General features: G+C 28.6%; 3 protein-coding genes and 1 long non-coding RNA gene across 4 annotated transcripts; 3 read left to right on the top strand and 1 right to left on the bottom strand.

The window, feature by feature from the left end:
- Positions 1-15714: 15714 nt before the first annotated feature.
- On the top strand, positions 15715-16239 carry LOC124936218. The gene has a single exon (XM_047476703.1). The coding sequence runs from the start codon at positions 15715-15717 to the stop codon at positions 16237-16239; it is 525 nt and encodes a 174-aa protein (XP_047332659.1).
- A 21354-nt stretch (positions 16240-37593) lies between these two features.
- Positions 37594-41148, top strand: LOC124919294. Its single transcript, XM_047459517.1, has 3 exons — positions 37594-38231; positions 38720-38907; positions 40375-41148. Exons 1-3 carry the CDS (start codon positions 37643-37645, stop codon positions 40960-40962), a joined length of 1365 nt encoding a protein of 454 aa, XP_047315473.1. The 5' UTR covers positions 37594-37642; the 3' UTR covers positions 40963-41148.
- Positions 41149-53232: 12084 nt separating this feature from the next.
- LOC124922500 (bZIP transcription factor 11) lies at positions 53233-53795 on the top strand. Its single transcript, XM_047463235.1, has one exon. It carries the CDS (start codon positions 53283-53285, stop codon positions 53787-53789), a length of 507 nt encoding a protein of 168 aa, XP_047319191.1. The 5' UTR covers positions 53233-53282; the 3' UTR covers positions 53790-53795.
- Positions 53796-56651: 2856 nt separating this feature from the next.
- Positions 56652-60279, bottom strand: LOC124918839. Its single transcript, XR_007097532.1, has 3 exons — positions 60185-60279; positions 58964-59062; positions 56652-56743 (listed from the first exon to the last, which is right to left on the bottom strand). It is a non-coding gene; the product is annotated as an uncharacterized LOC124918839 (long non-coding RNA).
- Positions 60280-72089: the final 11810 nt, after the last annotated feature.

Raw genomic sequence — 72089 nt, 5'->3', positions numbered from 1 at the left:
ATTGAAAATTACAAAAATGAAATTTGAATTTTTGTTCAATTCCACCGCCACATACAGGTATTGTTGTGTGTGATGTTTTGAGCAAGTCCTTGGAAGAATGGGAAATTGAAAACAAATTATGTGAAAATGATGCTGAATTTGATACATTATCATGGTGGGAGACAAACAAATTAAAGTTTAGGATTTTGTCAAAGATGACATATGACATATTATCAATTCCAATCACTACTGACGCTTCTGAATCAGCTTTTAGTGTAGGGGTAGAGTTATTGATCCACATCGTGCCAATTTAGGAGCAGAGATAGTTCAAGTTTTACTTTGTGCAGAAGATTGGTTACGAGCACATTACCAAATCAAAAACAAACAAAAAGTAAGTAAATCAATATCTTATTATTTATTTATTTAAGTCTTAGTTACTAAATCTAAAAGATAATTGTATATGTGAAGGATAATTCATGGATAAAAGAGATTAATTTGACTTAAAGTCTTGCAGTCAATGGTTGTGACTTCTCTAGTGTTAAATATTTTTTTATTTGGTAATTATATTATAAAATGAAAATAATGAATGCTAAGGATGTGTTATATATGATGTAGGTATGTTGATTTTGTGATAGCAATCTATAATGGGAAGATGTTGCTGGAGGAGAGCAAAATGCTTTTGATAATATGCAATGTTTTTTGCCTTTTTTGAAGTATACTGCAACTAAAGCAAAATGCTCTATCATATTGGATGATAGAAAAATACTTTTGATAATATTTTTGTGTTATGGCCTTTTTAGAAGTATTCTAAAACTAAAGCAAAATGCTTTATGTAATTATGTTATTGGCTAGTGTTATAGTTTTGAAGGTTTACTTCCACTAATTTGTTACTCTTATCATTTGAAAAGTATATTTATAATTATAATTTTAATGTTGCATTCATTTCATTGTTCAATTTATAAACGAGCTTTAAACGAGCTCTTAACAAGCATTCTAAACGAGCTTTAAACGAGCCGAGCACGAGCGGCTCGTGAGCTCAAATAAATCCATACGAGCCGAGCTCGAGCCCGAATATATACTAGACGAGCCGAGCTCGAGCATGATACTGTTCGGCTCGGCTCGGCTCGGCTCATTTACATCCCTAGTGCCGACGATCTTGATTTCGACGCGATTCTTGATTAAATATGAGAATGTGCACGTATTTGGGGAAGAAATTCAAGATTCCATCGCTAGAAAATTCTCACCGAAAATCTTCAGAGCTTTTCTCTCACTTCCCTTTTGACTAGTAATTCCATATCTTTATATGTTGAGCTTGAGACAAAATTGATTTGTTAATTTTGACAAAATTGATACTCAAAAACTAATTTGATTTGAATTTTCCAAATTGATAGAATAGAGCTCAATGTTCAATTGGGTCTAAATGGCTACAAGTGTGAAAGCTCATTTTAAAATTGATAAAGGTTAATTTTTTTTAAAAAGGATGAAAAATAAAAGAAAGAATGTCATAAGTACCGTAATATGCTAAAAATTTACATTTTCTCTTAATCTAGTCTCTTCTAAAGTTAATTTAGCTTCCAGTATCAATAAATACTTGTTGGTTAGACTTTGTTGCTACTCTAACATAAGTGTTTCATTGTAGAGTTGTCTGAATTATCAAGACTATTTGACGTTAAAAGACGAGGAGATGGAAAATCGGTAGAAGTGGAAGTAATATGGCCTTTTAGATTGTTATTAAGTATTATTAATTACTATTTTGATTTAATAGATACTTTTTTGTACCGTCGTTTCGACGAAATTTAATTTATGTTGTTTGTATGGACAAATAAGAATGTCATTGCTCATTTCGAAACGAAAATTTAACCTTATCTATTAGTTCTAAAGTTATTGAAACTAGTTCACTTATAGCTTATGACAATCTTTATTTTCTTGAAATCGTTATTTCTTTTAATGAAACCTTAAATGTGAAATCAGGCAAACCTTAAAAATAAATTGTAAAATATGAGCCCAAAGCCCAACAATCTCCACCTTGGGCGAATACCGCGCTTATTGAGATTTGATGAATAAATTATAAATTCAACAATCTCTACCTCGACAAATTTCACGTCCCTTGGGAAATACACGAGTCGTACCCCTCAATCTCCACCTTGACAAAAGTCAAGCCATAAAGAAATAAGTGAGTTCAACACTTCAATCTTCACCTTTGCTCGAGCCATTCATGAGATAATCGTACATCCACTTCCACTGAAGAGACCTTTGAAGAATAACAATCTCCACCATCACGTATATCACACCATCAAAATGTTATAAGCCACACATCAATCTTCACTACTCGAGCCATTCACGAAATAAATCATTATAACTCCACTTCCGCTCAAAAGCCCTTAGAAGATAAAATCATAGAGTTTATAACACCAAGTAAATTTAGGTAACCACGTTATTTCAACGACGAAAGACATTCAACAACTCTTCCCAATCTTTGTTCATACCCGTTGACATATGCGGAAACTAGAATTAACAATTCTTTATTATGTCAATATAATCTTTACCCTTATTTTCCACAAATTGAGAGTCTTATTTTTCAAGTCCAACGAACTTACATCGTCTACTTTTAAAAAATCAGATATCTATCGAAAACTGAGGACACCCAAAACGAACTTATATTGTCTACTTCCTCAAAATAAGATATCGATCGAAAAAATGAGAAGACCCAAGACGAACATTTATCGTCTACTTCATAATATATAAATTAGACTATCACGACATCTCTTTTCTCTAGCTCAAGATCTGACAAAACATTTGTCACCCATCTTACCATGAACGTTGCTTACTCAACCAACTTGAACCTCATACTTCTCCTTGAACAAATTCGCTTGCAATCTGCTAGTTTCTTGAATCCAAAAAACGCCTAGCAATCCAAGAATATTATTTCAAGATTCACTATTTCTCTTCAATTGTCTTCACCAATGCTTCAAATGATCATTTATAGTTTTTTTTGTGAAAAAATCGAATATCCTTCCATTTGAATTGATCGAACCTCTCATCTAGCCTCTTTTTCATTACTAGAAATCTCATTCAAGGTATCAATCATCTCATCAATAAGATGACAAATCAATCATCTCATTCATTTAAATTATGATCCACAATGTATATACAATTAAGATAGAACAAAATAAGTAACAAAATAATCACCTTCAAATTACCGAGTCTCCCATCTAGCTCTTTTTTCATGACTAGAAATCTCACTCAAAGTTTTATTTATCTTCTCACATTAGAAGATAATGCAATGATTTCTTCTTAATTTGTTTGAAAGTTGCTCTCAAGATGTCTCCACCTCAACTTATAAGTTTCTTTCACTAGTCTTTCTCTTCCTGATCTTTCATTTATATTGTGTGTTAACTGGAATTGTTTCAATCCTTAATCACCCACCAACTCAATGCAATCTTGCAATTTGGCCCGAAGGATTTCCTTATCAACATGTCGACAATGTTGTCATCGGTAAACACCATTCTGATAACAACTTTCCATACTTGATCATGTTTTTGTCAAGTGTAAAGCACATAATTTCACTATCGTCTTCATCTGGATTAGCTCTTCCAATAAGATAAAAGCGTCCAAACCTTGATCCGACCGTTGAAAATGTATAGGAATGAGTTACTAACCTCTCGACAAAATCTCGGCTCAATTGAACTCCGTTTGAATCTCCAATCGTCAGTTTGATGAACCCTGCGCGGCTGTAGGCAAAAATCTGCTACAAGATTTTCTATTTCTTCCTCTCTTTTAATTTTTGACTCATACCTTAGAAATTATGTATGCCAAGACAACAATAGATTATAATAAAACCTCCAACTAATTTTCAACAAGCTTGAAAATGTATCGTTTGTTCTCCACATTCTTCTAGCCAAATCCTACATAGAAAAATCTAACAAACCATGTATATGATTAGTGTACCCTCAACTCATACCTTAGAAATTATTATTTTTTGTAGAACCCTTAAGGCATCAACACCCACTTGAAAACTTTGCACCAGCACTTATCAGAGATTTCCAAACAAACCTACTCACAAAGTTTGATGTAAATCCAAAATTCGGTCCTTATACACACATATCAAAACCACACTCTTACAAACAAACATTAATGCCACATGATGATTAAACATGTTGCATCAATTGTCTTTCATAATCTGCAACATTGAATAAGCACTCCACCTTCTTTTTCAACTCTAATTTCAATCTGCATATTGACGAATGTCAAATCTCTTAGTAGATAAATCACAAATCTCCATCTTTGAGAAATTCAAGTCAAACAAGCCTAAATACAAATCCAAGATAAAAGCATTCAAAGCTTTAAGAATTTGATTAAAATCAAACAATGCTTTACTTATGAAAATTGGAATCAAATAGGTCTTAAACCTATTTTATGAAATCAAACAAGACTTAAATATAAAGTCCTAGTTGAAAAAGTCTTAGTTGTTGACCGCTTCAAAGATTCTTGGATCCTCTCTATATATTATATTTAAGGATGACAATGGGGCGGTTAGGGACGGGGAATGCATTTACCATCCCCGCCCCGTTTTAATTTCAGGGAATTTTTTAATACCAATCCCGCCCCGTTCGGTCCTTTTCGGTTTCGGGAAATCCCGCGGGGCACCGTTAATAATTTTTTTTTAAAAATAAATAAAAACTATACAATAAAATTATATAAACGAATTTTTTTAATATAATATATATTGTAATATATTAAAATTTTATATTATTATAAAGAAATAATCTTCCTACTCTTATAAATTATAGTGAATAAATAAATATATTGATGATTTAATATATTTAATTATGTTTATGGTGTTTAGGGCAAAATCGGGGTGAAATCGGGACGGGGCGGGACGGGGGACACAAATACCATCTCCGACCCATCCCCGTTCGGTTTCGGGGAAAAACCGTCCCAAACGGGACAATTAGGTTCAGTTTTCACAGGGTGGTTTCAAATTGCCATCCTTAATTATATTATATCATAATATATATATATATATATGGAATATATAGATAGATATATTTGGAGATATATTTTTTCTTTTTTATATTTTTATAGACCATATGTCCCAAATTAAAATAAGTCAAAAGAATATACCTCATCTTTTTCATTCTGGTGTCGCTGCATACACGACGACTTTTCGTCACCTGCACCCATTGGCGCCTTCGAGAAGAACAAAAGACCCATTGTCTTCTTCTCTCTTCTTCTTAAGAGAGCGTCACCCCAAACTAAGAAATATTTTTACGATAGTTGACATCTCCTTAGAAATTGAAGATTTCAACTCAAATCTTCACAGCGACTAATTCTTCTACAACCAATGTCGTTTTCTCAAACAACCAACAATCTTCAACAAAAGCACAAATATCCAACAACTTCTTCAAAGGAGGATAGGGTTTCTATCATATCTTCATAAATAGATTAGGATAATTATTCTCAAAAAATGTTCTAATACCACTTGTTGTCTGTAGTATGCATCAAATGAACCACAATATTCACCATCATTATCATTACGAATGCACTTGATCTTCTTCCCGATCTCTCTTTCAACAAGAGTATGGAACTCTTTGAAATTGTCTAAAACTCATCTTTAGACTTCAAAACATATACTCAAAGCTTCCTGAAATGATCATCAATAAACGTTACAAAATAAAGAGCACCACTAATAGTTCGTACCTTTAAAGGACCACAAACGTCTGAATGCACCAACTCTAAGACTTTTGACTTTCTTAAAGGAAGATTATGCTTGAACGATACTCTTATTTGTTTTCCAGCAGCACAATGAGAACATTTCTCCAAATCGGTCTCACTCAAACCAGAAATAGCATTTTTCTTAACCAACAGATTCAACCCCTTTTCACTAATGTGACTAAGTCTTCGGTGCCATAATTTGGAAGCATCTTTACTCCGTACAACATTCACACTATCCTTGCATATCGAATTTGCATCAAATATAAATTAGAATATTTCTCTCCTCGAGTTATAATCAAGTTACCTTTAGAAAATTTTCATTTTCCAAAACTAAAATTACTCGTGAAACCATCATCATCAAGTTTTCCAGTTGATATCAAATTCAACCTAATATCTAGAGCATGTCGAACATTCTTAAGTAATAATTTCGACCCATTACCAGAATCCAAACAAACGTCACCAATACCAATAACCTTACTTAAACCGTCGTTACCCATCTTTAATACTCCAAAATCACCTGAAGTATAAGACGTAAAATAGTCTTTCCTTGGCGTAACATGCAAGGAAGCTCCGGTGTCAAACACCCAACTTGACTCATTGCATACAATGTTAATTCTATTCTCATCGTGGATAGTTACGAGATCATTTGAAGTCGCTATTGACACGCGATCTTCACCAATAACTTTATTTTGATTAGATCCACTCATTTCGCGTTTCAGCTTAAAACAATCTTTCTTAATGTGCCCCATTTTACCGTAATGATAACATTCAGCTGACTTGTACTTGAATTTGGACTTACTTCGACTCTTATGTCTCTCATTGTCTTTTCCACCCCTGTTGATCTATCTCCCCTATTTTCAGTTACCACCACATTTGAATTTATCGAAGATCATTGAGATTTTCTTCTTAATTCCTCATTCATGATGCCAAGTTTGGCCATCTGTAGAGTTACTGCACCATTAACAACAAAATTACAAAGAGAAACCTTAAATGTCTCCCACGAATCAGATAGAGTAGTCAATAACCAAAGTCCTTGAACATCATCTTCAAACTTAATTCACATTCCTGACATCTGATAAGAACACCCTAAATTAATGATCAGCCATAGAAGCGCTATCATTATATCTCAAATGAATTAATTTATGAAGCAAGAATAATTTATTACTTCCAGTCTTTGAAGCATATAAATTTTCAAGTTTATATGCACATGTTTAAAGATTGTGCATTTGTCTCATGTAGGATGTGGTTGTAAACATTCTTTTCAACAAACTTACGAATAAAACCAAATACTTGTTCATGCTCAAAATTCCATTCCTCGTCAGATTTGGATGCAGGTTTCTCACTACCAAAAACGGGTAAGTGTAAAGCCTTAACAAATAATAGATCTTTCATTTTTCCTTTCCAAATTTGATAATTTGAGTCATTCAGTAAAATCATCCTACTTGTGTTTATCTTCATATTTCAATCAAGTCCAATACAGCTAACTCAGCTTTGATACCATTTGTTGAGAAAAGATTTAATCTAAACACACGATAAAAAAGATATATAGATAAAGTGGTAAAACATAATAAAGAACACAAGATATAACGAGGTTCAGCCACCAATGCCTACATTCTCGGGGAGTCGTTCATTCTATTGATTTTCCATGAAATAATGGTCCAAGTAACCCTAGGTTACAAGGTCTCTATTTATAGGAGTACATTAAAAGCCAAAAGATTAAACTACTACTCATAAGCCCCAATAAAAGCTTAAAGCCCAATTACAATATATAAACTTTAATAAAATATGAACCCCAAACCCAACAATCACATGGTACTAAGCATAAAGAAAATAATGAAAATTTAAGTTCTTTATGGAACACGCAATTAGGATATATCTCTATGAATAGAGTTAAAATACTTTATGAAGGAATTTTGGATAAAAGTAATTTTTCAGACTTTAATATATGTATTGTATACATTAAAAAATAAAGAAATTATGTGCAATAAGAGCAAATGACATCTTAAAAGTGATACATGCGGACATTTATGAGTCATTTCTTACATCTTCTTGGATTGGTCAACAATATTTTGTATCATTTATAGATGATTACTCAAAATATGCATACCTATTTCTAATTCATTAAAAGTCACAATTATTAATCGTGTTCAAATCATTTAAAATTAAAGTTGAAAATCAACTCAACAAAAGGATAAAGAAAGTCAAATCTCATCGTGGCGGTGAATATTATTGTAGATATGACGGTTCAGGATATTACATTCATAACCTTTAGCTAGATAGATACCTAAAAGAATGTGAAATTGTCCCATAATACACAATGTCTAGTTTACCTAGAATGAATGGTGAGGCTAAAAGACGTAATCACACTCTTAAGGACATATTATTGAGTATGATTAGTCGTTCAACTTTTATAAGAATCTCTATAGGGAGAGGCATCGAAGACAACAACCTACATTTTAAATAGAGTACTATCTAAAATAACTATTAAAATACCTTATTAGCTTTGTACTAGTCATAAACCTAATTTAAAATATTTTCATGTTCGGGGATGACCTGCTAAGGCAAGGCCTTATAGACCGAATGAAAGGAGAATGGATCCCAAAATAGTGAGCAATTACTTTAGTAGGTACTCTAAATGATCAAGGAACTATAATTTTATGACTCCAAGTTAAAAAAAAATGAGACGGGACTGTAATATTTTTTGAGCATATTGAGTTTGATGGGAGAAATGACATTGTCTTTGAAGATATTTGGATTAAAAAATTTATATTTATGAAAACTTGATTCATATCGTATCATATCCAAAATATTTTTTACATTGATATGGATTTTATTCATATTGATAATCAAGTTCAAAGTCAAGAGTAACACTACATTGTTAAACAAACTCATGAAGAATAAACTCAAGATTAAGTGCTTTTAAGACGATCCACTAAAGAAAGGAGACTTGTTATATCAAATGATTATATTTTTTTCTAAAAAATAAGGATAATGATGGTATAACGGAAGATGACTATATCAACTTTCAACATGCTATAAATGATACTAATTCTAAAAACTGGATTTGTGTAATGAACGAAGAGTATAAATATATGCAAGACAATAAAGTTTGGGAGCTTGTCTCATTTACAGAAGGAAAGAAACATGTTGGTTATAAATGGATTTTTAAAACTAAACGGAATTCAAAGGGTAATGTTGACAAATATAAGACTCATCTCATAGCAAAATGTTATTCTCTAAGAGAAGGGATTGACTTTAAAGAGACATTTTCTCCAATTTCATCAAAGAATTCTTTTAGGAGAATCATGTCACTCGTTGCACGGTTTGATATGGAGCTTAACTAAATGGATGTCAAAATGACATTTCTCAATGAAGACATTGAAGAAACAATCAATATAGTACAACTAGAAAACTGTATCGGTAGACTCAAACATATGGTATGTAAATTGAGAAAATTCATTTATGGGCTCAAACAGACTTCTTGGCAATGGTATTACAAATTGTATTAAGTTATTTTCTCATTTGGTTTTGAGGCAAATATCGTTGATGAATGTATGTATCAAAAATTTATTGGGAGTATACATATTTTTTTAGTTTTGTATGTTAATGACATAATATTTGAAACAAATGGTTTAAACATTTTGTATGAAACCAATATATTTCTATCAAATAATTTTGAAATAAAAGATCTTGACGTATCCTTGAGTTATCTCAATAAATTTATATTGATAAAATGTTTAAAATATATGGAATGTTGGATGGTAACCCTTTAGATACCCATGTCTCTAAATGAGATAAATTTAGTCTCAATCAATGCCCAAAAATAAAAATCTTGAGATTGAAAAAATAAAATCAATTCTATATGCTCCGGTTATTGGGAATTTGATGTATGCTCAAGTATGTACGCATCTTGATATTTTGTATATTGTTGGAGTTCTAGACAGATGTCTTAGCAACACGAGGATAAATTATTAGAAAACAACCAAAAGGGTTATGAGATATTTTTAAAAAAATAAGAGATTAAATGCTCATATATTAGAGGTCAAATCAATTTGAGATCATTGAGTATTCTGACTATGATTTTACGGGATTCCACGATAGTAGAAGATCGACTTCAAACTATGTTTATTTGTTAGTTTGAAGAGATATATATTGAAAGAGTGTTAAACAAACATGTGTAGTTCCTCTACCATGTCACCCGATTCATAGCATGGTATGAGACTATATTATTTATTTAAGTGTTTGTGTTTTGATTTTTTTATATGTTTTTGTAGTTTTTTATTTTTTATTTTATTATGTAATGTCATTATATATAGAGATAAAGTCGTACTCGTGTTCGATAAGGCCTGAGGCAAAAAAAAAAAATGGGTCATTTTGTTGTCGTAAAGTTCAGTACAATATATATATATATATATATATATATATATATATATATATATATATATATATATATATGGCACATCAATAAAAAGACAAAAGTTAATAATATTTACAATAACTAAATAAACATCACTCGTCTACATGTTTTAGAGATAAAAATAATGATCAAATCTGTATAATCTAATTGACGAACTATTTCTTTCTCAATTGACAATATTGCTAGCCCATTTAGTCTATCTTGTGACATTGTTGATCGAAGATAATTCTTGATTAACTTCAACTTTGAAAAACTTATTTCTGCCGATGCAACTGTTACTAGTATGATTAACAAAATCTTATAGGTAATGTAAGTATTTGGGAATAAACCATTCAGTTTTGCCAGACATTGTAGCATATCAATTGCTCTTTTTTCATTTGTTAAATAGAATCTATTATATGTACAATTTGATCTTTTATAGCTTTTACACTCTCAACATTACTTTTACAGCGGGTATGTGACAATGACTTAACAGTCAAACCAGACACCTTATCTTTAAAAAAATTCCATCTCTTTGTAGAGGAAAAAAATAATGTATAGATGCGTTGCACCACTCCAAAGAAGAACTTGACTTTAGGACAACATTCCACAATATCAACTATTGCCAAATTAAGACTATGACAACCACATGGTGTGTAAAAAGCTCTAGAATTTATTTCAAGCAATATTTTTTGTACACTTTTGTGCCTTACACTCATGATAGATCCATTGTCGCACCCTTTCCTCTTACGTCATCAATGTCAAGCCTAACTCTAGTTAACATATTCAGAAGTTCACTTATAATCGAATATCTGATGTGTCCAATATTCTTCTACTTTTGGTGTGTTTATTGAATCATCCACGCATCGTAGCACTAGAAACGTTTTTTTTGATGACTCACATCTCGAGTACAATCAAGTATTACTGTAAATCATTTTGCATGCTTAAATTTTGCAATGATTTTCTCGTTTACATGTTTTAGAGACAAAAATAATGATCAAATCTGTATAATCTAATTGACGAACTATTTCTTTCTCAATTGACAATATTGCTAGCCCATTTAGTCTATCTTGTGACATTGTTGATCGAAAATAATTCTTGATTAACTTCAATTTTGAAAAACTTCTTTTTGCCGATGTAACTGTTACTAGTATGATTAACAAAATCTTATAGGCAATATAAGTATTTGGGAATAAACCATTCAGTTTTTCCAGATATTGTAGCATATCAATTGCTCTTTTTTCATTTGTTAAATAGAATTTCTTATAAGTACAATTTGATCTTTTATAGCTTTTACACTCTCAACATTACTTTCACAGCGGGTATGTGACAATGACTTAACAGTCAAACTAGACACCTTATCTTTAAAAAACATTAATCTCTTTGTAGAGGAAAAAAATAATGTATAGATGCGTTGCACCACTCCAAAGAAGAACTTGGCTTTAGGACAACATTCCACAATATTAACTATTGTCAAATTAAGACTATGACAACGACATGCTGTGTAAAAAGCTCTAGAATTTATTTCAAGCAATATTTTTTGTACACCTTTGTGCCTTACACTCATGTTAGACCCATTGTCGCACCCCTTTCCACTTACGTCATCAATGTCAAGCCTAACTCTAGTTAACACATTCAAAAGTTCACTTATAACCGAATATCTGATGAGTCATTCACCTTCAAAAACTCAATCCAATATTCTTCTACTTTTGGTGTGTTTATCGAATCATCCACGCATCGTAGCACATTTGTATTTGATGACTCGCATCTGGAGTACAATCAATTATTACTATAAACATTTTGCATGCTTAAATTTTGCAATGATTTCCCTTTTCACTTTGTTTGTCAAAGTCTCTATCAACTCATTCTGAAATTTGGGACTTAAATATGCATATTGTGATTCTATTGCTTCACAACGTCGAACATGCTCCTCCATCACTGGATCAAACTCGGCAATCATTTCTATTATTTGTAAAAATAGTCCATTGTTCTCGACATAAAGTTTCTCATCATTTCCTCGGAAGGCCAAAGTATTTTTGGCAAGTGTTTTCACAATGGAGATTATTCTTGTTAATACTTGCCTCCACTGTTGTCTTTCTTTGTTGATTTGAAGTTGCATACTGTCATTAATTGTTTGATTTTTTTTTCAGCCTTTTTTCTAACTCAACCCAAGCAAACATGCAAAATCCATATGATCCCTACTAACTCCATGATGTTTAAGACTTCTATGTATTATGTTAGTCTTTGTATCCGTCATTACACAAATTCCTCATTCTACTCATCATTTGTTCAGTCTTGAACAACTTACAACAGAAGAAAAATATTTTATCTAATGAAATAGAATATACAAGCCATAGTCTATCAAATGTTTAACCATTTGCTATTATCCGTATATAATGCGATGAATCAAAATGGCTATTGTTATTATCTTTAAGAAACAAAAAAATCATTCACTCTTTTTGGACTCATATGTACTAAGTAATCTCTCAGTTTTTGACTAATGTTATTCCAATATCTAGGATCCTCTAAATTCTCAGTCGAATTTAATTTTTCATGTTGAGAGTCATTATCCAAGTTCTCATTCGATTCACCCAAATTGACAGGCTCAACCAATTCTTCATTTTCATAGTGATTTTGTTCTTCAATCAACAAACTATCTCCTAACTCTTCTCTTTCTGTTATATTATTTCTACTGAAAATATTTGTTAATATCACCGGCTTGACTTTGAATTAATGTCACCTCCCTTTGTTTCAATTTTCTCTTTAAAACTCTAGACAAATGTTTAGGAGGCATTTTACACAAGATTAATTCCAGTAGCTACAACCAATTTCTTATAGTTGACAGATTCTGAAATTGTCGCAATTTACAATTTCATCAAATAATTCATCTAGCTCTTTTCAAACAAAATTAATTTAATCAACACAACATAAATCAACAACACATTCATTCATATCATGGAGCAATAGAAGTGTAGAACTATGATTTCATCATTTCAATATATTAGAACATCTATTATAATTAATTGCTATTATTTTGATTTTGAGTTCTCGCCTACAAATTCCAAAAATTCAATGATAATATAACAAATAATTTTTTTATTAATGTAATAAAGCACTAAAACTCCATCTATTTCAAACATTTCATCAAAATCACATAGGTTTATAAGAGAAAATACTTCTATATTCAGCTTGTAAGATCAAGAAATTGAATAATCAAACAAGATATGAAGCAAATGATCAGATTGAGAAGGATTGAAATTGTTTAATACATTTGGGGCCATGAAATGGCCAGATAGGGATTGGGGGCGACAGCCGACAGGTTATGCAGGTAGAAATCGTGACAATCCTTTTGCATCATATAAAATATAATATAAATATATATATATATATATATATATATATATATATATATATATTTAAAAAAATTGGGTCATTGGTAGCGAGATCATGAGACAATGGCCTATCTCGCCTCCAAATAGGTCTGGCCATATATATATATATATATATATATATATATATATATATATATATATATATATATATATATATATATATATATATTCTTTTTCTATTGCTGAAGTGCTCTAGTGTTTTAGTTTGATCGCCCATTCTATCATAGCGCGGTCGGCGTTTGGTAGCGGGTGTGCTCGGGAGAAATTCGATCTCTTCAATCTCGAGATACCACCTAAATAACTGCGGTCAAAGAATTAAATAGGTCGTCCGTTAGTTTGAGGTCCTATATAGTATTCAAGTTACCAGTCAGGATTTGGATTTAAGAAGTAGTTGTGTTTAAACCATTAAAAAATATTACCATGTTTTTTAAATAACTATATAATTAACTTTAATATTAAGTTAAACAAATGCTTAATCTTTGAAATTTAAATATTCACTTTATTCTTAATAATATACAATTCACTTACAAATGATTACATTTGAACATTTTAAAATTAAAGATTTTTAACAAATAATAAAATTATAATAATTATATAAAAACAAATAATGTAGAACTAATTATGTTATTCTCAAAATAATAAAATAAACCAAATATTATCTTAAATAAGATAATTGTTTTAATTAAACATAAACAACTTCCATCTTTATTTTTTCAGATAAAAACTAATGTTGAATTTGTATTTATAATTTTATATATGAATAATTATATTAAAATATATATATATATATATATATATTATTTAAAATTCATATATATTAGAATATTTAAGTTAACGGGCAAAAATAAATGTAACGGAATTAACTATTTGAAAAATAGTAATAAAAACATAAACAAAAATACTGATTAACAATCTAACCTAACAAAAAATCATAATAAACATATTTGTTAGCATGACTCTAACATCTGAACACATGACCTTAATAAAGATTACTATATAATTTTTATTTGTTTATTTTTAATTATAATACAAAACTCTTAAAATCTCCAAAACTTTGGCTGTGGTTAATTATATTTTCACACTTTTGATTTGATAACGTAAACGAGTGTCATGTTATAACTACGTACAATTATTAAAAGAGCAATTTATAATAAATAAATTAAGTAAACACTATTGTTAGAAAAAGAAATCTGAAAAGATTCTTAGCCAATAAAACATTTCATATTTATTTTTGTTACTTCTATACATGAACTTAGACATGTTCAGATAATTTCTTTTTTAATCAATCAAACATTTATAGTTTGACCATTGACTACACAAAATTTATATTTTAGTTGCAACAACTACTTCACTGCCCTATTTATTAATTAAATAAATATATATGTTATTTTAGACTATAAATAAAATCATCTTATAATAATAGAAGGATAGGCCATGATAATATTAAATATAATTTGTTTTGTAATGACCATTTCAGATTGTTCAGTAAGAGTTGACAAATAACATATTTATGGAATGTAAGTTTCATGAAGACTATTTCGATCAAGAATGGAGAAAGGAAATTATTGACAAATTAAATAGGAATGGTTTACACAAAATAAATTTAAGTATGAGATAAAACTCACATACTTCGATTTTAAGGAAATATTTTTTTTAATGAGATGTGAATGTATATAAATCAAGATTGAAATTAATTAAACAAAATTTATTTTTTACTCAAATTTAGAATTTTCTTTTAAAAAGTAAATAGGACACACTTTAGTTCAAAAGGTAGACTTTCTGAAATACTAGCAAATTCACAATTTTATTTAAATAAGTGAAATAAGGCTTAGTGATGTAACAAATATTTACATGGTAATGTGTCCACGTGCATTCCGAGTTAATAGATCCGTCAAACAATTATGACAAAAATAAAAAATAAAAAATAAAAATTAAAGAATGGAGGCTTTATTTTATGTTGGAAAATTCAAATATTCTGCGGTTTGACCATTCAATCCTCTTTCTTCATTTGCTGCGTCACCAGCCGACGGCTAACGACAAAAAAACAACAAATCCTTCCCTTTATCTCTCTATGTTCCAAACACGTCACTATTCCGTCACACAAAACCTCTCATTCTCTCTCCATATCAATTTATAAATACAAGTCTAAACCCTATAATTTCTCATTCTCTCTCCAAATCTCAATATCCTACACCATTCTCTCTCTCTAGATTTTTCAAAAAAAACATAAAAATGGAACCCTACTATAACTCATCTTCATCTACAACATCATCTTCATCATCTCTCCTTTCATTCTCCATACAAAAACGAAAAACCAACATCATCCCAAATTACACCACTTCGTTACATTCCGTCCGTAAATCTCAGCCGCCGACAAAAATTACGAAAAAACCAATAGCTCCTTTGCCGCCAACTCCACCGCGAGTGTATCTAATCGAGCCGGTGAACTTCAAGGAACTCGTGCAGCAGTTGACGGCGGCGCCGGAGTTTCAGAATTCATCTCGGCTTCAGAAACTGGCACCACCTCCGGTTGTCGTAGCTGTGCCTGATCAACAAATGAATAATATGAACCGGGTTCAGTTGCCGAGTCATAGGAGTCCATGTTCGGCGGTTGAGGCGTTTGAACCGTCGTCGTCGATGATGAAGTGTTCTCCGTCTGGTTGGTTTGCTAATTTGTTGTCGCCGTCTTCAAATGGGTGGTTCTCGTCTTTTCCGATTTTGAGTCCGGGAACTATTTCTGCATTTGAATTTAATTAAATTGAATTGAAGTTTTTTTTTTTTTTATTTGTGAAGTTCAATATGCATTATTAGACATGATCGTGGTCACAACCAGATCTTTTGTCTATTTTGCTCAATAATTCAAGCTAGATATATATTATTATATTATTAATATGTATGTATGTATGTATGATTTATTATGATATAATGGTGTGATTTATTTATAAAAATTTAGTTAGAGATTAATTGTCTAATGGGTATCTAGGATATTTATTAGGTTTTTAAAAAAAAAAAGAAAATGTAGGTTATTTGAGGATCTAACCAATTGAATTATTATAATATTTTTTAACTTCATCACCCGCTTAGCATGTACCTGAAAAACTTGAGAAAAAGTTGAAATATTTGAAACAAGAAGAGGGCGAGACCTTTAAATCCTACATCGAAAGGTGGAAGGAGGCGACATCCTGCCAAGTGAACTAGAACATTTGGACATGGTTGTAGATAATCTGAATGATGACAAACAACATGCTCATTTATGTAAAAGATTACCCGGAATTGCTAAGATAGAGCCATCGCTAGAAAGTCCAAAGCAAACAAACGGGTGATAGTGTCAAACAAAAATGCTCGCCATAACTTCAAGAAGCCGAAAGCCGAAGTAAATTACGCAGTATATGTGTGGAAAGCGTAGAATATATCAACCACATATTCAAACCCGACCTTAAACCGATACTCAAACAACTGGCGTCCTCTCGGTACTCAAAACATGATGTGACTCCCTTTTATCAAGAAACCGAAATGCCACTATGATGAACTCAGAATAACTCTATTAATTAACGACTTTCGAGTAATTAAAGTATTTCTCTATTATATTGCTCAAACGTTCACGGATAATATCACTAATTTTGTCGGCTCGAATGGTTACCATGGGTATTTATTCATTACATTTTTCTTAAGAAGAATAATGCCTAAGTAGAAAAACTAATCAGTTATTTCTTTAATCGTCCCAAACATAGCACTGATGGTACATAAATATAAATCGTTCAAACAACAATTCAGAGTTCCTAGAGCTCCTTCTAAGTCCTTATTGAAAAATCCGTTGTAAAGACAAGAAACGTTATTATAGAACTAACCCCAAATCCCTAAAAAGAAAACGACAAAAAGCTAAATGAATGGTGCAAGTATCTTCAACACGAATGTCATATCACCTAAGGATGGCAATTTGAAACCGCCCCGCGAAAACCGAACCGAATTGTCTCGTTTGAGACAGTTTTTCCCCGAAACCGAACGAGAATGGGGCGGGGATGGTATTTGTGTTCCCCGCCCCGCCCCGATTTCACCCCGTTTTCACCCTGATTCTGCCCCGAATACCATAAAAATAATTAAATATATTAAATCACCAATATATTTATTTACTTACTATATTTTATAAGAGTATTAAAATTATTTCTTTATAATAATATAAAATTTTAATATATTACAATATATATTATATTAAAAAAATCATTTATATAATTTTATTGTATAATTTTTATTTATTTTTTTAAATAAAAATTATTAACGGTGCCCTGCGGGATTCCCCGAAACCGAAAAAAATCGAACGGGGCGGGGATGGTATTAAAAAAATCCCCAAAATTAAAATGGGGCGGGGATAGTAATTGCATTCCCCGTCCCGAACCGCCTCATTGCCATTCCAAATATCACTTATAGTTGCTTCACCTTGAGCTCCAACACCAATTGACCAGAAAGTCATCCCCAAGTTGATTCTCCCAACAAAAAAAAAAAAAAGAAAAAAAGATGCGTTATGTAACATATTTAAGTACTATGGTTTAAAAAATAAATAATAATACAATTAAAATCCTAGTCCAAATACTAAGAGAGAAAAAAAAAATAGAAAGTACAAGTACTATGAGTGACAGGGAGAACGAAATTAGACTTTGACCTCTTACAAAATAAGGATTTTAAAAAACAAAAAGAGTGAAGTCGAATTCATTATTTCAGACCACTCCAAACAAAAAAAAAAAGCTCGAACAGTTTCCTAAAACTCAAAGTTAAAGATATTTGATTGAGTTTTTTCTCGTGCGTGGATGATCTATGTTAAGAAAAATTAACTCTTCAAAAGAATTTGTGAAAATAAGAAAAAAGTGAGACAAAACTGAAAGTCACACAAAAATACTTTATGCTTAAAAAAAAATCGAAATACTAATTGTGGTTAAGACATTGAAATCATCTTGAAATTCTATTAGACACTTGTCTTAATTGCCCAAAATCAATAACTCATATGTACCAATTTTTTCAGATACATCCGATGTATAAAAAAAAATTATGTGTTGGTTGATGTATTGAAATCACTATTGATTTTCCACCTTTACCATAGTCATGAATGTGCTAAAAAGCAAAATATAAGTGTATCGATTATGCTAGATACACATTGGTAGCTAAAAAACTCATGGTGGTTGAAATATTGAAATCGCCACTTAAAATATTACTAAAAGTGATAACTCAAATGTACCAATTATATTAGATACACCCCTAATTCATAAAAGCCCCGTCTTGCAGCTAAAAACCATTTCGAGAAATTAAAATTCGACATAATCGTTCATACATGATATTTGACTAATTTTTTATGACTTGTTTCAGAAATTTTTTTTATTTATTGTAAGGTGGTAAAAAACGATGATCAAAAACTATATTATGAAATGTTTTGAATCCAAAGAAAAGAGATCGTCAACAAAAATGTTAGGAGAGGTCAAAGCTTCATTCTAATTCAAAAAAAAAAAAAAGTCCTTATCTCAGTACTAGGTATATATATTTAAAAACAAAATACTCCTAAGCCAAAGTTAAGGTTGTTCTAAAAATAAACAAAGTCCTTACATCATTACTAGGGCATTTAATAAAAACAGAACCACTCAACCAAGCTAGGACGGTTCTAAAAATAAAAAAATCCCTATAATACACTTTATAATATACAAACGACACACATCATATAATATAAATAACCGTGGTTCATTTCTTCTCAAAGGATACAATATTCCTCCGTCGGAGTCATCCTTTCGAAACCAGGGGCGGATCCAAGTAGGGACGTCGGAGTCATCCTTTCGAAACCAGGGGCGGATCCAAGTAGGGACGGACCAGGATTTCGAACTGGGTGGGCTTAAAATAATAACGAGAAAATTTAAAAAAAAAAACAAGTATATAAAAGTAAAGTTACCACTTTTTTAATAATTAAATAAAAAAATAATTAATTATATTAAATGTTTTAAGAAATTAAGGGTAATGTCATATTTCTACCGTAAAAAAAAAAAAAAAAAAATTTCGGGTGGGCTTCAGCCCACCCTAACCCCTACATAGATTCGTCCCTGGATCCAAGTAGAAGGCTGCCCGGGTTGTAGTCCGGGTAGTTCAAAATATTTTGTTTGTATTTGACAATAACGACAGTAAATCACTGTCGTTATCGATTATTTCCCATCGCTAAAGAGTACTCGTAACAATATATTTGGTTTGTTTACTTAATATTATTATCAAAATAGCCCGGATAGGGTAAATTTCAAATCTTGGCTCCGCCCTTCTTCGAAACCCATTTATTATTCGATAATCCGCAATTCATTACACTAATAATTAAAAAATTGCATACGGGGACTGCATATGCTCTCCAAAATCATTTAATGTTGGTCCGTAAGTAATAGTCATCACCAGTCCGTCCCCTCCCGTGAAATATGAGTGAGCAAACGGGTAAAATCGATTCAAATTAAATCCAAACTAAATTAATCCAATTCGTAATTCAAACCATTTACTAAATAATACAGATGAAATATGGTTTGACAATTCAAACTAATATATTATATATTTTATTTTATTATTTTTTTTAATGTGAAATTAAAAATTATTTAATAATAATTTTTTTTATAATTAATTCATTTATTTTATTTGTATTTAATTAAAAATTTTAAAAATGAATTGAGTATATTATATATTTTAATTCAAACTATTTTTGATTAATGAAATTATTCAAATTTAAGTTAATCTCATTTAATATTTTCTTATTTAATTACTTAATTTTTTTATTATTTTTATTAAAATTTTAATGTTATAATTAAAATTTTCTCGAATCTTAAAAAATAAAAGAAATGTTGACTAAGTTATGCGAAAATAAATCAAAAATATATTATATTAAATTAAAATTTATTAAAAAAAAATGAAAAATATATTTTTATTTAGATTGTTTGGATAATTTTGATAATCCTAATCGAATCTGAATTTAATCCAATCTAATCTCAATCCAATCCGAATTAGCTAGTATTTCTGATTCGAATCGAATTAGATTTCGGATTAATCCACCGGCCCAATGCTCACCCCTATCTAGAACCTCTGTAGGTATTACTAACTTTGTCGGTATTACTAACTTTGTCGGTATTACTAACTTAGGCAATGGGGAACAAATATTGTAAGTCAGTATTTGTTAATGAGGACCACATTATATGTGGTCTGTATTAATTAGTGTAAATTCTACTATAGGTTGTCTCATCATTGAGCAGTTTTTAATTTTGATATTCAAAATTTATAATTGCTAAACATTAGCATTAAATAATTTTTGAGTTAATTTTAAATAAGGTATTTGTCAAGTAAACAATTTAGATAGAGAAAATAATTATTTATTTGAACATTATACATAAAAATTATATAGTCGTCAAAGGTGGAATTGTAGATGTATTAATCGTTATATTCTCATATAATATCATTATATATAATTATAGGTGGTACTACAATCACATTGTGTAATAATTCTATCATCATCTTGATCTAGATTTGTCGATTTGGATGTAGTATTACATTTTTTTCTCAATAATGCGGATAGGACAAACAAACTATCTAGTGGAATATTATTATTATTATTATTTTTCTTCTTCTTCGGTGGCCCTATGATTTATAAAATAAAAATATCATTATTAAGCTTAAATAATATATTTTGACGTTAGTTAGACATTTGATATATATTAAGGAATATTATATATACAAGAAATATACATATAAGAAATATATATAGAAAGAATAAATATATATATACATATATATTATATAATATAATATAATATAATATAATATAATATAATATATACCAGAAATATGATATACAAGTAATATAATATAATATATAATTATGGAATATAAGGAATAGAAGATTTGATTTCATTAGATAGCTTATAAATAAATGAATAAAATTAATAGCAGGACATAAAAGACCTGAGTTTGACTATAGGACATTGAAACTAACCTAGATTTATGTTTAAAATGGAGAAAAGAATAGTAAATAAAGCATTATCATCATCATCATCATCTAATTTTGCTTGATTAGGTCCAAGTGAAAAAGAAAGAGTGCTTGTATAATAGATATTTAAGCTAACAGAATAAATGTAAATTATGTTTACTTAGAGAAGATAGGCAACGGATTCAATCTGGAGGGATTCGTCCAAAAGGCTTCGATGAAAGTGCTTCGGCGGGAGGGTTTCAATGGAGTACGTAAATCGAAGGGTTTCGGTGGGAGGACTTCAAATGGAGTGCTCTTGGAGGGTTTCAATGGAAGGACTACATAAGGAGTGTTTTGGCTAAAAGGGATAATAGGAAGAGATAATGTGTTCGAGTGATGATGAAGAAAAGAGAATACACACGGAAGACACGACGAAAATTAAGATTTTTTAAGCCTCGACAGTATTAAAATACTAATCTTAATACACATTCAATAAAGACTAATAAAACTAGGTTAGGCATTACATGGATATTGAATATTGATGACCGAATTTAACTTTGTTGGTATTAAATAGGTTTAAGGTCTAGATTTAGGGCTGCCATAATTTTGGTAAGGAAAGCCCAATTTTTAATGGTGATATTTTTGTGTAGGACTTTGTTTTTTATCCTACGTCAAGAACTTATTCACTTTTAATTTTCTTTTGGTCATTACTAAAATTAATGAATATATATTTTTTTTTATTAAATCAAATTAAAAACTAATATATATTCTAAAAATAAAAAATAGAAGGGGAGTTTTTCATTCATTATTGCAAATGTCACGTAATAAACGTGATAAACCATTCAAAGAGAGAAAAACAAAGAAAAATATGTCAACAATGATTCAGATTATATGCATAAAATATATTGCTTCCTTTTTGCCTTTTTTTTCATGACTTTAGGATAAATCAATTTCATTTTCATTTCCGAGGTAGACAAAGTTAATTTGTTTTTGTCATGACACGTGATTTGACCTAATTGGAAGCAATTTTCAAACTTCTTAAAAGAAAGCTAGCTTTGTCATGTTGGGTTATTCATTTAATTTGGATTTAATTTAAATAATCATCTTAAACCGTTATTTATCTTTTCATAATTAAATTTTAAGTATCTGGATGGTCGGATCGAGAATGGTAGTTAATTTGAATATATATGTGAGTAAATGAATATTTGGGTCGGATTGTGGGTTGACCCGCCCATAAACTTAAAACGGTTAAAAATAAAATAAAAATTACTATATGTATTTTTCAAACTTACAATATAACAAAACAAGTACAACTCTTTAACCAATTAAGTTAATAAGACTTTACATTTTAAATTCAACACTAAATTTGATTAACGCAAGACATTTTAACAATATAATTTCAACTTTTTAACTAAATAATACATATAATGATGTTTAATTTTCAAAGTGTCCGGATTACCGGGTCGAGATCTGTGGTTAATTTGGATATATATGTGAGAGTAAATGGATATTTGGGTTGGATTGTGGGTTGATCCTCCCATAAACTTAAAACAATTAAAAATAAAATTAAAAATGTTATATGTATGTTTTAAATTTGCAACCTAACAAAAACAAGTACAACTCTTTAACCAACTAGACTAATAAGACTTTATATTTTAAATTTAACACCAAATTTAATGAATGCAAGACATTCTTAACAATATAAGTTCAACTTTTTAACTAACTAATCTCTTTATATATAATGATGCTTAATTTTCAAAGTGTCTGAATTGTCAGGTTGATAGCAGTGATTAATTTGGATATATATGTGAGAGTAAATGAATATTTGGGTCGAATTGTGGGTTGAACCACCTATAAATTTAAAACGGTTAAAAATAAAATTAAAAATGCAATATTTATGTTTCGAACTTGCAACCTAACAAACCAAATACAACTTTTTAACCAATCTATATATAAAATGATGCTTAATTTTCAAAGTGTCTGGATTGTCAGATCGAGAACTGTAGTTAATTTGGATATACATGTGAGAATAAATGGATACTTGGGTCAGATAGTGGGTTGACCCGCCCATAAACTTAAAACGGTTAAAAATAAATTTTTAAATGATATATATATATATTTTAAACTGGCAACCTAACAAAAACAAGTATAACTTTTTAACCAACTAAGCTAATAAGACTTTATATTTTAAATTCAATATCAAATTTGATGAACGCGAGACATTTTTTACCGTATAAGTTCAACTTTGTAACTAACTAATCTATATATTTATAATGATTCTCAATTTTTTTAAAGTGTCTGGATTGCCGGATTGTGGTTAATTTGGATATATATGTGAGAGTAAATGCATATTTTGGTCGGATTATGGGTTGACCCGCTCATAAACTTAAAACAGTTAAAAATAAAATTAAAAATGATATATGTATATTTCAAATTTGCAACCTAACAAAAACAAGTACACCTCTTTAACCAACTAGGCTAATAAAATTTATATTTTAAATTTAACACCAAATTTGATGAATGTTGGATATTTTAAAATTATAAATTCAATAATTTAAATAACTAATATATATATATATATATATATATATAATTTTCAAAGTACTCGGATTGTCGGGTCAAGAGTTGTGGTTAATTTGAATATATATATGAGAGTAAATGAATATTTGGATTGAATTGTGTGTTGACACGCCTATAAATTTAAAAGAGTTATATATGTTTCGAACTTGCAACCTAACAAAAATAAGTATAACTTTTAAAACAAGTGTGATTGTGATGTGGTTTGCCGGGAAATAATAGGCCGGTAACAATTAAAAATGGTTAAAAAATATAAATTAAATATTTGATTGACCAATATGAGTCAAATATTTGATAGACCAAAGTGAAAGTGTAAGGTCACGAGATGAGAAGTTCATTAAAAAAAAGATATGTAATGAGATATACGAAAAAATGAGTTGTTTTAAATAAAATATAAAATTAGTGTGTTCTATTTTTTATTTTAATATATTATTCATGATTTATTAATAATTTTAAACCTTTAATACATATTATTATAATTTTTTTAAATAAATTTATTTTATTTATATTTTATGTATGAAAATTTTCTTAGTTAAATTAAAAGTACTAAAATAATTTTATTACTTTTTTTATAAACTTTCAATTTTAAATTATTTTAATTAGACTAATCTATTTTAATTTTTAACTCAACTAATTTATTTTAAATTTATAATTTAAATTTTATTTAAATAACTTCAAATAAATAAACTTCTTATAAATTAATTACGAGAAAATATGTCTTAAACTAAAATAAGAACTTTAAGATGCCACGTCCAACTATATTTCTCAAAGTTAATTTAAAAAAAATGAAAACAATATTAATACAGTTATTTATTGATTTATTTATTTTTTAAATTTTGACTCTGTTGACTGTTTTGTAATTTTTTTTCTCTATTATTTTTTCTTTTTTCTTCAGAACAACTCTTAAAAATAAATTATTCTTTAAGATAATAAAACACATTTCATTAATTTATTAATATACTGAATGGTAAATATCACACCATGACATATTAAAAAATTCTTGAGTTAAAGTTATGACATGAATTCTTAAATTATTTGAAATTATTCCATTAACTTAAAATATCACAAATATATGTGATCAACAACAATAAAAGAGCTCAACCGCACCAATCCTCTATAGTCCTCGAGAAGTTCAGAGAGCATGTGAATCCGAGAAGTCAATAATATTTTTCGGATTTCATCGTTTATCGAAATTTTTCAAACTATAGTTGACATCGGTGTAAAGTTTAAATGCTTCCCGGGCCTTTGAGCCTCATGATTTTGGAAGATACATTTTATGTTTAATTATAAATAATAAGTTATAAAAAAATACAAAGTCAGATTAATTTTCAATTTAGAATATTTGTGTACATATATGTTCATATATTCATAAATAATAGTTCCTTAAATCATTCATAAAATCATAGAAAAATAATGCATTATTATAATATAGACCGTTAACAATATATAGTTCATTAATTGATTGCGAATAGTCGACCCTTTACTAGGTCAACAATTCCTTTCTGAGTTCTTATATATATATATATATATATATATATATATATATATATATATATATATATATATATATATATATATATATATATATATATAATATATATATATATAATTGGATAAGTAATAAAAAAATATTAATTGGGTTTAAACCTTATTTAGGGGTGAGTCAGTGTCATATAATATAATTTTTTATTTATATTTTATACTTTATTGAAAATTTTGGTATAAGAAAATTTATATATTTACAGTAATTTGTTAATACTTGGAAAAAAACATGTTACTTAAACAAAATAACTAATTTAGTATATATGTTACTACATAAATGTTGGACGAAACTAAAAATTAAAAACATTTATCATAAAATAAAATGTTTTTTTAAGAATTCATCGGTTTTTTTTAGAGAATAACAAAGGTTAATAAATAAATTTAATTTAAAATAATGGAGTTAACGTGAATAAACATAAATATATAGTCTTAAAATTAGACTAAATTGGAGGCAAGAGATGAGATTCAAAACGATTTTTAATTGCATCGAAAGACTATACCTACATTTTTTTTTATAAATTGATAATACACTTATTATAATAATAATAATAATAAATATTAGTTCATTTAGACTTAATTAATAAAAAAAAACTCTCATTCTTTTTAATTTTTTCAATTTTATTAAATAATTCAAGTTTATCAACTTAAAACTTTTTTATAAGTCTCATTTTAGTCAATTATTTGTGTATACTAATGTCTCTATTATTTTAAGACTCAAATGGTTCCTAAAATGATCCATTATCATTACCCAAGTTAAACTTAGACTTAATAGTGAGAATTAAGAATTGAAATACTTAAGAATAATATTAAAGTATAATTATATTTTAATTTTATTTTTAATAATTTTATTTTTATAATTGAATTAACATTAAATTTGTTTACAAAATAAAATAAATATATTAAGTTTAGAGAGATAAAATATATATTTTAAAAATTAAGTCTCAAGTATATTAGGAAATTTATTTTTTATTAAAATTGGTTAATTAATTGATGACTGTTTAATCGTGTTAAAAAAGTTATAATGTTGCTTGAATAAATTGAATCTGAATTTGAAATTAAAACATAATTATTTATAATTTTAGTCATTTTTTATTTTCTTTTAAGTATATTATATATATTTATTTATTTATAAATATTATTTCGGGATAACAAAATTTTAAAAATCTCATACATTTACTAGAATAATAACTTTTTATCATTTCTTACATTTTTCAATATACTGAAAAATCAATACTTTTTTAATATTATATGTTACGATATTTTGGTTATAGTGATAATATGGATAACTTTCTCACCATATTCCTATTAAATTCATTTACAATCCCTTCAAATTTGTCACCCTTTTCAAATTGTCCTATGTGGAATTTTCAGGACCTCCATTCACCTAAGAGCTTAACATTCTCTTTAAGGATAATAATTTGAAACCGTTCCGCGAAAACCAAACCGAATTGTCTCGTTTGAGACGGTTTTTCCCCGAAACCGAATAAGGATGGGGCAGAGATGGTATTTGTGTCCCCCGCCCCGATTTCACCCCGATTTCACCCCGATTCTGCCCCGAATACCATAAATATAATTAAATATATTAAATACCAATATATTTATTTATTTACTATATTTTATAAGAGTATTAAAATTATTTCTCTGTAATAATATAAAATTTTAGTATATTATAATATATATTATATTAAAAAATTTGTTTATATAATTTTATTTTATAATTTTTATTTAATTTTTTTAAATAAAAATTATTAACGGTGCTCCGCGGGATTCCCCGAAACTGAAAAAAACCGAACGGGGCGGGGATGGTATTAAAAAAATCCCCGAAATTAAAATGGGGCAGGATGATAATTGCATTTCCCGCCCTGAATCGCCTCATTACCATCCCTAATTCTCTCTATTTGTTTGTTTTTTCATTTTACCCAAAAATTGAAACATCTCATCTACCATCTTCTCAACAATTAAATGCTACCATCTTCTCAATAATTGAATCATCTTTTTAAATATACAATTATTTAAAGGTAAATAAATAAATAATATTTTTAAAAATTAATTATTTTAATTTTACACAGAACATTTTTTTTTTTATAAAAATCCAGATCTCTAAGAGTGTTGAATGATAGTGCTCTATATGCTTCTTCCGTCCAAAGCTTTTCAAGAAATGAATAGTCTCTTACTTTTTTTTCTTTTTTTTTTGGTTTAATTTTGGAAAGTTAGAACGATACTCATGATTCCTAATTTTAACTTAAAATGTTATTATTAGAAATTAAACTCATGACAATCGATCTTTTGATAACGTGTAAACTTAAACTTTTTTAATAATTTAAAAAAATATATGAAATTTGTTTCCCTCCTTTGACCATTTGGTTCGAACTCTTAGAAGGCAATTAAAATGAGACTATGACCAGATTGGATAGTTGGATGTTAAGCAATGATTATATAGTTAAAAATTGTTAATAAAGCCTCATTTTATTAACTTTAGGCCCAAACTATTACTCCTTATGGGCCAAATTCAATCATTTTTCTTTTAGGTTAAATTTATATGTACTTCAGCAAACATGTATATAAACTTATCAATGAGAATGTGAGATACTCAATGAGAATGTGAGATACTTAAATAAAAAAAATATTAATTAACTTAGGGTAGCCCAAAATTCATGGCTATATATATATTCTTTATTTTAAAAAAAAATCCTTTTCAACTTTTAGTCCATCATTCAAAATTGTTATGATTCTAAAAACAACTACACAATTTCTAAGTTGCATTTGTAGTTGTAGGTAAAAGTAAACATTGAATAAAACATTACTACTAGACCTCACATCTCCTTCAAAGACTTTGTATTTCATTTTTACATAACTCATCGGAATACAATTAATTTTTGCGGTTTAAACACATCATCCACAAATATACTTAACCAAACTAAACGTTTCACCTGATGAACTCAAACCCAAGACCGCAGGAATAATCACATTTTTTTGGTTGAAACCTCGTATTGATGAGATACATAGAACACATTTCCAATATTTGAAACTAAACCTATCACGATATAGTAATCTAATATCGAAAATAATCTATGTAATTGTTAAAAATAATAAATAATTAATAATCTGTTACGACTTGTTTCGTAAGGTGTGTTTATGAGTTCTTGATCTTTAGAACCGGGTGGAAATTCTATTATCAAAGGGCAGCGGAAGGTTTTTGATAGAGAATTTGGGATGAGGGGATAGAAGAACCTATGGTGAGAAGAGAAATATTGTTGGTCTATACCAAACAGTCCATAATAAATAGTAATAGACAAATGGGGGCGAAGTTCATATCTTCATTATTCCGTTAATGGGTCCTTGGGGAAGAAAGATCAGCCTTATATAGGTGATGTCTTGCCCCAGAATATTCGGTTACAACAACTACTAGAAAATAACAGAATTCGGTTTGTAAAATAGAAAAGGAAAACAAAACAAAACAAAATATTAAAACAACAAATAGAAATCTGGCCCATGTGCACAATAGGACCGAAAAAGGGTGCCGAGAAAGGTTGCTGGAATTATTCTAGGACCGATGCCTTAATTTGGAGACCTTAACATAATCTTGGAAAATATTAAATATGATGATGAAGCTCAAGAGTTGAAAATCAAGCGTGAGAGGAAAATAAAGCTCAAGAGATGCATTATTTAATATCATGAATTACATTACTTTGAGTTCTAGATTGTTCTATCTTATCCTTTAAATTGAGAATCTCATTAGTGTTTCACATGTCAAAATTAAGTGAGTTGTAGCTATTTATGATTTCTATCTATAAAATCCTATTTTCTTAGTTATAATATTTTCCGCATCAACAAATTTGGTATCAGAGCAAGGTTACGTTTCAATATTGAAATGGAATCCACTCTATTCTCATACTCTCCAAGTCAAGTTCCTATCTTTAAAGGCGAATTCTATGAATTCTGGAGCATCCAAATGGAAACATTTTCATATCCCTAGGTCTTTGGGATATGATAGATGAAGAAGAACTCGATGTGCCCGATGAAGACGACGAAGGATACGAGAAATTTGAAAAGGATCTCAAAAAACGAGATGCACTAGCTTTGCGCTATATTCAACAAGGAGTTGGGAAAACCATATTCCCTCGTATTTTTGGAATAAAAAAGGCTCAAGATGCTTTGGTGATATTGAAACAGGAATTTTAAGGTACGGAGAAAACGATTGCATTAAAACTCCAAGCCTTATGGAAAGATTTTGACAATCTAAAGATGGAGGATCGAGAAAAGATACAAGATTTTTCTTCTCGTGTTTCCACTATTGTCAATCAAATAAAAAGCAGTGGAGATGAAATCAAAGATAAAAAAGTTGTTGAAAAGGTTCTTCGAAGCCTTCCTCAAAAGTTCGATCATGTTGCTGTTGCGATTGAAGAATCAAAAGATTTGTCCAAGATGACAATATATGAGTTGATTGGATCTCTTCTAGCACATGAACAAAGAATTAATCGCTCTTGTACTCCATCAACTGATCAAGCCTTCAAGTCCAAGCAAGTACCAGAAGCGTTTTCAAGAAGTCATCACAACAAATTTGGTAAGAAAAATGAGAAGACATTCGGTTGGAAAAGCAAAGCACCACAACAATCAAGTGATTCTTATTCTTGTATCATTTGCAAGAAATCAAATCATGAGTCAAAAGATTGTTATTTCAAATGCAAAAGATGCAAAATTCCTAATCATTCTCAAAGGGATTGTCGATTTCAAAATCAGGAGAAGAAAGAAGATGATGCAAAATTTGTGAAAGAAGATTATGACGTTATGTTTGTTTCTCTAAATGGTGAAGAGAAGTCAAAAATTCAATGGTATCTTGATAGCGGTGCTAGCAACCATATGACAAGCAATAAATATATGTTTGTGGAGCTCAACTCAGACATTACTTCAACTGTTGTTCTTGGAGATAGTTCTTATCAAGATGCGAAAGGAAAAGGAACCATTGATGTTCCAACTTCGGGAGGTAACAAAAAGCTTATCATGGATGTTCTATATGTCCCTAATATTTCATATAATCTTCTTAGTATTGGACAACTTATTAAGAAGGACTTCTCGGTATATTTTGATGATGAAAGATGCAAAATATTTGACAAAAAGAAGAATGTGGTTGTGGAAACTATCAAAATTAAAGATAAGACTTTTTCTCTCACGTTTCCATTGAAAAGTGATTGTGCATTAAAAGTGGAAAATGAAGATTTAAATAAACTTTGGCATCTTCGATATGGTCATCTAAATCAACGGGGACATCAGTTGTTAAAAGAGAAAAATATAGTGGTTGGACTTCCTTCTATTCAAGTGATGAATGATATATGTGAAGGTTGTATTTATGAAAAGATGCACAAGCTCACATTTCCCAAAACTACATGGCGAGCAAAATGACCACTTGAACTTGTCCATTCTGATATAGGTGGCCCGATGCAAACTCCTACTCCTGGAAATAAGAGGTATTTCATTCTCTTTGTTGATGACTATACAAGAATGATGTGGATTTATTTCCTTAATCAAAAGTCCGAAGCATTTTCTATTTTCTTACGATTCAAGTTTCTAGTTGAAAAGGAAAGTGGTCATATAATGAAATGCTTGAGAACTGATCGTGGAGGAGAATATCTCTCAAATTCCTTTACGGAATATTGCAAAGATAATGGTATCAAAAGACAATTAACCGTTAGTAGATCTCCACAACAAAACGATGTAATTGAACGGAAAAACCGTACAATTGTAGAGATGGCAAGAAGCATGTTGAAAGGAAATAGAATTCCAAATCTATATTGGGCTGAAGTTGTTTACACAACTATATATATTCTCAATCGATCACCAACCAAATCGATCAGAAATAAGACTCCATTTGAAGCTTGGTATGATAAAAGTCCATCATTGATAATTTAAAAATATTTGGGAGTATTGCTTATGCTCTAATCCCATCTCAAAGTCGGGAGAAGTTTGAAGAGAAAGGCCAAAAACTTGTGTTCATTGGCTACAGTGATGAATCTAAGGGGATATCGATTGATGAATCAATTGACCAATAAAATTATTGTATCTCGAGATGTTGTTTTCGATGAAAAAACTACTTGGAATTGGAAGGGAAAAGAAGTTGAAGACATGGGATCACAACCATTTACTGATCCAATTGCATCCCAAGCTAGTACATCCCAAGCTAGCTCATCTCAACCTTCTACACAAGACTCAGAACCTAATTCAGATAGTCCTCCAAGAAAAACCCGAATGGTTCAAGACATTTATGATGAAATTGAGTTTAGATTATTTTCTTGTGAGCCACAATCATTCCAAGAAGCATCTCAAAAAGAATATTGGAAAAAAGCAATGAAGGATAAGTTATCTACAATTGAGAAAAAATCAACACGGGAACTCGTGGACTTGCCAGATGGAAAGAAAACTATTGATTTAAAATGGGTCTACAAAGTAAAGTATAGTGAGGATGGTTTGATTCAAAAACATAAAGCTCGACTTGTCGCAAATGGTTATTCTCAACAACCGGGAGTTGACTTCTCAAAAACTTATGCTCTTGTTGCAAGAATGGAGACAATCTGTACTTGTGTAGCCATTGCAGCTCAATTGAAAGTAAATATTTTCCAGCTTGATGTAAAATCAGCTTTTCTAAATGGAGAAATTCAAGAAGAGGTGTATGTTGAGCAGCCCGAAGGTTTTGAGATCAAAGAAAAAGAGAAGAAAGTTTATCGACTAAAAAAGGCATTGTATGGATTAAAGCAGGCACCCTGAGTGTGGAACAGCAAAATCAATAGTTATTTCATCAAGAAAGGCTTTAATCGAAGTACAAGTGAATCATCTCTATATGTGAAGACTATTAACAAAGATTTCTTGATTGTATGTTTATATATAGATGATCTCATCTATTTTGGAACAAACAAAGCTATGGTGGCAGACTTCAAGAATCAAATGATGAAAGAATTTGAGATGACAGACTTGGGACTCATGAAATATTTTCTTGGTATACAAGTTAAGCAAAGTCCATGAATAATCTTTCTATCTCAAGAAAAATATATTGAAAATCTGCTCAAGAAATTCAATATGAGTCAATGCAAACCCCTCTCCACTCCTATGGCGTTGAATGAAAAATTTCAAGTTAACAACGACGGTGAGAAAGCTGACTCAACTAGTTATAGAAAGTTGATTGGTTCCTTAATCTATCTTAACACAAGACCGGATATCACACATTCGGTAAGCTTGCTTTCTAGATTTTTGAATGAGCCAAGTCAAATTCATTTTGCAGCCGCAAAAAAAATCCTTAGATATCTTAAAGGCACAAAAACTCAAGGCATTGAATTCAAAAAGGAAAGTCAATGTAAGCTAGTTGGTTATACAGATAGTGATTGGGCAGACTCGATTGATAATCGAAAAAGTACCTCCGGTTATATCTTTTGTCTTGGATCAAATGTAATATCATGGAGCTCAAGAAAACAGAAATATGTGGCATTGTCATCAGCCGAAACAGAGTATATAACATGTACTGATGCAGCTTGTGAAGCTGTTTGGCTTCAAAGAATTTTAAAGGACATGAAGTTTGAACAATGTGAGCCGACAATTATTCATTGTGACAGTATGTCACCTATTGCAATGACAAAGAATCATGTTTTTCATGCTCGGTTCAAACATATTGAACTACGACATCATTTTATTCGATATTTGATTACTCAAGAAGTAATTTCCATGAAGTTTATCAAGACGGAGGATCAGCCAGCAGATATCATGACCAAAGCCGTCACGATTGACAAGTTCGACAAATTTAAGAAGAAACTCAAGATTACTAATTAAGAGGGAGTGTTAAAAATAATAAATAATTAATAATCTTGGAAAACATTAAATGTGATGATGAAGCTCAAGAGTGGAAGATCAAGCGTGAGAGGAAGATGAAGCTCAAGAGATGCATTATTTAATGTCATGAATTGCATTTACTTTAAGTTTCACATATCAAAATTAAGTGAGTTGTAGCTACTTAAGATTTCTATCAATAAAATCTTATTTTCTTAGTTATAATATTTTCCGCATCAACAGTAATATGCTAAGGGTAATCCGATGCAGATGCATGTAAAGATTGATCACATGTCGAGAGTCTATTCAATCTCATTGTTTTCTCTATATCTTTGAGTGCCTATGTATTTGAGTGCAATAACTTGCATTCGAATTTTTTTGGAGAACTATTACTCCCTCTACATAGGTTTGAACACATTTCGTCGCGAAGCACACAAACCACAAAGCTTCATTTATATATTTTCGTTTTTTATATCCCACAATAACATTACCTTCGAATTTCCACTCATTTCTTAGTTTGTTATATATTTTCGTTTTTTATATCCCACAATAACATTACCTTCGAATTTCCACTCATTTCTTAGTTTGATATTGATTTTCATCTTCTTCTCGCATGACCTTCTGGTTCATTTCTTCAAAATCTTTCTCAAATGTCAGGTGTTTGGAATAATTTGGAAATCTAAGTCATATGGGCCTTTTCAGTGGGCCTATTAAAGTGGGCTCTTCAAATAATAAGTCCAGTATAACAAATATTCTTTTTTTAGTTTAAAACATTTAGCACACTCATCCCTCTTCAAAACTTATGTGTTTGAAGAGGTAATCACATGATTAGAATTATAAATTATTTGTGCGGTTTTAGTCGAATTGTTCTGTAATGGGCAGTTTTTCTCTGTTTTGATTAGGGATGATGGGATGCCAATAGGTATTCGTATACTCGAGTGGGTACCCGATGGTCGGGTTCAGATTCGAGTCTTTGAAATCGGGGTCAGGAATGGCGAGTGAAAATGATTACTCGGTCGGGTTTGGGGTTGGGGATGGGGAGTGTGTAAAACTCAAACCCGGTACTCGATACCCGAACTCTTAATAAAAAGCTCACTTAAACGTATGTATTTATACAACTAGCTCACTTAAACGTATATATTTATACAACTAACTCAGTTAAATGTATGTACTAATAAAATGTCATTTATATATATATATATATATATATATATATATATATATATATATATATATATATATCAAAAATTGATTTATTTAGCTTTTTTTAGTAACCATAATTAAATTTTATTTTTAAATTTATATATTTATTAATTAAATATTACTATATTTTATCTCTCCTTCTTTTACATTAATTAAATTAAATAATTTATTTTATTTTTAAATTTTTTATTATTTTTTATTATTTTTTATTATTTTTATATTAATTTTTATTTTTTATTTTATTTTACAGTTTTTATTTTTTATAATTCTTAAATTCTCATTTTTGAAACAAAATTAGTAACTTATTTATAAATTTTATGTTTTACTTTAATATTTTTTTGAATGATTTTTTTCTTATTTAATTTAATATGAACGAAAATGAAATTAATAATTTTTTATTTAATTTTTATTCATGACTTATTGTAATAGTAAGGAACCTTGTTTTGTCTAATATTTGATTATTACTCATTTGTTGTTTGATGAATGAATTGCTATTATTATTCAAATATTAATTAATTTATTTTTGTGTTGAAGGATTTTTATTGTTGAAAGTATAAGTCATTGTTATATTTAGGACCAAATAATTTTAAAATAATTAATAATCAATGTCAATATAAAAAGAAACATAAAAAAGAAGAAAAAAATATAAAGTTAAAAAATAATTAATGATGATCATATGTATAAAATAAAATTAAAATAATCAATAATAAATACTCATATAAAAATAATAAAAAATTTATGAAAAGAATAAAAATAGAAGATTCATTTATTAATGAAAAAGAATAAGAGATAAAATATATTAATATTTAAATAATAAATATATAAATTAAAAAATAAAAATTAAGCATGATTTACTAAAAGAGGCTAAATGAACCAATTTTTGATAGTACATATGTTTAAATGAAATCTATATATATATAATGATGCTTAATTTTTAAAGTGTCCGGATTGCCGGGTCGAGAGCTGTGGTTAATTTGGATACTTGGGTCGGATTGTGGGTTTACCCGTTTTAAAATTTAAAACGGTTAAAAATAAAATTAAAAATGCTAGAGGTATGTTTCGAACTTGCAACCTAACAAAACAAGTACAACTCTTTAACCAACTAGGCTACAAAGACTTTATATTTTAAATTCAACACCAAATTTGATAAACGCGGGACGTTTTAACATTAATATAAGTTCAACTTTTTAACTAACTAATCTATATATATATAATGATGCTTAATTTTTAAAGTGTCCGGATTGCCGGGTCGAGAGCTGTGGTTAATTTGGATACTTGGGTCGGATTGTGGGTTTACCCGTTTTTAAATTTAAAACGGTTAAAAATAAAATTAAAAATGCTAGAGGTATGTTTCGAACTTGCAACCTAACAAAACAAGTACAACTCTTTAACCAACTAGGCTACAAAGACTTTATATTTTAAATTCAACACCAAATTTGATAAACGCGGGACGTTTTAACATTAATATAAGTTCAACTTTTTAACTAACTAATATATAATAATGTTGAGTAAATAGATATTTGGGTCGGATTATGTGTTGACCCACCCATAAATTTAAAACGGTTAAAAATAAAATTAAAAATGTTATCCGTAATTTTTTCACGGTTTTTTATATTATAACTCGTGCAAATGCACGGGCTAAATGCTAGTTTTATTAGTGCATACATTTGAATAAGTTAGTGGTAAAATTACATACGTCTAAGTGAATATTAAAAATTAAAATGACTTTACAAATTTCACATTAATACCATCGTTATAAATTTACATTAAATATATTTATTAATTAGTTATACCAACACCCAACTACCACTCCACCAAGACATTATTAATTTAATTTACAAATTTATATTAAATATATTTATTAATGTATATTTAATAACAAAATATTTTTCTTCTCTATTCATTTCTTATTTTCAAGATTAACATCTCCTATCTTTCTTTTGTTTCAATATCTTCTCTAATTTTTATTGAACTTCTTTCTAATTTTTATTGAAGTTCAATGTATATATATTACGAAGTTCATGTATATATATTATGTAACTTTTACAATATAACTATACAAGTAAGTAATATTTTCATATGTGTTTTTAATATTTAGTATTTAGTATATTTAGAAAAATAATAAATAAAAAATAATATTTTAATCGGGTAATGGGGTACCCGGCGAATCGGGGATGAGATACAAATAGATATACCCATCGGGTCGAATTCAGGGATGGATAATAAAATAAAATCGAGTTCAGGGATGAATACTTTACTACCCGATGAATAGGATACCCGTTGTCATCCGTTCAAAGTTCGTTAACTCACCCTAAACAATATAAACATAACTAAATATACATTACCAATATATTTGTTTATTCTTCATATTTCATTAGAATTTTAAGTTTATTTTTGTAAATATTAATATAAATATTTAATATACTTTAATATATTATAATATTACAGAATTAATTTATATAATTTTATTTAAAAAAACTATATTTTTATAAAGAATATAATGACTTCCCACGACCAATATAATAAGGACAGGAGAGGTAGTAAAAATAAATTTCAAAAGTAAAATGAAGGAGAAATCATCCCTCATTTGTATCCCAATATAATTATATATATTATCAATTTCTTTTCGTTATATTTGTAAATAATTGAAATTAATAATAGTAAAATATATATATATATATAATAATTCTTAATTTTTAAAGTGTCCGAATTACGGGTCGAAAGAATTGTAGTTAATTTGGATATATATGAAAGTAAATTAATATTTGGGTCGGATTGTGAGTTGATCCGCCCATAAAAATTTTAACTTAATATTTTTTTCAGGATTTTTTAAATTATTAATCGTGCAGTCGTACATCTGCATGAGATATATGAGATAACATTCTCTCAATTTAGTGTAATTTAATTTGAAAAAAATGTAATTTAATTTTGTACTTGCACTAACGACAAAGTACACGAACTCAAGAAAGAAGTAAATATTTGAGAGGAGAAAGTATATCTCTCTTTCTTTCTTTCTTTCTCTCTCTAGTTCAACCCGACTGACTGAACCGCTTCCAAACTCAATCTACAATGGCGTGGCTGGCGCGATCCATCGCCAATTCTCTCAGACTCGATGAAGACGATGAACACCACACTGATAATGCATCCGACAATACCCTCCAAATCGATTCCACCGACCAAAGCCTTCAATCCGATCCTCTTAATCCCGATCGAGGTGTCAAAGAAGATCTCTCCGAGCTCACCAAAACCCTAACTCGCCAGTTCTGGGGCGTTGCCTCCTTTCTCGCTCCTCCACCTCCTCCTCCTCCTCAGTCATCATCGCAGCAGCAACAGTCATCTCCCGTCTCTAATTCCGGTCTCGATCCGGAATCTTCTGACTCGGCGGGAATAGCAGGAATAAGGAGCGACTTTGCGGAGATCGGTGGGAGGGTTCGAAGTGGGATTTCCAAGCTCTCGAACAACATTAATGTATCCGAGATCACTAAAATTGCTTCCAACTTTCTGCAATTAGGGCCGGAAGGGGATGAAGAATATGAATCGTCTGGGATAGCTGTTGGTGTTACCGAAGAAGTGGTCGAGTTCGTTAGGGATATCGCGATGCATCCTGATACTTGGCTGGATTTTCCTTTGCTTGACGATAGTGAAGAAAATGATGACGGTAAGTCAGTCGCATTCAACACTAGTATAACTATTTGTCGAATTCTTTAAACATAGTATATCATTAATCGTTCCATGTTTATTGTTTTCTGATCTTCTGTAATTTGAGTACATAAAAGAGCTTTTGGAGATGCTATTAGTTTTTACCAAAACCCTTGAGATTTAGCTAACATTGGTTTTGAGCAGCATTTACAAAATGGAATGAAAATTTAATTGAGTCAAAAGGGCAGACAAATCAAACCAACTCAAATTCAAAACAGACTAGTCCAGTTGATTGACTGAGTTCTATTACAAGTATATATTTGATAGCCTAGAAATTGGAATGGCTTTAATCCTAAATGATCTTGGAATTTGATTGCCATTTTAGAGAACAACTTACTCCCCCAAAGATGAAGAAATCCCTAAAATAAATATCCATCCAAGATAGTCTCCCATTCATGTGTGAATCATAGTAATTTAACTATCTGATGTTTTTCATCCTGCATCCAGAATTCGATATGTCTGACATTCAACAAGAGCACGCATTGGCTGTTGAGCGTCTGGCACCAAGATTAGCTGCTCTCAGAATTGAACTTTGTCCGGGCTACATGACCGAAGGTTTATTTTGGAAGATCTATTTTATACTTCTTCATCCTAAGCTTAATAAACATGATGCTGATCTTCTTTCCACACCTCAGGTATCCTTTTATTTTGTTAGATATATTTCACTTTTGCCCTTTTTTCCTTAAACTTTTTCTGTTTTCTGCTTTATTCTATATCTAGAAAAAAAATGCTCTAGAATCTTCTAACTAATCAATTATTCCCAACTTATCGCTTATGGTCTCTCTACACATGCAACCGGGGACTGTACAAGGTGAATTGTCAATACAAAACAAAAAGTTCCATAAGCATGTTTGTACAGCAAAGTATTTTAAATGATGGTAGGACAAAGCATTATCGTGGTTAAACAATCTTGTCTGCACTTTCTTTTTGTAATATCATATAATAATATCACATCAATCTCCATGCATTAGCTTAGATGTCAACCGCCGAGTGATCATGGTTTGGATAATCCATAGTGAAGATATATGTCCATTTTTCACAAATATTCTAACCTGCATAGTAAGTTTGCTGGTCATCAAGTGTGTCTGTACTACTGTCCGTTTTATATTTCTTCTCTACTAGTCCTAAGTTTTGTGAAAAGAAAAATTCACAAAATATCTTCTTGTTAATCAAATTAAAGTAATGCAATTCTTCCTTTGGTATTGATATTTGGTATAGTATGTTCTTGCAATCATAAACCTATGAAATAAAGTAATTTTCAGATAATTGCAAGTCTAAATCCTCTCATCTCCCCTTCTTTGAAGAATCCTAGTTCTCAATAATTCAAACGTTGCAGATTGATGGATGAAATTACATTGTTTGTGTTTAATCTATGCTTTGATGCATTAAATTGTAGTGATTTTTCTTGTCTAGCTGCATTTTTGTTGTTGTTGAAAACTGCCATTTTTATGGACTAATTGGTTTAATTATGAGCCTATTTGAAAACTTGTATTTTGTCCCAATCTTTGTCATTGTCACAATCACAATCCATTAGAAGATTGCCAAAGTTAGAATTGAAAATGATTTTTTCGTTTGGTATATAATATTTCTGGATCATCACCCAAATTATTATAGTGTAATTTTTTGTTTCATTTCCTGTAGAGTTTTTTTTTTTTTCTGGATTGATAAGATTATTCTGGGTTTTCACAAGCATAACAAATGCAGATTTCTCTTAATAAGATTGTCTTTTAGATCATTGTGGTTGTTGATAAATATAGATTTCTCTTTATCATGATCCACATGAAAAAATTGTATGCCTAAACAGCCCTATAGTCAGTCACTTTGGTTTTTGTTCACAAACTAGCAGTTCTCCTTTTGGACCCATTTCTCAATTTGTGCGTCATCCAATCTTCTTTGTATTGTTCCAAATGTATTGCATGTCCCCGAAAGTGACTCCTTTCTATTATATCACCAACTGAAGATGATTTGATCTTTTTCTAAAATGAATGCACTCTTACGTAAAATGGTGTCTTTGCATCATGTAAACTAGATGACAATCTGAATATTAACTTCTTTTTCTCTTGAAGAATCAATTTATTGACTGTTTGATGATATTAATGCAGATAGTGAAGGCAAGAGCCTCATTGACGCAAGAAATGCAGAGTGAAACTAACTCCGAGCTCGAGTCTATTTCCAATCCTTCAATTGCCGGTTACGAATCCATATCCCTGGAGCCATCCATGATCATACAATCATCCCATCCCACAGAAAGTAATAATAACGACGATTTCGAGACAGATAAGCATCCTGTACAAACTGTAGAGATTCCAATCGTAGACAAATCTGTAGTCATCGACCAAAACTCCCATCCCATCTCTTCCTCCCCAAGAATCATCGAGAAATACGAAGACGATGGCGATGACTGGCTGAAGGAGGAAGAAGATAGTAGTGAGGAGGTGGTGGGCCCTGCAGGAATCTCTACTACTATAGAGAACGAAGAAGATGTATCCTTTAGCGATCTCGAGGAAGATGACGATATTCCGAGTAAGAAAGAGAAATATGGGTCGGATTCTTCGAACAAAGACTCGCGCGATTGGGTTCAGTTGAGCAGAAGCTCGACTGCTTCTGCTAAGGAATTGGATGGTGTTAAAGAGGTAACTGCAAAGGAATCTAATGACTGGCTTGATATTGATGAGATTGACATGGACTAAAAAGAGATTTTAAGGTACCACTTTCTATAATTTATTCTCCACAGTGTTAATATATTTGATCATGTTTCTTTATTCAGTCTGCATTTTAGACTTGCAAAATATGTGAATAAATGATGTGTTTTAAACTGGGTGTGGTTTATTTGTTATACTTTAAATGCAAGTAAATGAAAATCTGTTTTCACTTGATCTCTCAATATTTACATTATTACTGTCTTGCTTTGCCTTTCTTGGACCTTGTTTGATCTAGGGTTATTTATAAATCAGATAGAAGTTATTGAAAAACAGGTTATTAGGGTATGAAAAAATTATTTTGTTTTAAGAAAGTTTGGTTGATATTATTTCACAAAATTATCTGAAAATCATGCTAGGTTATTTAAGAAAAGTAGACTGTATTATGATGAGTTGATTGATGAACAAAATAATTGGGTGAATTACAAATCTATTAAAATTGATAGATTTTATGGGTTGGTAATATCCTTGAATCCGAAAGTTGTCTTTTCAAAAGGATTCCACAGATTTATTGAGAATTCATATTTCTTCAATTCATTATTTTGAAAAAGATGAACTTTTTGTTCTCTTCAAAAAGTTCTTTAGTGATAGCCAAGGGTGAAAAGCTTGATTTCATTTAGCATCATTTTTTTATCATGGAGGTGGTGGAGGGATGAAAAGAGCTTCCATTTGTGAGGAAGTCAAAGAAGAAGAAGAATGTGGGTTTTGGCTTTAACGATGCTATGAACAAAATGGAGTCTCAATGAGCATATGAGTCTTGTTTGGGGGTAATGAAAGTGAAAATTCAATTTGAAATGAACATTTTTTGGAGAGGAAAAATACCAACTAGTGTTTGTGGATACTATGTAATAAATGGGGTGTGTAAAGAACTCAAGTAAATGAATGCTCTTACTTGACCACTTTCTATAAAAAAAAAAAACACAATTTATTTTACATAAAAAAAAAGGCATTCAACAAATATATTAAGAGAGAAACCAACTTCTAAGCTAGCTATGGATGGATGCTAGAGTAATCTAGAAGTGAAAAAAAAAAAAAATCACTTATTGTTGACAAAATATTAGGAAAAAATATAGGAAACCAACCTTCCTTTGGGCCAATGAAGAAGTTTCTGATCATTTCAATTAAATATTAATAATACTTAATATTTGAGATTATGTTCTTGAAATAAGACATTTCAACATTAATAACCATGCTCTTCATATAAATTTCAGCCAGAAGTTAAAATGAGTAAATTGTTTATGTTAATCCAAATTATAAAAACAAATTCAATATTGCCTAAAAGAATAAAATTTAGACAAATCAAAGACATTTGACCAGCAAAAAATAAGCATAAAGATGGTTCCCCCCACAAACAAGGATAACTAGAAGCTTCAACATCAATAACCCAACTCTATTTTATAAACTTCAACAAAGGAAATTAAAATGTGTAAATGATTCATGTTAATCTAAATTGAAAATCAAACTCAATAATGCCTATAGAATAAAGTTGAGAAAAGTATTTGAAAAAGAATTGTTCAAAATCTGATCAAATGAAGAATTAGAAAGAATAATTACTATATCATTTGAAACAACTAGCCCCTGAACAATTTAAGAGAATGTTATATATTTCTAATCTATCCCTACACCTCTTTCTCATCTATAATTTCAAAAACAAAAACTGAAATATGTCAAGATTGTAGATTCTAGAGAATAAGGGTAATCAAATAAGTACAAAGATTCAAATAATGAATAGAATGACAAATAAATTACAAAATAATAATAAACACTTACCAAAATTATTCCAATTTACAAAGATGAATTGTTCAAAATCTAATCAAATAAAAAAAATCCATCAATTGAACAAATCAAAAAAGAGATTCTAGATTGTTACATTTCGATAAAGGAATAATTTTGCAAAATAAACTAACTGTGAAATGGGGGATGGCATGAAAAAGTTTCGAGCCGTTTACCTGTAATTTGTTTGAGAAGACGTAACAAATAATTCCATATAAACTTAAATATAATATCTTATATTGAAAGAAAGATTACCTGTCTGCTTCGCGATATTGATTGCAAGAAAAAAAAGAAACTTTTTTTTAAGAAAAAACACTTGCTAAGATGATATAAAGTCATGACCAATGTTCAACTCCTCCGCAAACAAATATAAGTACAAATTATTCCATGGATATAAATTTAAAATATAATATCTACATATCAAGCTAAAAATTAGCACCAGCCAAACTTCGCGATTGTTGATTGTAGAAACCCAGCCAAACTTCGCGATTGTTGATTGTAGAAACTCGAAGAGAAAATATTAGTTGTCAGCACCAATGTAAGAAACTAAAGAGTCTGAGTTTGGAAATGTCAAAAATCAATATTCCGATATATTGGTCATGTACCCATCGCTCTACCCAGGTAAAGGTTATGACGATTGGTTAGTGACAATTGGTGATGCTCATTAGGTTTGGCGATTGGTAATTTTACCAATTGCTATAAACCTGTTTTTATTATAAAAAAAAAAATCATTCATCAACTGCTTCAATACAAAACCAAATAATCATCCACAGTCATCTATTAAGACTTTAGATTATAAAACAATCTTTGATATTTGATACACAAGAGTGTCAATAAAGAAAACAACACTCCAATAACTACTCCTATAGAGATATGACTCTTCTTTCATCTTCCAACCACTGCTTTACTTAAATCAATTACTAAAACATATTGATAAACCTGCAAAGTTAAACATAATCTTAAATATCAACAGATTCGAATTTGTAAAACAGAAACAAGTTCGATTTAACATCACGACGTTTAGATTCACGACGGTAAGAAAAACAAATTTAATGTAAGCCTAATCAAATAATTATAAATTTTATAATTAACAAAAATATATATCTGAATTAAATATATAACAAAAAAATATTTCATAAAACATTTCATAAAATATATTAAAAAAAATTAATATATTAAATTTTAAGTGAAAAAAGATATAATAATAATTAACGACTATGAAAATATAGTCCTCCTTCCATTTTTTAGGCAAATCTTTCAATTAAGTTAACATATTTTAACTAATTTAAACACTCTTTTCAAAATTTATTCGATCTTTATCATTTATACTATTTTTGTTATTTAAATCTAAAATATTTAAAATAATTTATAAATTCTAAAATTAATAATAAATTAATAAATCAAATAAGATTATTTAAATAGAAGAGTATCTGGTGATAGGTTTAGGTAATATATTTTTCGTAATTTTAAAGTCTGATGTGATAATATTGTGATATATGGTCTCATGTCTCTACAATAAGAAAAATATAATGATAGATATTTTAAAATAGTAAAAGATTAGGAAGATAAAATAAGAATAAGAAAAAATTAAATAAATAAGTGCACTGTGAAGTTAGAAAATAAGAGAGATGTATACGGACAATATTAGAATAGAAAAAACGTGAAATATAATTAATTATATAATTAATAATGTTATTATATATAATATAAATGATTAATATGTTATAAAAATAAATTATATATAATATGAGAAGAGAAAAAAAAAATATAATATAATTAATAATGTTATTATATATTAAAAAATTGGGATCCATAAAATAGGCATAAGCAACTGATATATATTGAAAAATTATGTCCATTTTATGGACATATACAAATGCATATATTGTTTTACCGTCATTCATAATGAAATTATTCATAAAAGTGGATCGTACGTTAAACCAAGAGGGAAAAGATTATCAGCAGATCATCTATTACCTAAAACTAAGAAGGAAAAAATTTGATCAAAGTTAAAGAAAATGGTCTTATCATTAACTACCTAATTAAATAAATAAACTAATCAGGTTCTCTTAATCAGATCCATAATTAAATTGATCTCTTTTGTTTTTGTTTTTGTTGCTGATGACTCCTCAACTATCATCATTTTTCTTTAGTGTTTGATCTTGATTTTAATTTTTTTTATTTCTCTTTCCAATTTGGTTTATAGTTTTATAAAATTTTAATTTTAAATATAAAAATATATTATAATTAAAAAACTAAATAACCTATTTATTCATCTAATATATGTTTTTTTAAACTTATAAAAAAAATCTCAAATAACCCAACATACTGACATACGTACATAATTAAACATATATATAAAAAAGAAAAGGTAGATTAATCCATGTGATCACACATTCACACATCCCTTTCTTTGAATAAAATTTGACCAATAAATATATATATATATATATATATATTTTTATTTATTTTGTTGCTAATATATATTTTATTGATTTATAACTTTAATAATATTTATCATCCTTTTAAACTAATTTTGAGTGCTAGGCATGCATGTATATTTTATTTTGTGTAAAAACATAATTTGTCATTTGTTTGAAACAATTGTTTTAATTAATGTTTTTTTATTTATTATTTAAAGTATGAATAAATATGTGATTTAATTGAGATATACACATAAAAATGTAATATTATTTTTTATATACTTTTGAAAATGATTCGGGAAAATGATTCGGAGAAAGAATTTGGAAGAGAGGATGACGTGTGACGATGCAATTTGTTTGGCCGAAAAAATAATAAAATTTCTCTTTACTCTCTCTTATATTTTTTAACTTTTTTCAGCAAATAACGTGATGACACGTCATTCATTTCGCATTAACTCCGTTAATTTTTTTCCCTTTTACTTTTTTTTTTTTTTTTTTTTTTTTTTAATATGGTGGGGTTGCATATTGATTATTTAGACCAACTTTAAGTTAGTTGTAATTTGCATGTGTATTGTTTTTCCATATATAGAAAAATAGGTATGACAGACAACTTTAAAAAATAATATATCCAAAATGGATATTTCCACTTTATCTTTTTTCTCTCACACTACCACTTTTTTTCTTATCTTACAAACTTGACACTATACATGATTCGAATATATATATATATATATATATATATATATATATATATATATATATATATATATATATATATATATATATATATATATATATATTAAGTGATTTTTGTAAATGAGAAAATATTAATAAATTTATAAACATATATGACTAATTAAGTTATATTTTAAATATATATTATCTAAATCAACATAAAAAGAGTTATTTCACATATTATTATTATTATTAATAATAATAAAAGAGTTATCTATATTTTTGTCTAAATATAACTTCCAAAAGTGTTTAATTACAAATTGACTACTTTTTTCACTTTAAATTATTTTTTATATTAGAATATTTCATCTTAAAAGAGTGTCTAAATCCTTTTATTTAAAAAAAAAAACAATATTATGAACATATGAAATTAAAACTATTAGTCTATTACTAAGTTATATTTTTTTAATGAAATCAAACTAATCAAATTCAATGCAAATGATTGCTAATATAATGCCAAATCTGAGTTGTGTTTGTTATTTGTAAAACAAATGATTTTTTTTAATTGATTGTGTTAATTTTCATCTATATTATGGGTTCACTTGGTTAATTGTGAGAAATTTAGCGCCACATTGATATTTTAAAAGTTATTGGAATTATTTGATAGTTTGATAAAAGTTGAAGAGCATATTTTAAACTTTTTTCCTCATAGAATGATCCTAGAGAACATTCCTTAAAAAAAAAATTACTCGGTTAGTTAATTAAATTAATTAATTGAGTTCAAACATCAATTCTAAAATAGAAGTTATTTGTTCGATTAAACTTTGACTTTTTTTTCATAATATTTAATATTTCAACTTGATGGAAAAAAAATATTCTATAAAGTTAACACGACTCCTCGTATTTAAAATAATTTTAGTGGGAATAAAGATATATAAATGTATATATTAAATCAAATGCTTGTTTTTAGATTGATGTAGATAGTTTTTTTTTTATAGAAAAGATGCTAGAACTTTTTATTAATACATAAAAGAAATGTTAACAGACAAATAATAGCTTAAAATAATGAAGAGCTCAACCATTTCTTTATAGTGTTTGATATTGTTCAATATAAAATAACAAATTATGTGACGAGTTAATTTTGTTTATTCGTAAATTCTAATATACATCAAATATTTTCTTAGTTTATATTATGGGATGTAAATAAATTTATTGTATTTTTCTGCTCTTAGATTTCACAAATACTTCAATCACAGCTCTTATTTTAAGAAACATATTTTAATTTGATAAAAAAAAAGTGTGAATAAAATTATAAAGATGCGTATTGTCAACTGATTATTAAAAGGAAGACACATTATAAAGTTGGCATATATTAAACTTGTATTATGGGTTAGTTGTTGGTTGAAAAAGTTAATCCATTTGTATAAAGAAGTTTAATTATTAGAATAATATGTTAGCTTTACTAATATTAATTATTTATCTTCAAAGCTTCTTCCTAGCTACTTTAGTAACATGAAAAAGAAAAGGTTTCAAACTGTTCAAATTTAAAGTTATAATTTTTTTTTTAATTTATAAAAATATACCCTCCACCGTCGTAACCGATTCTTATTCTTAAACTATATCGACTCGATTATTGATATGACTATGAGACATGCCTTCTTAAAATCAAATTTATTAGGTAGCTCATACAAGAAGTTTATATACTTTATTTATTCGCATATGTTTAAGTGTTGTCCATTCAAAACATTATCGTTATGGAATAAAATTGAGCGGAATAATTATCTTTCAATATTTTAAAGGAAACATTAATTAAAAAGACGTCATTAGGTAGCGATGTAATACCAAATTCAGCACTGATAAATAAGATTTAATAAATGGAATCTCATCGTCATAAACTTTAACTTTTTTTTATAGAGCTTTATTAACTAGTTCATTCAGAATTAATTGCCTTTATTAACTAGTTCATTCATCAGAGGCTCATTCTGATAATAAAACTAGCACAATATCACATTCATACCAATTCTACTTTTATAAGAAAGAGAAAACAAGTTACAAAATATGTGTATTTTTATAATTATAAGTTTATTTTAAAAAAAAAATGGGTATAATTTTCAAGGAGATGTTGGATTATTTCAAAATAATTGATCTCTTTCTATATAAAAAAAAATTGTCAAATGAAGTAAAATTGGATTTTTTTTGAAATGACACAAATAAAGTGTTTGTTGTTGTGTTTGACTTGCAATTTAATAGAATATACAGCCAATTAGTCTCATTATTCAAAATGATATTTAAGACTTTTTTTTTCCTAGAAACAAATTGGGACAATTAGCCCACAAACACACTTAACCTCATTTAACTAGGCGCAAAACTTGTCACTTAACGGACTCGAACTCAAGAACTTAGAGTTAATATTCACATATTATTATCGTTAAACTAGAAGAGTGAATGATATTCAGGACTTAGTTTAGTCTATTATTCATTGACTATTTGGTTTTTTATAAAATTTAAAAAAATGAAGTAATTAAAATAAATATTAGTATAATGGTTGACTTACTTATTTATTGTCAGTTTAATTTAACATTAGAGATATTTTTTTTTTTTGTTAAAACAATCTTTTATTAAAACAATTATTTTGGTTCGATTCGTTCAATTTTCTTTTATTTATTCGTTTCATTTACACACTTATATATATAACTCATTAGAGTAGTTCGAATGACAAGATATCTAAGAGATCACAAATTCAATTTTATTTAAAAGACCTTAAATTAAAATAAATATAATTAATATTGAGATAATGCTAGCTAGTTTCTTACATTAAAAAACAATTACAAAATTATATCTAATTAAAAATATATAATCTCTAATATGAAACATAATATTAAGTGTTTGTTCTCACATACATTTATATTAACTAGGGTTCGTAATTTTTTACACAAACCGAACACAAAAACAAAATCGTTTTTAGGCAATGTATTTTTGGGGTTCGTAATTTTTGACACAACCGAAATCACGTCAACCTGTTTAGCATGATTAATAAAATATCAAAATCGAGTCAACCTCAAATGACTCACGGTAGACCAACCAACCAATTAAAATTTTATTTTTGTGTTTATTCTTTTCTATTTACTCGCTCATTTTCATTCACAAATTTGAAGTCCTTCCTATGTTTCGACTTGATTTTTTCCCCTTTCTTTTCCAATTTCCCGTCCACTGTCCCAAAAATTCAAAGTCTTCAGTTCTCTTTTCGGAATTGGCAGGGATGAGCATAATTTGGGTTTACCCAAACCAAACCCAAACCCAAAATATTAATTTGGGTAAGTTAATTTAGGAGTATAAGTTTGGTTGAGTATGGGTTGGGTTGGGTTGGGTTGGGTTAGGATTACACAAATTACCAAAATTATATAAATTTAATTTAATTCTATGTTATTAATCCAATATGAACTAATCATTTTCTAACTGCAAGTCGAACACGTTTTTAACATATTTAACACGTTTTTTTACACGTTTAACACATTTATTGCACGTTTAACATTTTTTTGATATGTTTAACACGTTTTTGACATGTTTAACATATTTTTACACTCGTAATACAATTTCACACGTTTAACACGTTTTCGGTACGTTTAACACATTTTTGACATTTTTAACACGTTTTCACACGTTTAACACGTTTTTTACGTTTGACACGTTTTTGATAGGTTTAATACGTTTAAAATATTTTTCACATTTTGGCACGTTTAACATGTTTTTCACATGTTTAACAAGTTTAACACGGTTTTAACGTTTTTGGCACGTTTAACACATTTTTTACATTTTAACACGTTTAACATATTTTTCACATTTTTGACATGTTTAGCACGTTTAACATATTTTTCACGTTTTTGACATGTTTAACACGTTCTTCATATTTTTGGCACATTTGACTCATATTTGACATGTTGAATACGTTTTTAATTCATTTAACACATTTTAACACATTTAACACGTTTTGGTACATTTAACATATTTTTCACGTTTTTGGCACGTTTTTCACGTTTTTAGCACTTTTAACACGTTTTTGATATTCGAACATGTTTAATATGTTTTTGCACATCTAACATATTTTTGACATGTTTAACATATTTTTTTTGTACGTTAACACGTCTTGACAAGTTTTAGCATGTTTTTGACACGTTTAACATGTTTTTAACATGTTTAACACATTTTCCACGTTTTTGGCATGTTTAACACGTTTTTGAGATTTTAACACATTTTTCATGTTTTTGGCACGTTAACACGTTTTTCATGTTTTTGCATGTTAAACGTGCCAAAAATGTGAAAAACATGGAAAACGTGTTAATAATGTCAAAAACGTGTTAAACGTGTCAAAACGTGTTAAACGTGCCAAAAACGTGAAAAATGTGTTAAATATGTTTAAAAGATGTCAAATACATGAAAAACATGTTGGACGTGTCAAAACGTGTTAAACGTGCCAAAAACGTGTCAAAATGTGTTAAATGTGTCTTGATCGTGAAAATGTGTCAAACATATCAAAAATGTGAAAAACGTGTTAAAATGCTAAAAAATGAAAAATGTGTTAAACGTTTGAAAAACGTATTAAACATGTGAAAACGTGTCAAAATGTGCCAAAAACATGAAAAATGTGTTAAATATGTTAAAAACGTGTTAAAAATGTAAAAAACGTGTTAAACGGATAAAAATGTATTAAATTAGTTAAATACATGTTAAATGAAAAAATAAAAAAATAATTTGGGTTACCCAACCCATACTCAATCTATATTAGTAAATAATATTGGTTGGGTTATGGGTTAGGTAAATTTAATTTGGGTTATGTAATACGGGTTGGATTTACCCGTTTATTCACCCCTAAGAATGAATTGGTCTGTGACTCCTCTCCTCCAGTTAACTTTTTGATTGTGGGATGATTTTTAATGGTTTTTGATAAAAAAATAAAAAAATAAATGAAAAATAAAATTGGGCAACAACACCATTAGACACTATTCTTTTGCCTCATAAAATGTTTAAAATGTCTCGCATAGGATTATCTTGCTTTGGGGATCTTCAGTATCTATATATATATAATGATGCTTAATTTTTAAAGTGTCCGGATTGCCGGGTCGAGAGCTATGATTAATTTGGATACTTGGGTCGAATTATGGGTTAACCCGTTTTTAAATTTAAAACGGTTAAAAATAAAATTAAAAATGCTAGAGGTATGTTTCGAACTTGTAACCTAACAAAAACAAGTACAACTCTTTAACCAACTAGGCTACAAAGACTTTATATTTTAAATTCAACACCAAATTTGATAAACGCGGGACGTTTTAATATTAATATAAGTTCAACTTTTTAACTAACTAATCTATATATATAATGATGCTTAATTTTTATAGTGTCTGGATTGCCGGGTCGAGAGCTGTGGTTAATTTGGATACTTGGTCGGATTGTGGGTTGACCCGTTTTTAAATTTAAAACGGTTAAAAATAAAATTAAAAATGCTAAAGGTATATTTCGAACTTGTAACCTAACAAAAACAAGTACAACTCTGTAACCAACTAGGTTACAAAGACTTTATATTTTAAATTCAACACCAAATTTGATAAACGCAGGACGTTTTAATATTAATATAAGTTCAACTTTTTAACTAACTAATCTATATAGGTGTTGAGTAAATGGATAATTTGGTCGGATTGTGGGTTGACCCACCCATAAACTTAAAACGGTTAAAAATAATGATGCTTAATTTTTAAAGTGTCCAGATTGCCGGGTCGAGAGCTGTGATTAATTTGGATACTTGGGTCGGATTGTGGGTTGACCCGTTTTTATATTTAAAACGGTTAAAAATAAAATTAAAAATGCTAGAGGTATGTTTCGAACTTGTAACCTAACAAATAAGTACAACTCTTTAACCAAATAGGCTACAAAGACTTTATATTTTAATTTCAACACCAAATTTGATAAACGCAGGACGTTTTAATATTAATATAAGTTCAACTTTTTAACTAACTAATCTATATATGTGTTGAGTAAATGGATAATTTGGTCGGATTGTGGGTTGACCCACCCATAAACTTAAAACGATTAAAAATAAAATAAAAAATGTTATCCGTAATTTTTTTTCACGGTTTTTATATTAATAATACTCGTACAAATGCACGGGCTAAATACTAGTTTCTCTTTATGACACTTGAGAGATCTAATTGAATGTCTCTTCATTCTCTTATTTACAAAGTAGAGTTTTTTATTATTATTTAATGAAAAATCTAAGTTTTTTTTTTTTTTAAAGTAAAATATATTTATATATATATAATGTTTTGATTATTATTTTGTTTTGAAGATTGTAGACATTAATAATATGATGTTGATATCCCTCTATGAGGTGGTCCTTGACTCTGAGATTGAAGTGTAGCATGACTTGAGCAAGATTTCTCATTTCATGTACACCTTTCAGTACAATTTTTTTTTTCCATTGAAGAACTACCAACTTTTCATTTGAAGAATTAAATAATTTATCTTAGAGTTATTAATAGGACGAGATTAGAATCGTTTTAAATAATTAAAATATTTAATTATATTGAAATTTTTTTTAAAAAAAAAAATAGAAGATAATGTCATATTTTACAAGTAAAATAAAATAAAAAATTTCGGAGTGAAACCCATACATAAGTCACCTAGATAAATATGTCTCAAAATTAGGAGAGGAATACTCCTATTAGTATTATTTTTATGCATTTGAGCCTAATGAGGAGAATGATTACGATCTATTGATGACCCCTAGTTGACCAAATCCATTTACAATTATTGTGAAATTTGAATCAAAACAACAAATATAATAAGTCTGAATTATTTATCTTTCAAATAGTATCTTAGAAAAATGTTGTCATACATTCAATTATCATATTATTTAATTTGTATCATTAATAATATTATTATGATAATTTATAAGATTTATTTAAAAAAATCGGTATTGAATCGTGTGAGTGAATATCTTATTTTTTACTCAATTTTTTTCATGTTCATTCTTTTATTGATACTTAAAAAAAAAATTATACTTGTATAGTTACTTTTTTAAACTACTTTTATTCTGTTGCAATATATTAATAATTATTATTTTAAATTTCTTATTATGAGGAAAAAATTCTTGTATAGTAAATGGGACCCATAAACAAATATTTGTTTCTTCGTTACTAAGCAAATTATTGTCCTAGCGTGTGGGACCCCAATGAATCCTCTTTTAATTAATCAATTATAATGTTGATTATTAATATTATTAATTATTTAGTGCAGCATGACTCAAAAGTTAATTAGCAATTAAATATTTACCAAAATACCCTCATAAACGTCGACAATGCCAATAAATACCAAACCCTAACCTGTCCTTCCTCCCCTTTTCTCCCTCCTCCCTCCCTCCCTCCCATACATTAGTGGTTTTCCGGCAATATGTTCGCCTCCGATGGACTTCTCCGTTACCCTTTTCCGGCCATCGAAAGCGGTTTCACGATGTGGGGGGAATTCCATGAAACCACCACCACCCCTTTGGATTTTCCATCTTTAGATCATCAAGCACTTGCCTTTTCAACTTTTAATGAACCGGATCAGTTATCACCACCTTTACAAAATAAGAAAATGAAACCCGGTTCGTATGAACCGGTCATTGATGATGAGAGGCGGCTTAGACGAATGGAATCAAACCGGGAGTCGGCCCGACGGTCACGCGTGAGGAAACAGAAACACTTGGAGAATTTGAGGGAAGAGATGAACCGGCTGAGAACCGGGAAAAGGGAATTAGCGAACCGGTTAGAGTTTTTGTTGCAGCAGAACCGAATCAGGAAGAGAGAGAACGACGGTTTACGATGTGAATCGGAGAAATTAAGGCAAAAACTTTGGCTTATGCGTCAAATTTTGATCCTTCAACATTTGTCACATAATAATAATAATAATAATTAGTTACCTTAATTATAACTTTGAGTGACAAGGTTTGAAGTGGTTTTTAAGGAAATCTATTTATAATGTTATAAGAGATGGTGGTTTTTAGGAGGCAATATTAGAGGATTAATATTATTAATAAATGGAGGATTATTAGAGGGAAATAGCTAAGGACATAAAGTGCATTCACAATAGGGTCGTTACAAACTTAGGTTATCCAATATGCTCTTTCTTTCTTTCTTTTTTTCTTTTTTTTAAGTGGCTATTATGATCATAGTAATGATTTTTTAAATCAGATTTTTACTGAAAATTATCTCTTTACAAGAAGTTAAACGTGACATTTTGTATTTGAAACAACAATTTTTTTTCTTAGTAGGTTATTTTATTTTCTTTAATAGGCAAACACATTTTTCATTAAATACTTAAAAAAAAAACACTTTAAAAAATCTCCACCAGCCATATTCAAATTGATACAACAAGGCCCTGTTCGATTTTGGATTATTCAAATCACTGAAAAAAAAAAAAATTTTTTTACATCACTTCATGCTCTCTCATAATCATCAAATTAATCCATTCAATAATCAAAATATTGTTAGAAATCTTGTCTTAAAATAAATTACAGAAATATATATATATATATAAATTAAATAAATACAATATTAAAAAGAACGAAATCACCAGATAAAATGTTGATTCGAGGCATGTGTTAGACACATTTCCCTTAAAACAGTTCCATCGTCTCCCGTTTGTGCTGGAGCTTATCGTAGATGACTGTCTCCCAAGGTACAACGAATCCAGTAGTGATTCTGCACTGAAATCACTACTCGTCGAATTTGATCAGCGTACCTGAATTATCACCGGGTTTCAACGGAAAATATCGAGCGAAGAACTCGAAGAACACTCACAAAATAAGAAGAGAGCTTTTGGAATTCTAGAGTGAGAAAAATGAAGGATAATGTAGTGTTTGAGATTAGAGATGAGAGGTTTTATATTATTGAAAAGTTCAACTTTCATAAAAATAAAATCAAACATTAATCTTTGATCCAGCGGCTGACCTTGATTGCCTCTTCATTGCCCTTTGTATTTTCTCTTTGATAGAAAATACACGTTACATTGATTTTATTGTTAATAAATTGATAGCAATAAATTGATAGCAATAATATCATGAAGGTTACAATGACAATTAACAAAATTAAACATATTTAATTTGATAATTGTTCTTCAAGCCATTACATGTTAATTACATCATTATTAAATTAATTATAATAATTTGATTATTTAGATCAAATTTCACTTTAATTCACGTTTGAATTTCATGTGAATTTCGTTTGAATTTCATTTGATTTTATTTACCCAAATTCTCATTTCCATTCATTAATGGAATTTATGAATTAGTTTAAAATTCCAACAATCCCCCACATTAATGGAAATTGAAAGATTAACCCGGTGAAAGGTTCAACAGTTGAATTCTACATAGGATAGATATGTGTAACCCTTTGAACCTTCCCTTATGAAAGTATATAACTTTACTAACCGATTAGTAGACTCGATGTCCTTGAACTATTCTGCCATTTGTGTAAACAATTGCACACTTTCACATAAAATTCTCCCTGATACATGTCAAGCTCTCATGGTTGTGTCAATTTTGGCCATGGAACACGTGTCTGGTTCTGTGAGAGGGTCTAGAATTGAGCCGTACAATTCTTTCTAAGCGGCTTCACTTCTCCCTCACATAGGTGATCTCTTTGCTCACAAAAAATCATTAAAAATGATATGCTTATCCTCGTCAAAATATATTGTTTCGTTATAGGATTAATCCTCAACAATAACTTTCCAAGTTAGTACAATTAAGTTGTCCCATTGAACCTAGTTCTTGGGATCTCCAGTCTGCATACACTACAAAAATATGGGCAATTAGCGACGTTTTTTATCTACAGTTTTAGTGACGGATAAAACTTTTGCGACGAAAATTCCATCATGAAAGTTAAGTTTGCGAAATAGCTCGTGGGTAAATCTTCGACGGCTATTCAATCAGTCGGAAAGTAATTGCGACGGATCTTCTGACGTAATATTTATGACGGATCATCTGACGTAATATTTGCGCCTAGTGGCAACAAGAGGTGGATATCCCCCAGGCCTCCATGAGGTCCTGGGTTCGAGCCCGTCAGGCGGTAAGTTCTGCGCCTGGTTAATTGGTTAAGTATGTTTGCGGGCTATGTACTAAACCCGCGGGGATTAGTCGCACTCCATAGAAGTAGCGGAACCCAGCGTTCTAAAAAAAAAAAATATGGACAATTAGCGACGTTTTTTATCTACAGTTTTAGTGACGGATAAAACTTTTACGACGAAAATTCCATCATGAAAGTTAAGTTTGCAAAATAGCTCGTGGGTAAATCTTCGACGGCTATTCAATCAGTCGGAAAGTAATTGCGACGGATCTTCTGACGTAATATTTACGACGGATCATCTGACGTAATATTTGCGACGAATCTTCTGACGTAATCTTTGCGACGGATCTTCGTATGTAATAATTTAACATTCTAATTTGTCACGAAATTTTCCACGGAAAAGAATTTACTTTTTTGTTAATATTTTCGACGATTTAACTAAAATTTTGAACATTATTTATTTTAATATTCGTTGTATTTTTGTTATTCCATTCAAATTAATATTATATAATTATTTTAATATTTTAATAAAAAATAATTTTATTTTATATTAAACATTATTTTATAAAATCTCATAAATCAATCAAATACATTAAAATTAAAATTAAAATTAATATATTCCAACCATAATTTACCACATAAAAAAATTAAATTAAACCATTGAAATAACACAAATCATTCTTATATCTAAATCTAAAAAGTTAAAATACTATATCTTAATATAAAGTCATAAAATACTTATATTCAAATTAAACCTTAAAAAAATATCTTCATGTCCAATCCAAATGCTTAAAATTCATTAATAACCTGCAACAATTTCAACAAAGAGATCTAAATTAGACAATTATTTTCACATAATACTCATATTTAAACATAAAATAGACAAACAACAAAAGAAGAGTCAATAACCACATTATACAAATACAAAAATTCATCCAAATTACTAAAATCAACGTAAGAGAATTATAACAACAAAAGGAATAATGATACAAATTTGTCAACTAACCACATAACTAATTTACTAAAATCAACACACAACAAAACTAAATTTAAACATTTGATTAATCATATTTAGCTTGACGTCTTAACTATTTTCTTTTAGATTTTAAGATAATTTGAAGTTGATTAGATTATGTTTTAGATTTTACCTAATTAGAGTGCAGGCTAAAATGTGAGCAAACAACTAAGAATAATTGATTATTTTAATGATTTGAAACTCAAGTAAAATGAACGTATCAGATTTGCCATTGCCATTGAAAACAGTTCATAGTTAAACACATTGTTAGATAAAATTAGACCGGTTCACAGAACTTAACATAAATAAACCTTCCATGCAGGAACAAAGAACCGGACCAGTCAAAATACCCAACCGATTTGAGAAAACCAACCGGTCAGATCACTCAACCGGTTAAGAAGCTCCACCGGTCAAGTTATTTAATCGACCTGAAACATGACCGCTCAAAAGAAGGCTGGAAACACCAGACAGCCGGTTAATAACCGGAAGTCATCAGGCCAAGTCAAATGACCGACCAGCATAAGAAAACACTTCGGGTATCTGTTGAGAACGATACCAAAGGAACAGACTGAACATTGCCATATTCATACAAGTCCGAGGACAGTCTGCAGGCTGTAGAAGACCGTCCTACAAGATCTTTCCACTTCAGGATAAATAAAAAAGGAAATCTTCCAAGTACAGACAACTGTCTAACCAACAGTCACCATATTGAGTAAAAGACAAACCTGGCAGGTTTGTCTTACACACTGGAAGAACAGACTGCAAAGTCTGTAAAGTTGACCGCCAGGTCTGAACAGTTGACCGCCAGGTCTGAAAAGATGACCGCCAGGTCTGAATCACTGAACCTCTGCTCAGCCAATCAAATTCAAGGAAGTAAATATGACCGTTGACATATTTCACCTATAAAAGAAGCAGCTGAAGAAGAGTAAATGTGGGACAAGTGGGATACGTGAGACAAGAGAGATTTCAAGGGGACATAGTGAACAATTAATTTACAAGTGATAAAATTGTGTTATCTCTCTCTAGAAAGCTTAAGTGCTAAGTTGAAGTGTGTATTTATAATTTTGGTGTAAATTGTACGGGTGTTATCGAGCAGGAAATAAGTCTCGATCGGATTGTATTTGTATTCCTTAGTGAATATCCTTCTCGCGGTTTCGAGAGGAATGGGTGACGTAGGAGTTTTATCTCCGAACATCCATAAAAATCTGTCTTGTTATTTACTTTCCGCCTGATTTACTTTATAACCGAGCTGTACTAACCGACCTACACCGTTTTGACCGACTCTACACTATCTAAACCGAATCATCAAGTTACAAAAACCGACCCATCAATTTCCAAACCTGTCCTATTCAAAACCGGTTCTGCTTATCTTGTGAGTGTGCTGCTTCAACCTGAAACAAACATCTTTCGCGCTTGAACCTGGTTCAAGGGTTTGTGACAGTTTGTGTAGTATTGAAACCCCGGTGTTAATCTCTAACCGGATTAATCACCACCCTTTGAGTGAGACGCGCTAACCGGCCCAAACCCCAGTCCTCCAGCGGCGACCTAGATCCTAACACATATATACACAAATTTATTGAAGTCTAGATCTAGATCTCAAGTATTTCTAAATGGCACATATTATCATAATAATTTTATTAAAGAAATCACTATTTTTGCTAGACAAAACTAGTGGCTAAAAATAATTCTTACAAGAAGTTCTAAAATCCTCTATTCGGTTGAGGAGACCTAAATTATTATTGTTTGGTGACATACTTTGGAAATACTGAATAGGCAGTTTTTAAAGATATATTATTAAAATATGTCATTATTTAAGACTTGTTTGTGTCATCATCAGTATATAAATCACAATAACTACAATAATGTTACTCAAATTTTTAATAAATAAACAAACTGATCTAATTATGAAATCAAATTAGGTTTGCACAATTAATCGATCCAATTCAATGTAATAAAATATGTAGACAAACGAAATACTCAGGTATACGGTTATAGAAAAGGAGAGAGCTTACATTGAGAGAAATGAATGGTTCAAATAAAGGGTTTAGGAATCCTATTGATATGTTCTTCCCCTTCCCTTTACAGTTCTCTCCAACCTCTTTGCATGGAGCCTGCAAACCAAGGTTAATAATTCATTAAGTAATAAATAATCATAATCTATCTATATGGCTTGCAAATTGAAGTGGGAACTGATTTTACTAATTGATTTTGAAAACAACTATGTATTTCTTTGAGAAAGCATCCTATATATGAATCATAATCTCAAAGAAAAAAACCTTAAGTTTAGGTGAAGCAGTTTCTGTAAGAAGTCCAATTGAAAGAGGAGATGCATTAATAATCTTTATCTCTTTGTTTTTCAAATAAGTCAATCAAATCTTCTAATGATGAATCGTTTATATAATAATGGCAGTATGAAATAACCATATCAACAGTCCCTGTAGGTGTACGATCAATGACATATGTAAAAACCCTCAAAGCAAGACATGTTATACCGTTGCTCGATTCCTTCAAGTTTTGAAGAGCATGGATTGTTTCATTAATAATCTGCCAAAGGAAGAAAAATAATTGTGATGAGAATAAGTATAATTGATATTTAAATCTATATCTATGATAGTTAAAGAGAAAACCTGATCTAGTGAACCGATTTTGATGTCATGGGTCTCATGGCACTGTAATAAATTATGGACTAGGGCCAGTTCAAGCCAATCTCCATCTGTCACACCAGGCATTGCACTAGGGCTACTTCAAGCAAGAAAACAATTGAATTCAAAACAACCATGTTAAAAACTGAAACAAAATTATGGAAGCTTAAAAAATTGATTATTGCATATTACATCTTATCAAGTATGCTCATAGAATACAATCAGTCAAGCCATCCTATCTTATTATCAAGTAAACATTGCAAACAAGAACCGATACAATGTCTACTCCATCAATGTCCATATAAATATCCCGAAATTACCATCAAACCAATCTCTGAAATTGTGTGACCCATTCTCATTGACATAGAGATAGACCAACTTACAACCGGCAGCCAAATTAGAGGAATTGTTCACCAATGTGTAAGGGTTATAAACTGCTTCCAGTTCCCCCAACAAAAAAGTAATAATAGTATTGAGTTTATTCGAAATGCTAACATTATTTCTGTTTGATACGCTCAAATATGTTTGGCAACAATCCCACATGAGATTTTTGAAATTGAAAGGATGCCCTTATTTAGAAAAGCGATTTACCTCCCAAAAAGCATTTTGGAAAAAGCGTGAGCCTTCCTTGGTGACTATAGGCTGGTGAACTCATTCTTGATAAGCATCTCCAAGGTGGCCTACCTATGTCAAATAAAGGAAACACATATGAAATGATAGCTAAGCTAAGCACCTCTTCAATCAACTAAAACTGTCATATAGTTGATGAAATTAAATCCAAACACATTTTTCATCAATATGAAACAAAAACTCGGATTCAAATCCAACTAAGAGAATAAAGATCTCAGGTTCGATTTTCACTAACATTGCCCGCCCGACAGGCTCAAAAAAGTAATCACGGTAAAAAATAAAAACTAACATAACAAAATACTGTAAGCTAGAGGAGTAAGGAAGGTGTTAGACCTGATTAGACCTGGAACACCAGTGATTTATTCAAATCCACTATAAAGCCTTGTGTCACCATCTTCCTGACCTAGCTAGGTTTTGCACCTAAAAACCATTGACAGCGTCACAGCAACTTTGAAGAACAAGAAGAAGTAGAAGAACATACCTATATAATTAATAAAAATGATTTCAATTTCATAGTTCGTCACTCTTAATTTCATCTCATGACGCTTCGTTTTTGCTTCCATGGCATGGCGATACCGTAACTCATTTAACCTCTACATTTATAGAAATTGATACTAGTAAATAAACCATGAATCTTCTTTTCGTTCGTTCATCTCACTTCTTTTCGTTCGTTCATCTCAATTCTCTCACGACGCTTCGCTTATAACTTATTCAACCTCTAATTTTTTTGAAATTGAGACTAGGAATGAATACAAATTAGATAGATAGATCTTCCATGAATATAATAATGTGATACTGAAACAAAATTAGATAGATAGAGATGGAGTGAGGGAACTTACTTGTGAGAAAGAAGTCGGATCGATTACGCTAACTTACTGATGCAAAAATAAACAAGAGAATGTTGATGGCTCCTTGATCGATCTATATATCTGAACTTGAGAGATTCAGAGAACTAATTTTTGAAATCGAAATTTGTTCCGGTGAAAGATTGTATCCATATAGTGGCGACCAGAATCATCCACTTTCTCGATTCTCCAGCCATCGTAGGGAATCAAGTTCCGATCGTGTTCGCCTAGCGCCGCATGTGACGGTTACGAACTATTAGAAAAAGTAGATTAGGAAATAATCCAGTTAGATATGGGAAGTAAAATTAGGAGAAATGAAATATTAGAGGGATTAATATATTATTTAGGATTTCGATTTTTGACGCTCCAATAAATTATTTGTGGTTTTGACGACCCAATCTATTATTTAAGATTTCGATGTGATTTTCGACGCCCAAGATTATTTACGTATTTTTCGACATTTTTCGACGTTCAAATATTATTATTTTATATTATTTACAAAATAATATTTTATTTAAAATAATTTGATTTGAATAAGATTTTATTATATATATATATATATATATATATATATATATATATATATATATATATATATCCACGAATTTTGCTACGGTAATATTAAATATTTTATTTTATTTATAAATTAATTTTATACATAATTTATTAAATTAATTGAAATTAATTTTATATAAAAAATAATTTAAAATAATGACATTTGATTTATTTTATTATTTAAGCACTATTTTATATTTCATATATAATGTACGTAGAAAATATTGTTGAAAATTTGGTAAGCATTTTTAGTAGAAAATTTTATAGATAAATTATCTTTGTTTTTTACAATAAAATTTTATTCATTTATCAATATTTGCGACGGAGTATAATTTTCGTAGAATAAATCGTCGGAATATCTGTCGTATAGTTTCGACGGTAATTATGCGTCGGTAAACATGGACTTTTTTGTAGTGATATGTTGGATTTTCTTTCATACCAACTTATAGTAGGCTAATGTCTCAAAAGACTTCAAACTATCTCTCTATTCAATAATTTGATTAGTGGATCCACAATGTTATCTTTGACTTACATAGTAAAATTTGATAACTCCATTAGAGAGTATAGTCTAATGACATTATGTCTAAGACGTGTATGTCTAGACTTGTAATTGACTCTAAGCTTGTCCAATTTCAAATTACTATCACAATAATTAGAAATTTATGTTGGTACATTCTTAGTTAATTCTTGGAACATCTTCTAATAAGAAGCATAGTCATTCGTACATGCTTATCATTTAATTTTTTTATGAAAATATTGTTTACTTGGCTAACTATTAGACAAAATGTCTTTGAACTATTCTGCTTTCGTGTAAACGATTATATATTTTACATAAAAATATTTTATTTTTCGACATAAGTCAAAAATATAGATTATAACGTTTAATCTATCCATCATAAGTTTTTTGAAGATTTTCATACATAGATTGCACTTCTAAGTGTAAACATATTCACTTTAAGACGTAAAGTCTTTCATTTAATAATATCAATATATCATTTGATAAGAACATGATATTTTGTTTAGTGCAATTCATATCTTTTATGGATTTAATCATTTTTATCATAATTTTCAACGATAAAAATATCGTACAAAAGACACGTAATGAAATAATTTTCATTGTCTTCATGATATATATAATTGTCACATCCACTTTTTAATAAAAGTATGATCAAATTTTCATATCATTATTATAAAATTTGTTATAAGTCATATTAAAACTTTATAAACTTTCATTTTCATTTATTTCATAAAATCCTTTTGAAGACATTGGTTCTTCAAAGTTTATGAAAATAATGTCAAAATATGACACGTTTCTTGATTTCAAAATCCTCAAATCTAAAAATATCGATTTGAACACCAACTCAGCAAATATAAACAAGACATTTTATGTTATTTTATTTCTTTTTATAAAGTTGCGCAACTTTATCTTTTATAGAGAACACATTTATCTAACAACAAATTATTTTTACATTTATCATAATATACACAATTATTTTTGTGTTATAATCAATAACAATATTTGCCCCCACATTCGTGTTGGTATCCTTTTTTAAAACACACACATTTGTATGATTTAAATTAATGATTTTCTAATCAAGAAATTGTCACACAATTATTTTACAAATTTCTTTTGTTATACTTATCATACATTGAATAAGATAACTATATTATAACTATTTAATTGAATAAAACATAATTTCTATACGAGAGATTAGAATGTTTATTCATTTATAAATCATTCTTCACATAATCTCTACATAAGAAATTAAAATATTTAATCAATTAAAATATTTATTTTAACACTTCATTTCTATAAAAGAAATTAGAATATTTAATCAAATAAATATTCACTGCATCACATGATTTCTACAAAAGAAATCATAATATTTCAAGCATCTTTGATCGAAGTCGCTCAAATATTTATTTTCGGTTGCACGTTTGTATCCCATAATATCAGCACGTTTGCCACATTATTCTCAAATCAAGCAAGACTTTTTTTGTAATTATTTGATTTCAAAATTATCAAATTAAGTAAGTCTTACTGATGCGTTGAACAATGTATATCAAATATATTATATTAAACCAAAATTAATATATCCATATATATGATATTGTATATTATTGCTTCATGAATTTTTGTCACCACAACAAAACAACTATAATATATATAGTCAATAACATAGAAATGTAATCAAATAAATAATATGTCATATATTATTAAACAAATATATATATACAATTTCATTTATCATTAAAAATACGTTTAAAAAATACATGATAATTAATTAGAATATTAATTATTACACTTAATTAGAATGTTGATCATTTATCTTTAATCGAATATAAAAGTAACTAATTATAAAAATAAATATTCATGTCATCAATTATTCGTTTCTTAATTAATTAGATAACCTTTAACATTCTATAACAATTCTTTGTAAACACAATTTGTGACAAATTTCAAAATTATCTATTAAAATAAAAATAGATAGAAAATAAATCTTAATTTATATATATATAAATTTCTAGATAATTATACTTAGTATGAATACCATGAATCATCATATTATTAGCTAATATGCATGATATATATTAATAATCAATTAGCACATAATCAAATATATTTCATATATTAATCGAAACACTTACATTGCCATGTTTTGAACAATAATCGACGTGAAACGACTATGCATGCTCAAAATAAATCTGAGTAGATTGTTCTCACCGAGACAATTTTTTGTGAAGACGATTTCGACTAACATAGTCGTGTCTATTTAAATGCATGATTAGAATAAGTTCTAAAATCAATAACTTATTTAATCTCATTATACATATGAGATTTTTACACAAGAAATTAGAATAATTAAATCAAGTCTGATTTCTACAAATCAAATCATCAACTGGATTCGAACAAAGGACCTCTCATCCGCACCATTGTGTCTGAACTTTGAACCACTGCACCAATGCACATTTTCATCATTGTACCGCTTTTATGACCTTTTGTCTTCTTTCTAGAGACAACTTATACTTCATATTTGACTAGACTCTGTCAACAAATGAATATATGCACATTTAAAACGATAATTTATTACCATAATAAAATGTAATATATAAAACAATGTATATAAATAAAGATATCATCTCTCTTTATTTATTAAATCTTCCTACCATATTCTTATTAATTATATTGCTTAATTAAAAAATATATATATATTATAATTAATTATTTTCAAACTGAAACCATATGTTTCAATTATAATTAATTTTAACACCATAAATTTTATAAAAATTGAAAGCTAAAATATTAGTTACATTCTTATTTTTATTTATTATTAATAATAATTTTAATGACCAAACAAATCTTTAAATAAGACTAGATAAATTAAATTATTATGTTCTAAATTATTTTCTATATAACATTTGTATAATGAATATACAATAATACAAATTAATATTTCTTGAGAAAATTTTCATATCAAAATATATTAGCTTATAAAACATATTTATATGCAATAAAGACTTATCTTTATTTGTTAATTCCTTAAGATGAATCTTTTTCATTTTTTCGAAATGAACATCATCTCTTTCGCAATACCGCGACTCGTATTTCTGAAACATCAAAGACAAAAAAAAATATTCAATGGCACAAACTCTTAAATAGCTTAGCACAAAGAAACTGTTTTAAGATTGTTAGAAATCTTGTCTTGAAATAAATTACAGAAATATATATATAATGTTACAAATAAATTAAATAAATACAATATTACAAAGAACGAAATCATCAGATAAAATGATGATTCGAGGCATGTGTTAGACACATTTCCCTTAAAACAGTTCCATCGTCTCCCGTTTGTGCTGGAGCTTATCGTAGATGACTGTCTCCCAGGGTACAACGAATCCAGTAGTAATTCTGCACTGAAATCACTACTCGTCGAACTTGATCAGCGTACCTGAACTATCACCGGGTTTCAACGGAAAATATCGAGCGAAGAACTCGAAGAACACTCACAAAATAAGAAGAGAGCTTTTGGAATTCTAGAGTGAGAAAAATGAAGGATAATGTAGTGTTTGAGATTAGAGATGAGGGGTTTTATATTGTTGAATAGTTAAACTTTCATAAAAATAAAATCAAACATTAATCTTTGATCCAACGGCTGACCTTGATTGCCTCTTCATTGCCCTTTGTATTTTCTCTTCGATTGAAAATACACGTTACATGATTTTTTTGCTAATAAATTGATAGCAATAATATCATGAAGGTTACAATGACAATTAACAAAATTAAACATATTTAATTTGATAATTGTTCTTCAAGCCATTACATGTTAATTACATCATTAACAAATTAATTATAATAATTTGATTATTTTGATCAAATTTCACTTTAATTCACGTTTGAATTTCATGTGAATTTCATTTGATTTTATTTACCCAAATTGTCATTTCCATTTATTAATGGAATTTATGAATTAATTTAAAATTCCAACAAATATTAAAATGTTTTTTATTTTATTTATATATATTAATACTCTTTACATCTTTTGATTGAAAAAAAAAAAAAACATTTTCATCTTTTTAAAATCATCATAACTCATCATTTTTCTTACATATGTTATTTCAATAAGCCGTAAAAGAGGACTAAAATTTGGCTGAATCAATTAAAGGCATATTTATGCTGAGCCGGAAATTCAATGTGGAAAAAATCAGAGATTTAATTCTTATTATTATAAGCTATTCTAATCCAATTTAAGGCTGCAAGTATGAGGTTGATTGGTTGGAATGGTATAATAAGATATCTATTTGTTTAATTGAATACTATTTTTTAATATGAAAAATATCGATAAAATTTGGAGATATTAATCATGGTATTCAAAATAGACCATTCTAGTGGCAAAAGAATTATTCGAAAAGAGTGAACTAATTCCATATGCTATGAAAGAAATTTCGTTGTGAGTCTAAGTTTGAGGTTTTGAACGAATCATAAATTAGATTCTAAGAGAATATCTGATACAACGAATCTAATATAAATTGTAAATTTTTCATACAGGTAACTATTTTAATATGTAAGAATGTTATGGTTCGATAAATGTTTGAGCTTATGAGAAAGGATTTTGTTTGTAAAATATGACATAAGACTTTCTCTAATTGAGAATTTGTTATATTCTAAGCTCACTTTGTTGTTATAAGTCAAATTGATCTATACGGCAAGATCAGGACACTTTTAGATGAATGGATAAGGTCCATAAGGATTACCAATGTTAAACTATTCTACATGTTCAATCTTGTCTTCCCCTCACGAATCTTCGATAATGTATTTTCGACTCGACTCGACTTGACTCGAAAGCATAGAAACATGGGTGTAAATATTCTTCAATAACTTGGTGTTTATAAGTTTAGAAGTGACATTTGCATTTTAATTTTATTTTTTATTTAAATCACATGAAATGAGAGGGTAAATGAATAAATTGGATCGATATTCGATTTTAGTTAAGGAGGCCTAGATGGCCCACTTGTCAACGAATTGGGCCTTTCAGAAGAAGGTCCAATACCAAATTCGATTATCAAAACAATAAGCATATCTGATTTTCAGATTTTAAATAAAATGACTTAAATTTAAGAACTTAAAACATGAATATTGTTTAAAACAAAATTTTTTTTAAGAATCTTTAATAGTACTACTTTTTGTAAAGCCATTTGAGAGAAAAAAATTATTTCAGAATGGATAAAAAAGTTCTTATGTTCCTGTTCAGTTTCTGAAATTAAATGATTTAAGTTTGAAAAAACATACAACAATGAAAGTTGTTCAGGACAAAATTTTCTTGAAAAATCTACTTATTTCCTTTTTCATCTTTTATTTATAAATTCAAAAATATAATATTTGAGCCAAGAATATTTTGTCTCATGGATAAAATTAATTTAATAGCTACCTATTATATATTAATGCAAGGTACACATTTCAATGTCAACTATGCAATTTAGATATATAGTCCTATAATGTTGTCACATTCACCATGTAGCTTTTGTGTATTGTATAATAATAGGTCATCCATAGAGGAAACTAAAGACCATGTTATGGATAGAATCGAGAATATTGATTATTAGATGGCTATATATAAATTATTATATTTTGATGAAATTTGGGTAATGGTTAAGTATTTTTATTGCCTTAAATGAAGCAAAACATAATGAAAAAGACATCTAACCTCCAAAACAAACAGGCAAGTAAATGAGTAAAAAAAACTAGAACCCATAACCATAAGATAAACCTAATAATCATTTGATGGGGATTTCTTCCCCTTTTGTTTTTGTATGCCCCTCCCATTAATAGTGCTAGCTAGCAAGACTCCAAAGATTTCTTAACAAATGAAAAAATAGATCATGGTCCTAACTCCTAAATATAGATGCAACATTATCAAAAGCCACAAATCTTCTAATGATAAAATCAAGAAGAAACCATGACCAAGGAAAGATGTCACAACACAACAAAATGTGATAGGCGTGGATGAAGTTGGCATGATTGTAAATAAAAAATATATAAAATTGGAACATATAATAACTTAATAATATATTGGTGTTTTTAATAACTTGTATAATTAATATAAACATATATGAGTGTTTGTTTAATAAATAAGTTTAAACTAATAGGCTAGATATCTTCCAAATACTTGAACAATATATATAATCTAAACAATATATATGTGGAAAGCAAATGAGAAAAAAGTAATTTTGTGATCAATCTTCTTAACCAAATAAAAAAATATTCAGCAAAATCAAAGTTTTTAGTTACATGGAAAGATATAAAAAATTTCAAATTTATTTGAAAATGAAAGAAGGGGCTAGCTGTCTGATTCTGATCCCCTATAAATATAGGTAGAGCTAGTCGATGGTACAAAGTTTCTCAATAAGTAGGCTCTGTGTATTTTCGCAGGCAGCTATTATTCCTATTCTATATCAAACCAATCGCTACCTACCTAGCTAGCTAGTTAGAGGAGGATGGGATAAGGTTTCTAACTTTATTATTTTCTAAATATAATTTATTCGATCTCTCATCAAAATTATAGATTGATTGAAGATAAATAATCAAACATAATCCCAACATATATTAGGCCTGATTCTTGTATAAGGCAAAAGTGAATTGATAAAAAAAGAATTACAATTAACTTTTTAACTTTTTTTTCGGTATAATAATTTAAATAAAATCAAATATCATATCATTTCGTTCCTATTTCATTAATTATATCACTCAATTCTTATTAAAATATATTATGAGCTTGTTCGGATTAAAATTTTCTTTAAAATTTAAAGTGAGAAAAAAATAATGATTTTTAAGGAGTTAATAATTATTTTTAATAAAAAAAACTTAAAATGTATTAATATATATAAATAAAATAAAAAATAATTATTTAAAATAATATGTATTTTAATATTTTAGTTAATGATTTGAGTGATTTAATAGATAAAAGAGAAGTAAATTGATGTTTGATTTGGTTTAGATTATTTAAAAATCTCAAATGGAAAAAGGTCTATATTTTAAATTATTATTATTTATTTTATTTATATATATTAATTCTTTTTAGTTTTTTTATTAAAAATAATCATTATAACATTAATAATCATTATTTCTCTCTTATTTATTACATTATTCAGTTTATAAAATATATATATATATATATATTAAAATATTTATTTATTTGAAAAAATTCAAACAATAGGATATAAATTACTATTTTTTTATTATATAAAAACTATATTAAATTGTTTTTTTTTAAATAAATAAGGTTATTTACAAACTGGAATCCAAACTATTATTGCATATATATTTGCATGGGTGATGGTGAAGGAGAATGGTTCTTGAATGAGGAACAAATGGATGAGAATTAAAAATACGTAATTCATGAGACCGAAAAGAATCAATATAAGGACATGACATATGCCCTGTCGTCGAATTTTTAGGATTTGTTTGATTCACAAACTCTATTTATTATTTTATACCTTGGGTTTTATTCGACTTTTTTGGTTATTCAAATAATTCAAAAAAAATTAAACATCACTCGAATCTCTATTATCCATTAAATCAATTATAGGTTTTTTTTTTATTTTCTGAGTTTTGTCCTACAAAATTTTATTTGATGAAATTTTGAAAAAAATTATTTTTTAAAGCTAAAAGTCAAAAATATCCTTTAGTTTTAAATATAAATTAATAAAGGGTAATTTTAATATTTAAATATATAAAATAATTAATTAAATAGTTGAAACGATGAATAAAATGATATTTGGAATTTAGGATAAAATCCTGGAAAAAAAAAAAAAAAATTCATCTAAAAAGCTCTAAGTTATATCAATAACTCAGCCGAAGAAGAAGGCCTTATGCATATATGTTAGTAACTAAGCCTGTTTGTTTGATTAGCTTATTCTTCACCAATAAATTGAATTTAATTTTTTTCTTTCTCTCTATACCATCAAAACGATTAGTGAATAAGATGCAATGTATAAATTAATACTATATTTCAGACATACATCAACTAATTAATACTTATAAGTTGTTACATGCAATAGGGTATTCTGAATAAGTTGAATCAAATTAGAAATACATAACTTTAATAAGCTTAATTAGTAATTAAGTTACAAATATCAAACATTTCTTGTTTAATTTAAGTTTATTTAATAAAAAATGAATTATTTAAAAAATCTTGATTTATATTAATTTTAATAAAGTAATTTTTTTTAAGTACCCATATATATTAATGAGCTAGTTTGATTCAGCTAATTAACGCCTTTTTATTTAACTTATTCTCAGGTAAGTTTGATATGATATCAACTTATTTAATCTTTAAACTTGAATATGTTGATTCAACTTATACGCCCAGCTTATTATTTTTTTATATTTATAATATTATTTATTAATTAATATTATATATATAATATTTATTAATTTAATTTTAAATATTAATAAATGATTTAAATTAAAAAATAAGTATATATTTAAAAATAAATTATATTAATATATTACTTTTTATAAATTTTTGTTAATATATAATTTTTAATATTAATAAATGACTTATATTAAAAAATAATATATTTTAAAATAAATAATATAAATAAAAAAGTAATTTATTATTATTATTATTATATATTTTTCACATTTTAACACTCTCTTATCCAATTTTTCAATTGTCAATTCATTTTCAGGCTCTTTCACCGTTTTCTTGTAATCATTCATTTCGATACATCTCAATAATAATAGTTTTTTTAAATAATTAATTAATACTAGTTTGATTTTTAAAACTATAATTATAAATAAAAAATCACAGTGTATTTATATTTTATATTTTATTTAATTATTTTATATATTAACATACATAAATTATAAATAATAAATAAAATATATTTATAGGTATGTTTTTTAATTAAGATAATTTTATATACATATATATAGATATTATAAATATATAGAATAGATGAGATAGAATGAATAAAATAATTAGAAAGAGATTAAATATATGAGATAAAATGAATAAAATGATTAAAAATGAATAAAATAGATGAGAGAGAATGAATAAAAAAATATTTAAAAATGATGAGAGAAAAAACGTTAAAATTATAATATTAAACGTTGATGAGGGATATAGAGAGAAAATTAAGTTTAAACGCAAAAGTGTGTTTGATTGTAATTTTTTGCGTCAGCTGCTTATTACGCAAAATTATTGTAACAGCTTATTACGCAAACGCCCATACGCGGCTTATAAACGCTGAATAAAAAAAAACCAATATTTTTTTTAATCAAAAATGGGACATCGGATTAAGTATGTAGCCTACAAACACACTTAACCATTTAACTAGGCGCAAAACTTACCGTCTAACGGGCTCGAACCCAAGAACTTAGGGTTAGTATCCACCTATTTTTACCGCTAGGCTAGAAGAGGGGATAAAATATGACATCGGATTAAGTATGTAGCCCGCAAACACACTTAACCATTTAACTAGGCGCAAAACTTACTGCATGACGGGCTCGAACCCAAGAACTTAGGGTTAGTATCCACCTCTTTTTACCGTTAGGCTAGAAGAGGGGATAAAAATGTGGTAACGGATTAAATATGTAGCCCGCAAACACACTTAACCATTTAACTAGACACAGAATTTGCCGCCTGACGGGCTCAAACCCTGAATCTTAGGGTTAATATCCACCTCTTATTTCCGCTAGGCTAGAAGAGGTGATAAATGTGGCAACAAATTAAGTATGTAGCCCGCAAACACACTTAACCATGTAATCAGGCGCAGAATTTGCTGTCTGACGGGCTCAAACCCAGGACCTTAGGGTTAATATCCACCTCTTGTTGCCGCTAGACTAGAAGAGGGGATAAATAAAAATAAATAAATAAATCGTTTTTGACAAACGAAAAAACCAAGTGAAGTGCGAACTGTGCGATCAGCGTGCCGTGTGTGTTGTGATATGCCGATAATATATT

This window comes from Impatiens glandulifera, chromosome 1, assembly GCF_907164915.1.
Source record: "Impatiens glandulifera chromosome 1, dImpGla2.1, whole genome shotgun sequence".
Lineage (NCBI taxonomy): Eukaryota > Viridiplantae > Streptophyta > Magnoliopsida > Ericales > Balsaminaceae > Impatiens > Impatiens glandulifera.
The sequence above is the reverse complement of the archived record's forward strand: the minus strand, read 5'-3'. Positions and strand labels throughout refer to the sequence as shown.

What these genes read in the sequence shown, in the direction of transcription:
- LOC124919294 (XM_047459517.1), top strand. Translation starts at nt 37,643, where the DNA reads ATGGCGTGGCTGGCGCGATCCATCGCCAATTCTCTCAGACTCGATGAA. An exon ending in TAGTGAAGAAAATGATGACG is followed by an intron (nt 38,232 to 38,719) that starts GTAAGTCAGTCG and finishes TCCTGCATCCAG; the next exon opens with AATTCGATATGTCTGACATT. An exon ending in ATCTTCTTTCCACACCTCAG is followed by an intron (nt 38,908 to 40,374) that starts GTATCCTTTTAT and finishes ATATTAATGCAG; the next exon opens with ATAGTGAAGGCAAGAGCCTC.
- LOC124936218 (XM_047476703.1), top strand. Translation starts at nt 15,715, where the DNA reads ATGGAACCCTACTATAACTCATCTTCATCTACAACATCATCTTCATCA.
- LOC124922500 (XM_047463235.1), top strand. Translation starts at nt 53,283, where the DNA reads ATGTTCGCCTCCGATGGACTTCTCCGTTACCCTTTTCCGGCCATCGAA.